The sequence below is a fragment of the Zonotrichia leucophrys genome, chromosome 4A (genome assembly GCF_028769735.1).
Source record: "Zonotrichia leucophrys gambelii isolate GWCS_2022_RI chromosome 4A, RI_Zleu_2.0, whole genome shotgun sequence".
NCBI lineage: Eukaryota > Metazoa > Chordata > Aves > Passeriformes > Passerellidae > Zonotrichia > Zonotrichia leucophrys.
The window spans coordinates 12,517,327-12,579,336 of NC_088174.1; the positions used below are offsets into that span (position 1 = coordinate 12,517,327).

At 45.6% G+C, this 62,010-nt stretch overlaps 1 long non-coding RNA gene across 4 annotated transcripts; it reads right to left on the bottom strand.

The window, feature by feature from the left end:
* Positions 1-11,210: 11,210 nt before the first annotated feature.
* Positions 11,211-50,201, bottom strand: LOC135447598 (uncharacterized). 4 transcript variants are annotated; one of them, XR_010440218.1, is made up of 9 exons: positions 50,122-50,201; positions 39,583-39,703; positions 27,958-28,065; positions 23,704-23,770; positions 22,591-22,666; positions 17,214-17,308; positions 16,929-17,004; positions 14,625-14,705; positions 11,211-13,646 (listed from the first exon to the last, which is right to left on the bottom strand). It is a non-coding gene; the product is annotated as an uncharacterized LOC135447598 (long non-coding RNA). The 4 variants fall into 4 exon arrangements; XR_010440219.1 differs by lacking the exon at positions 50,122-50,201 and adding an exon at positions 40,828-40,903; XR_010440220.1 differs by lacking the exon at positions 39,583-39,703.
* Positions 50,202-62,010: the final 11,809 nt, after the last annotated feature.

The following is a 62,010-nucleotide window of genomic DNA, read 5'->3' on the forward strand; positions in this document are numbered from 1 at the left end:
TAAATGCTCAGCAGCGTTCTGTTATAGTAAATAATCCCTTTATCTGAATGGAAACAATATCTGGACTACTTTAAATAATGCATTCTAGATTTTAAATCAACAGGACCTTTATAGTAATACACATGTAATTATTGCCAAGAACATGGGAATATCTCATTCTGAACTAAAATGGAGGAGGCAGCAACAAACTGAGAGGTACATTTCATGGAAAAATGATCAACTTGGTCTTGCTGGTGAAGAATTTAGTCAGGATTTAGCCAACAAATGTGACCAGCTCCAAAATCAAAGCAGGCATCCCCACAAGACCATGGAGGTGGAGATCTTTGGGTCCAACTCTATGCACATAGCAGCACATCTACATCTAGGAGTGGGAAGGAGGAAGGGAAGGGATCAGACAAGTTACCCCAGAAGCAACTGCTAGCCCTGGAAGCATTGTTTATTCAAAAGTTTTCTTACCATTGTGTCTTTGACGTGTAGCACACAGAGCAACACAATAAAATATCTCCAGTCCCTCCTAATTGTTTTGTGGGATGACCTGTCAGAGCATAATTAGATCATTCCAAGCATTGTTGTTATGGGGAAGCTTTGTGATCCTTGAATGTCAAGCTGCCACGGAGATAACCTAACCTTTGAAAGAGCACTGTGTTAAAACCAGGAGTTATTTATTATTGGCAATGCTCCTTACACAATGTTAGTGCAGAGGCACTGTAAGGGAAAGGCAGACCAAAAACTAAAAGCTTAATAATGACCAAATGCAGTAATAATTACAAGTGTGCAGCAAAATGGGATCTGATAATGTGGGCTCTGTACAAGTCAGCTGCACTGCAGAGAGCTTCAGAAGCCCTTGTGGTGCATCAAACTGCATCCTGACCCTTCTCTTTCAATATTTGATCTTTTGTACTGCCCCAGCATGATAGCTTGGTGCTTCAGATCTCCAAAAACTGTACTGCAGGATTTTAGATGAATGTGGAAAGTCTGGATAAGACTGCTTACCAGAGGGAACTGGGTTACAGCATTGCTTTAGGCAGAGAGACCTATGGGAAAAGAGGTTGTTTTATATAAATAACTCCTCCAAAAGTGTAAGGTGGGCCTGGGATGAATTGATAAGAGAAAGCAAATTGCATGCAAAAAGAGATTTTAACAGCTAAAAATACCTAGGAGTCAAATCAGCCAGTGAAGGGGGCATGGTGGGGGAGGTTGATGTACACTTAAGGAAATGCACACCACAGACAGATCCCAGCCACACCATCCCACTCCCAGATAATCTGCCTGAGTCCCTGTGCCTACACCACACAGCTGCCTTCCTCCAACACATCCACTGACGGTAATTCAAAGTTCTCCTTAACCTTCAGTCTGTAAATGAAATGAGACAACTCTCACACACTCCACGGGGCAGTTTCTCATCACTCTGATCACCCTCGTGCCTCTCCTGCAGCATTTTGCGAGTTTTCTCTGCACTTTGTGAAACGTGGACACCCGAGATGAGCGCAGCCCCCAGCAGCTGTGCAGCAGTGCCAAACCCGGAGGTAATCCAACCTCCCTCCTCCTACTGCCTGCTAAACTTAGCCATCCATCCAGGGAATCTCACTGGTCCTTCAGCTGCAGCCACGAGTGGGAACTCATATGCATTTCGTTTTCCACAGCCCCTTTCCTGGTTTTCTCTTTCCTCCTCCACCAGCCAGACCTACATTCCTTGTTTTTAAGTGCTTGACCTTGTATTTGCATGTCTTCAAATGCATATTTACCTGCTTGTCCTTGGCTTAGTGAGCTGCCCAGGTTGTCTGTCGGTGATCATCTCTTTGTTTACCACATTACCGATCTTCAAATCACTTGGGAACCTTATCACAGCCCTTTCAGGATATTTTTTCTCCATGCTGTAGATAAAAACATTGCAAAAAAGCTTAGGAACAGAAGCTGATCTTTAGGAATGAGAAATTAGAGAAGCAACATTCATTCTTGTTGTTGGCTGGTCACTCTTTAAACCATTTAATGCGTGCCCTAATGACTAAATATCATTCTTGATTGATACTTAGAATTTGCAAAATCATAAATGCTTACAGACCTCAACGTATACTAGGTCAATACTATTGCTTTTATTGATCCCAGGAATAATCTAATGAGAAAACAAAATCATGTTAATGTTCTCACAGCCCTGCATTGACTGATACAAATTATCTCACCTTCCTTCAGCACTTTATTCACCAGAATCTGCCTTTCATTGCTTTCCCACTCCAAATGTCAGCTCCAGTCCATGTCCCTCACCTCCCCTGGACACTGGACAGATGAAGGCTTTTCTCCAGGCTCTTCAAATTGTCCCTCATTTTAAGATGAGTAATTTCTGTTCAGCCTAATGAATCAGATTTTTGAGAGAATTGAGAAATACAGCTCCTTTTAGGACCCTCCATCAGAGTGAGATGTAATTCCCACACATCCCAGCTCCTCCAGTATAACCTTACTCTGTGGAAACCAGGAGTGCCACATTGAAGAGATCTGTGTGAAAATCTCTCTCCTAAGTTTGGATCAGCACAGTAACACCACAACAGCCTCTGGTGGCCCTTCCTACACTGCAAAATCATGAAAGTTGCTCTGGCAGAGCCCCTGCACCATCTCACTGCCTGCCTGTTTCTCACAGAACAGCCTTTGACCACTTCCTGGAAGGGAATTCCCTCCACATTCAATGGTGATGGTTATTTGACAGGAAATCAGTTCAGCTTTAATAGGATGAATATCAGACACAGGATTGTTATTACAATTGTCAACATGGTTTTGCTAATTGACAGAGAATTTAGGACAAAGTTTTATCTTCCCTTCTATCGTGTGATCCCAAAGTTAACAAAATGAAAAATGGAAGAGCACAGGTTTTTATCAGGGCTTCCCAAACTTTCTCTTTTTCATGAAGCTAAGCCATCAAGCTGCATTTGGCTGGGCTAGTTAGCTTTTTCATAGTAGATGGTATGGGGCTGTGCTTTGGATCTGTCCTGAAAGCAGTGTTGATAATACAGGCATGCCTCAGTTATTGCTGAACTGTGGGAATGGACAAAAAATTGGAAGGAGATGCAGGCAGGACTGTTCACCCAAGGGATATTCCATACCCTGAGATGTCCAACTCAGCAATAAAACTAGGGCAAGGTCACCAGAAGGGTTGCCAACCAATTGGTGAGCAATTGTTTTCATTTGTGTTGCTTGTCTTTCTTGGTGTTTATTTCTCTCTCTTGGTTATTTTCCTTTTCACTACAATTTTTGTTACTATTATAATAATAATCACCATTATTATTGCTGCTATTATTACTATTACTATTATTATTATTATATTCAAATTATTTAGCTGCTCTCATGTCAGCCCCTTCCAATTCTCTCCCCACCATCCTGCTGGAGGGCTGAGCAAGCAGCTGTGTGGTGCTCAGCTATTTTTAATAGGTATGGTCATTACCAGCCAGTTCAAAGGCTGTGGTGAGTCCCTAACACTTGCAGCTTGTACTTCAAGAGATGTCAAGTAAATTTCTTGGCCAAGCACAAGAAATCTGGTTCAATGCAAGGCTCAGTGGAAGGACCCATCCTCTCCCTGGAATTTCCAGAGCAGACCAAACTACCAAGAGGGGTCTCATCTAAAGCCCAGGCATTTCTCACCCTTACCCACCTATTGAAAAGGCTTCCAGACAGCTCACAGCAAGTCATGCTGTGTTCTCACATCCCTCATATGTTGCATTCCTTCCAAACTTCAGTCTGCACAGGGTCAGCAGTTTTGTTTGCCTCTGATGACACTCAAGGGTATGTGACCCACGAGATGATCAGCACTGGAGTTCCTCTTGCCCTTTGCTCATGCAGCACCAAGGCTACGACTTTGTGCCATGTTTTTCATCCAGGAGGTTATTGATATTTATAGCAGTGATATAGCAGATCATTCGGACATGGAAAAGAGACAGGAAATCAATTAGCATCAATGCATGTCTCCAGACTGTTAACTTGCTCATACAGATACAAATGACCTTCCCTCTCCACACCCCGTGGTGCTCAGGAGGGAACAGACCCCAGTCCTCCAAAGGGTTCAGAAATCAGGAGGAAACACAGATGGGAGCTTGTGGAAGAAAACAATTTCTTTGCACATATTGAGAAGTGTGAGGGCCTCACTGAGCACTGAACAGAACAAAGCACCAGCAGAATAACAACAGCACAAAACCACTAAAACAGAGCCATAAAAGCAGCATTATGGATTCACGTGGCAAGCACAGCTTTTCTCCCTCCCTTGTGCCTGGTCAGAGTTGCACAAAGCAGGCAAGACACAACACCACACCTGGCTCCTCCAACCCCACTGCAACCAAACTCACTGCAGCCACTGTCCTGCACTCAGGCAAAACTTCCTTTGCCTGGAACCCAGAATCATGAGCTAAAACTCTTGTATGACAAAGGGGAGGGCTGGGAAGGTGGTAGGATCTCTGCTTCACAGGCACTGGGAGATGCTAAAGATCCCTGGATGCCTCTTGAAATCACATTGCACACTGTAGGTGTGACACATGTGGCCACCTTTGCTGCCATAGCACTGCAATGCTTTACCCCCAGACACTCCAAGAGGCTTTTTGATAGAAAATATTCCAATCTGTGGGAGTAGGGAGGTGAGATATACTGCCTGAAGATAAATCTAGTCTTTCTAGAAGCTGTAAATCCCCACAGCTAAACTCAGGGAGCTGCAAAAATCAAACCATCGAGTTGCTGTGTGATATAATATGAAACCATTCCTTCTGAGTATCACTTGAGAGTGAGAACATTCTCACTGGAGATAGTCATACATGGGGGACCCATATGGGAGGAAGAAGGACAGCAGAGCAAGCAAACAGCATCTCCATGCTGAGACACCCATGGATGTCACTGGGCAGTGCAGCACCCCGAGCTGGAAGGATATGGACAGTCTGAGCAGAGCATGGCCAAGGGCTCTCTCCTCTGTAGGGGCACCCAGCAGCTGGGACAGTGTGGGTCTCACCTTCCAGCCATGGGTTTTCACCATAGAAAGTCACTCCCTGCTTCTTCAAGGTTCTTTCTTCTGTGAGCAGAATCCTCCTCGTAGGTGAGGCACCTCCCAGCCCCCGTGGGAAAGCCCATGCTCACACATCCTCACGAAATCCCTCCTCGCTTGGGAGCCAAGGCAGAGCTCAGCAGGAGCCTTGGCAAGGCACAGGAGTGTGCTCTGTGCTGCTGGGCTTCCCCGAGGAGGGCTGACTCCATCCCACGGGGCTGAGTCACACTGAGACACCTCATGTCTGCGGATTCCTGCCTTGGCTCCTGCTCTCCTCAGTGCCTGTGAGATCCCAGGCACACTCAGCCCTGCTCCTGCATGGAGGCAGTGGCATGGAGCCACAGTGTTTGGTCTGAAGCAAAAAGAGGGCTGAGTCCTGGCAGGAGTACAGCTGGCGGGTGTGCAGGGGCACCGTGCTGCTCTGCACACACCAAGAAAGGGATGGGATGTTCCTTTTCCCTGAGTTTTTTGGGGCCACATTGCTGCTGGCATCACCACCAGGTGCTGGGGCTCGCACCCACCCCACTCCCACTCCCCTGCACCCACACACTGCAGACAGGCTGTTCCCAAATGTGCTGCAGCACCTGCTCTCAAACCAGCAGGCTTTCAAAAAATTAATAAAAAAATAAAATTTTTTAAAAATTAAGGAACGAGCTTCTTGCAAACATCTGAAGGATACTGTGTTGCCCAGGACCAAACCCTTATCCTGGTTTCCTTCCTACACCAAACCCCTTCAGGGCTCTACAACCCCCTTCAGACTGAGCATCTCATCACCCCGAGCATGTGGTGATTCACCAGCCTGAGCAATTCTGCATATGTCTGCTGTTCCTGTCAATCTGTCTCCTTGTGTACTGACAGAGAGAGGGAGAGAGAGCAGAGATCTCTGACAGTGGGCAGATTAATAATACATTTAATTTCTCCATGCATCATGAGGAAGAGGAAGAGCCATAATTCAAGAGCCTCCCTGAGAGCTTTGAGAATTCCTCACAATAGGAGACAAGAGCAGGAAAGGTGCTTTTGTGCTTCAGCTCCTTAAAGCTAGTGGCAATCTGTATTTTAATGTAACATTTAAAAGGCACAGAAAGACTTGTGTGTACTATAAATATAAAGTGAAAATATTAAACCAGTTGAATACAACCCAGGACATCATTTTTCATAAGCTGTCAGGATCAGGAGATAGCAGCAAAATGTGGGTCTCTGTGACATTGATGGCTCCTCAATATCTCTAAGGATGAGTGTTTTGAGCACCCATAAGGAGTCTAAATCAGAGCACTTCTCCATGGGGAACACCCTGGCAGTGGGAGCAAGGCTGCTCTGTGGCACCACAGTTCTGGTTGCCCTGCACTGTCCTTTACATGGAGATGGATCCACTTGGAAAATGAAACATGAGCTGTGTTTAAGGAGAAGTGATAGTCCTAAAGAGCCAAGGTGGGAGCCTGGCGATGCCAGCAATGATTGGCATTGTTTCACAGCTTGCAGGAGCATGGCAGCTCCTGCCTGCCTGTGCAGTGCCCTCCCCTGCCTTTCCCACCAGCCAGGTGCTCCCTGAGGCCTCCAGCTCTCCCTTCCAAGATGGGCTTCTGCCCCATCTCCTCTTTACCTGCCTGAAGTTTCCACAGTGCCTGCATGAAAAACATGAGGCAGCAAGAGTGCACAATGCATTTCTGTCTGCTTAAACACTGGCATTTCCATTTTGGAGAAGGAAATTGTTGTCTAAAAACTCAAAGCTATTTCGTGCAGTGCTTTTATACATATACCTTGCTTATACATTCACTTACTTTCAAACAAAGGGAAAAAGAAGATGAGATTTTCTGATACTGGCATTACTTTACATATCTGACAGGTAGGTACAAAACAGGGAGATAATGAAGGCATGTTGGTGTGTATTCATCAGAAACACACATGGAAAGGCACAGGCTGAGACAGGTAATTTTTATGGCTCTTTCTTCACAGTCGCCTTTTTCTTTTTTTTTAAGCATCAGGAAGAGAAAAATGTAGAGAAATCAGAATAAAATTAGCGTTAGATGTCTGCATTTCAGAGAACAGATCTGAGCAGGTCTCCCCAAGGGTGCCAGCCCTGCAAGGTCCTGGTTTCCTCAGGGCTGTGCAAACCTGAGCAAAACCAGCAAACTAGAACAAAACCCCAAAACAAAATATGCAGACAGGGAAAAGTTGGGAAAAGCTGAGCTCCTGGCTTGGCTCAGAGGCCCTCAAGCTAACTTGACTGAGAAACTCTTTTTCAAACACACAGTTTGACTGAGAGGTTGAGCAGAGCAGTATGAAGAGCACCCTTGTCTTTCCTAGAGGCCAGCTACCCACCTGAGACCACAGACACTGCCCATATAGGTACTAAAATAATTTTTCTTTTCAAAAGTCCTTTTTTCATAATGACAGTCCAGGATAATGCTGTTCCCAATAAATAGCAAAGCCATGCCAGGGGCCATCCAAAGCCAAACCTGCAGCAGGTGTTCTTGTGAGGCAGTCTGAGTCCTTACAGTGTCACACAGAAACCAGATGCCATAATGATAGTGAAAAACAATTTAAAAGAAACTGAATTTAGGTAAGAGTATAACCCCCAGTTTCCAACCTGCCTGCATTATCCAGAACTCATGATCCTGACAGAATTATGCAGCTCCATGTATGCTTATGTTAGACACTGTGAGGTCATCGTTTGAGTCAGTAGAGCTGCTGTTCCATCAGCATTTCAATTATAAAACTCCTTTGCAGAGATTAGTAACACAGCTCATGCTTTAAGCCAAGAAGCAATTTTTTCCCCCTTAAAATTTCATTAAAGTCTGCTGATATAGCAAAAAGCAGAGCAACTTTCTTGTAGTTTCAGATACTACTTCTATACTCTCTCACTATAAAGAAATTTTGCTCCAGGCAATTAGTTCTTTGCTGGGACTGGTCCTTGCTGTCCTCTAACATTCCATAGCCAACATAGCCCAGACACCACTGCAGTCAGTCTGTGCAGCAGCAGCAATTCTTGCACTGTAGCCATGGCTGTAGCTTATACAGCAGAGCTGCATGCATGCATTATTCTCAATACTGACCATGTCTCATGCTGGATATAGCCAGATCCCAGTAAAACATCACATTAAACCTTAATTCTGCAACTGCCAGCCTGTGTGTTTATAGACCTGATCCACACATGGGTCTAACCTGCTAACCCAGAGTACACTGCAACATTGCATTCCCTGTTTTCCATCAAAGGAATGGCTGCAGACTATGAACAAAGCACATTGCCACACCAGTCCTTTATTCCAACCAAGCAGCACTGGGATTTACTACTCACACTGTGTTCAAAACAATGGAAAGATAACACCATTTGTGAGAAAGACCATTCTAGCAAGTTGTGGAAGCAGTGACTGAAGCCTTGCCAGGGAATCACCTCCCAGGCTGTGCCCATGATCCCTTCTTCCCAAAGCCTCCTCCACCACTGGCCAGGCTTCTGGAGGGCACCTCCACCCTGGTCCAGCAAACAGCAGGAACTGGGTTAGAGCCTAATCTCACCCATCATGTGTGTGTAACCCTTTACAGAAACCACCAAACTCAGGGAGATGCCACGAGTATTATTTACAAATTCTACTGCTGTTCTTTAAAGAAATACCTGTGCCTCTTCCAAACCAAATTTGTAGTATTGTCCCAATTTTTATGTTTTCCTTCATGTCTGTGTCTTCTCTCCCTCCAAGTTCTTTCCTGGGCTTCAGTGAGCCAAGCAGCAGGATTGCAGAAACAATCATATTTATCTGAAAAGAAATTGAATCATAACGTTATAGGATTTCTGTCTGTAAGCATCCAGTTCTCAATTTCAGCATATTTTGTCTTGCTTTGCCTTAATGGTCAATAGAAAGGTTCCCTAAGACCTTTCCAGGATAAAAGAAAACTTGTTAACATAATAAGAACATCTCAGGGATTTCATTTCAAAGCCACCAAGGGCTTTCTGCTCCTTCCAAGCTGCCTCAGAGCCTTAGCCCTGAGTGCTGATGGCAAAGATCAAATCTCATTCTCCCAACAGGGTCCTGGAGGACTTTGTTCCAGGGCCACTTGTTCATTAGAAATTCTCATTATTAGGTGAAAAGAGGACTGCTTATGCACAAAAATACACCTGTTCCTGTTATTAAAAAAACTCTACAAAGCACAGCATACAAGGAGGTTGCAGATGGGTAGGAGCCAGTCTGTTCTCCCAGGTAAAAAGTGACAGGACAAGAGGAAATGGCCTCAGGTTACATCAGGGAGGTATAGATTGGATGTTAGGAAAGGTTTTCACTGAAAGGGCAGTCAGGCATTGGAGCAGGCTGTTCTCTGTCTCTGGAAGTGTTCAAAACCCTGCAGATGTGCTGCTTAGGGACGTGGTTTAGTGGTGGACCTGACAGCGTTAGGTGAACAATTGAACTCAATTATCTTAGAGGTCTCTTCCAACATTGATGCTTCTATGATTCTAAGATGCTAATTCCAGGAATTTAAGCTTACCTTTTGCTAGCTGTTTCACACAGACTCCTAGAAAAGGAGCCATGCACCTCCAGAGGGTGGCCTGAAAAATCTCATCACCCACAGCCCTCCCTCCTGATGCCCACTGAGCTCTTCAACAACACGAGTGCAGGCAAAGGATGCTGAGCACCAAGACCACAAAATTCCCTTTTTGCTTAATGAGAAGCCTAAAGCAGAGAGCCAGCAGCTCCACCAGGGTTTGCCACAGCACAGCTCAGTGTCCTGGAAGGCTGGCATGGGACACAGCCAGCCCAGCAGTGTCACTCACAGCCTGACCAGCTCCACAGCCTGTGCGGGGCAATCCAGCCCTGCTTCAGCAAAGACAAAACCACGCCATTAAATCACAACCTGAGTGTACTTAAAAAAGTACAGTAGCTAGTTTTTTGGTTAATTAAACTATTAAATTATGCTGGAAAATAAACATTTGGAAGTTTTGAGCAAGACAAAGCCATGAATACTAAGAACTCCCCAACTTAGCGTGATTGATTGCACAAACAAACAGTATGTATTGGAGAAGTGTTATAGAAAAACATCCCTTTCATCAAATTTTAAGTGAACAGTTGTAGAGTGGGGAGGGGGGAAATTAATTAATTACACCCTGAAACATTTTACTGATTGAATCCATGACCCCAGCACTTGTAAGGTCATCAAATGATAGATTAGTGCTGCACCGAGTATCACAAATGGCATTTGCGCTGGGAAGCTCATTATATGAGATGTCAGGTCATGTAAATCATAGGAAACAAATACAAACATCCATCAGAAAAATGCAGATAGTCATTACAGGCAGCAGAGAGGAGCGGAATTATTATGCAAAATTTATTTTGACTATTAAAATACAAAGAGGTGACACAAAATTGTCCTTTAAGCAAACATAAACTACAAGTACTCTGACAGGAGGCTTTGTTTATAAATGTTTCATCTCTTCAGTATTCCATGTCTGTAAATATTACTTGAAAAACAAAGAAATGGGGGAAAACCAGAAAAAATATAAAATCAGTGATCCAGTGTTTGGGTCTTCAGAGCTTTTTTTAATTCAAGAGAGAGCTATTCTTTCCACATCTGAATAATCAATGCAAGATAGGGAGAAATAGACTGTAATTATTGCATGTGAGTCATTTGTTACAGATCCTGTCTGCTCCAAGAGAGCAGAAGCAAGCACTGCTGCTTGACAAGCAATATTTTATTTTTTTTTAGGGAGATGCACTAAACAATTTGGCAGAAATATGTGGGTGCTCAAGAGGAGAAAACCGAGCAGTGGGAGATACTAAACCAAGGGGGCATTGGCAGTCTCCAAATGGCCCAACAGGAGCCCAACCACCGTTCCCAACACCATCCATGACTCCAGGAGATGGACTGGCTTCTGCTGGAGTTCATTTCCTTGCTCATTAAAACAAACCCTTGGATACCCTCCCTATTTCTGTTAATATGCTTGGTGAAGCCCAAGTCATACCTGTTAACAGGACAGATGATTTTTGGTTTGGATTAGGAAAGCAAGCACATTCTTAAGTCCAGAAACAGCAGCTAAGCACTCAAGCCATAACTAATATTGATAATTTTGAAGCACTGTAAATTACATCCAAGGTATAGTTTCCCCATTTTGAATGCACATAAAAATATCTTTTTCATTTTGAAAAGCTTGGTGACACAGTATTTAAAGGACACTATTTTACAACAATATCATGAAGACCAGAGTGTCAGAGGGGACTTTTGGGAGCTTTTGATCTGAATTTCTTGATTGATTCTATAACAGATAAAATTAGGACTGGTGGGTTTTGTTGGTTTTCAGTGCTGAAAGCCCTCAAAGGTACATCTAAGTCCCCTAGACTGGTTTGGAAAATTGCAGCACATCTTCCTGAGTGAAGCAGGCTCCTTCCGACAGCCTCAGGATTATGTCTAATGAGTCACATCTCCTCTTAGTCTTGTTCCATTTCTCACTATTGTAAATCACTCTAATCTCATTTTATGAGCACTGCATAAGAAGGCAGGCACTGAAAATTACAAATAATAGGTCAAACTGTGATTTGTGAATAGAGAATGCAATATCCCTTCCATTACCTGGAAGTTGTTTGTATGATGGAAAGGAAGAACTGGACCCCACAATGAAACAGAATAAAGCAGATATATTGGATCTTTTACCATCTTAAAAAATGTTTAGAGTGTTACTAATGTAAGACTGATTGATACCATCTGCACAGCTCCTGTACTGCTGCTCTGTGGTGGGATGAATTAGTATGCTCTGAACTTTCCTTGGGTAACAAGCCATGAGTGCCCAAGCACTGCCAATCTCAGTACATTCAGTGCTGCCAGTATAAATTGCTCAGTCCCTTTGCCACCAGACAAATGGAGTACAATTCCAGTAAAATAAATACAATTCCAGCTCTGAAAGAAATTGCATCTGCTGGTGATGCCTTTTCTACTGATGTACAAAGGAGGTCGTGACAAGGAGCTAAACACAGTTGTTAAAGATGCAGTGAGCAGTTCTTCAATTCACCCAGAGACAGAAAAGAAAAATAATACTGTGGGATCCAGTTCCTCCTGGCCTCATTTCTGGAAATCATTGACTACAGCTTTTGCAGGGAGTCTCACTAGCACCTGGGAAAGCCCTTGGCCTGGTGGGCAGTGAGCCCAGCACCTGCAGGTATGGTCCTGCAGAAATGCTGAGAAAATCAGAATGATATAACAGAAATGGGAAGGTTGAAGGTGGGGATATTTAAAATCAGTGCCATCAGCTGTTGTGCCATTTTTTATCAGGAAAGGCTGCTGTCCTTGTTAGAGGTGGTGACCTTGAAACACCATGAACCCTGGTAAGTGTGGCTGATTTGGGCAAAACATTTCCAACCTCCAAAGAAGAGTAGGCTCCTGGAGGTCTTGTTACATTCTGGATATGTTGATTGCCAGACCTGCAGCTGAATCCCCCATGCAGGACCACAGCAGGGAGTGCTTGTGCCTCAGGGTGGTGTTGAGGATTAAGCCTCCATAGAGGCTCTGGCAAGACAGCAGATAGTGTGATCCTCCCTCTGGGAAGCACAGCAAAGCCTTTCCTGGGGAGCCAGCACAGCCCCAGGGCCCCCCAGCACTGGCACAGACATCCCTGCACACCTGCCTTGCTCAGCCTGGGGCTCTGGAGTGTCCTCATGCTGCATCACGGTGTGGCTTAATATATAATCCCAAAAGAGCTCACCTGGTGACATCTTTATCTTGAAAGCAGCAGCAGCAGCCGGTGTGTGCTATTTTCAGCCTTGCAGGCTTGTTTTGAGCATCTCTCCTGCTGTTCCTTGAGTTGAAGCCCCAGACGAGTTCTTCCCAAAGGGAAAACAGCGCTGGCCCAGGTGAGCACACAGAAATGTTCAGAGCCCACTGGTCTGTCCTGAGTCACTCCGAAACAGCAGCTGGAGACAGGACCCACAGCAGCTCGCCCTGTCTTTGGCCAGGCAGGATTTGTCCTGGTTCATGGCAGAGATAATGCAGGCTTGGAACTGGAGGCACCGTGCCCCACACCCTCTCCTCCTGCCTCAGACAGGCACTAGTGATAAACTATTGATGTATCATTTTAAATAGGGGAGGTTTATTAGAATCCCCTGTAAATCAGGCCTGAAATTACCACTGTGGATTTGCAATAAGCCTGAGCCTTGCTGAACAGCTCATCCAGCTTTTGCATGAAATTCCTATTTTAAAACCACTTTTGCAGCTCCCCCATGAAGGCAGCTCAATTTGTAGCTGTACACAGGACACAGCAGGGCCTGCCAAGCTGGGAGAGGCTCTTTTCCTTTAATGACAGCCATCTGCAGGTTCCTATAACTTAGCAATGTTCCCAGCCATGATTTATGGAGGGTGCTTAGCTTTACGGTACAATCTTTACTATTTTACAGGGTTCCTTTTTTTTCCTCAGTTAAATGTTGTTTTCTGAATAATTCCAAGCTGCCAGTAGGTTTACAGAGGAGAAAACTGGAATGAATCTCTCCTTGCTTTTATTTACTCCTATTTGAGTACTGTGTTTCTGCATCCATTTTGGAGATTTACAATGGTATTAAGGTTGCTTCCCTCATCCTCATTTTATGGATTCCTGCTGCAATCATTTTGAAAACCAGAAAGCTGACAGGAAAATTAGGAAATTAGATATCATGTTCCTGTTCCTTCCAGTGCCCTGATGAAGAAGGGGAGAAGAAAAATCAGCTGAAGGCATAATAAATAACACCATGTATCCTGGAGTCCCCTCACTGGTGCTGGCACCTGCCTTGGGCATCCCATGAATCCCATCCCACAGCACTGCTCCGACCCCATGAGCACTGGGCTGTACCTGCAGCTGTCCAGGCAGCAGTCATCCCAGTGCCAAGTTCACAGGCTAATTGCTCATCTAATTTTAATTGCTAATGGTGGCCCTTGGAGCAGCAGCTCCCTGTGCTGAAGTTATCTCAGCCTATTGTTCAAGTTTATTGAAAATATTCGCCCCAGAAAGAGAAAAATATTGGTGGTGACCATCAGCTCTGAGGACAGTGGTATGGTGGTTTATCATATGTGACCTGAAACCCATCTCCATCACCACCAACACCTGAGGGCAGGGGAGTCTCATAAGCTTTAGGAGGACAGCAGACAGAGAGAGGCCCTCCTGCAGCTCACTGCACACAGGAGTTGCACTGGCTTGCTCCAGCATCACCAGCTCTCCAGAGAGACAACCTCTAAATCAACATTTAAACCATTCATGCAATTGTAGTGCCAAACTTAGGCCCTTCCAATGAAAATGAGCATGCAGAGCCTTTCAAAAGGAGTGGCTTATGTAGTTATGAGCAAAGGCTGGTTATCTCATGGAGGAGCTTGTACCACCAGCAGCCAGAAGCAATCCATAGTATGGGCAAAATTCACCTAGGGAAGGTTTCTGCTGTCTGCTGTCACAGGCAAAACAACAACAAAAAAATTTTGGAAATAATTCCAGGTCACAAAGTGACCTATTTCTGCTGATTTTTTCACACCATGGGTTACAATGATGGGAATTCTACATCGTTTTTCCACCTCCTGCACTAGTGATGTGCTGACTAGGAAAAGGGCTTTCCTTGCTCATTTTACCCCAGATATGGGATTTTCCACCTCTCTAAAATCTGGCCCATCATTTTGTGCAATACATTACCCTTGAGTCAGACTGAGAGCAGGTATTTCATTGAAACAGGGAGAGCATCCATTCTGTCCTTTCTCTTCTTTATGAAAACGTCTGTGAAATGAAGCAACCAAACACTGCAAAATGGTGAAATTGCACAGTGAGGGAAATTCTGAAACTGCATACTGCAAAAATGCCATTTCCATTTAGCCCAGTGAGTTAGAAAGAAATTTCAAGTATCCTCTTGGTTTCTTGGGCTCAACCTTTGTACATCAGAAATTATGATTTAATGTTAATATATGATATGGTATGATACACAAATAAACCCAAACCCAACTCTTTCCTGAATGTGTTCTTTATTTTTTGTATCTTTTTATCCCACAAAATGAGTGTTTAAAACTCATTTAAATTATAATATAAATTATTCTCATTGAGTGACTTGCACTTTGATTTGACACCTGATGTTCTGATGGGCAACAGGGGATTTTTTAATGCTGTAGCTACACTGGATTTAAAATAAAAAGATGGAAATGTAGGGGGAAAATGCAATATAAATAGAACAACGATGGAGTAAAGAAAAATCAAATGGGCTGCTGGCTGCAGTGCAGAGGCCCAGCTGTCCCAGAGAGGCAGCCAGCTGGGCAGCAGGCAAGGAGGCCAGGCAGATGTCTGGCTTCTGCTGCTGGCTTTGGTGGCATTGATGTGTTCCCACAGAGCATCTTGATGCCATTGAATCAGTGTTTCCAACAGAAAGTAGCTGGGGAAACTATTCTGATGGAAAACTGTTGACATGCTTCACTGGCTGCTGATTGTAGAACAATTCCATAGATTGATATCAGAAGGGACCGTAAGGGTCATCGAGTCCAAGCCCTGCTCCTTGCAGGACCACCTAACACTGCATCACAGGACTCAGAGCATCCTCCAATGCTCCCTGAACTCTGACACCCTGGTGCTGTGAGAGCCTGTCCCAGGGCCTGGCTGCCCTCCTAGTGAAGAATCCTTTCCTTTCAGAACTTCCCCTGGCACAGCTTCCTCACGTTTCCTCCTGACCTACAGCTGCAGCTCTCCCTCCACTGGGGAAGCTGCAGACTGGTGAGGATCCCCTCAGCCTGCTCTTCTCCAGGCTGAACCACCCAAGTGACCTCAGATGCTCCTCAGAGCCTGTCACCATCCTGGCTTCCCTCCCCTGGACACACTCTGAGCTGAGTGCTGCGCTGCCAAATAAAACAAGAAATAAATAAACAAGCCCTCTCCTCCCCAAACAGGACTTTGTCTTTTCCCTCTTGCATTACAAGCAATGATCACCCCTACCCACCTTCACATCACTCAGGATGGTGCAGGTCTTTCCCCTGTTCCCTTTGGCCATGCCCTTTCCAAGCAAGAGCCCTGACCATATGGAGTTTTTTGGGTCACAGAGGGGGTTCCTATGCCCAAAAGTTCTTGCCTTCCCTTTTCCTCCTCCTGTTCTCCTGCAGCCTTTCTGCAATGGGTCACCAGAGGTGCGGATGTGCAGGGATTTAGCCTTGGCACAGTGGTGCTCCCCATTCTTGGAGCCCTCCTCCATCCTCTCCATGGCCATGGGGACGGTGCCAGCCCCTGGAGAGAAGCAGCTGCAGAGTCTCCAGCACATTCTCCTGCTTAAGGGCAAGGGCTAATTCAAAGCCCATCATTCTGGGTATGTGGGCAATGCCCTGTTTTAGCAAGGGCATTAATTTGCACTTATCAATACTGAATTTCACCTGCCAGTTCGCATCACCCTGATGCTTATTTCTGTAAGATCCTTCTGCAAACCTCTGCTTTAGGTCTGGCTACTCTGGACAAATGTAGCCAGCTGCAAACTTCACCATCTCACTACTTTTCTCTTTGTTCCAGGTCATTTTGGAATGTGCTGACAGTGTCCAGCACAGGCACCTGCAGGATTTCTATTCTAATTTCCACACACTGTTAAAATTGATATAGGACATTTTTCCTAGCCCTTGTTTCCTACGTGTAATCAGTCCATAGAAGATTAATCTTGTGAAAATCTAGTCCCATTAAGCCCTTTCAGTGAATCTCTTCTGTGCTTTAGCCCTGCTGGCTGCTTTCTGGTGCATTTGCCTGCTTTTGGAAGCATTAAATAGACAATCTCTGCTTGTAGGTAGTGTAGTAAAGGTCACTTGTCTTGGTTTATTTTAAACTTTTTAATTTAATCCCTTTCCATTTCATCTAAATCTGTTTCCTCGTTCTCCTCTCGCTTCTTCATTTAAAATGAAATGTATCTGTGGTGGGATGGTTTTTCCATAGGGATGCTGAATTTGATAACAACAGACAGTACTAGAGCAGCTCATCAGTACTTACATCTCAAACAAGGTCCTCAGGAATAAAGCAAGAGCTGATCCTACTCATCTGGGCTCTCTAATTGATGTTTGACCCCCTAAAAAAGAAAAAGAGGATACTTATGGTAGTTACAAAAGTGGTCTGTGAGTGATCACCCCATGTGTCATGACCAACTATGGTGAAAACTGAAGTCTCCCTTTCAGGGCAGGACATTTCCTTCACACAAATTCTGAAAGTCTGTAGGATTTAAAAGATCCTGATAAAAGCCTTGGCATGAGGAAGCTGGGAAGGAGATTTCACACTCACCTTGGCAAAGCCAAGCCCCACAACATGGGGACTGTCCCAGGTGAGTGTTCTCCATCCACCTCCCAACCAGCCTGGCAGGGCTTCTCTCTCTTGACCTGTTTGGAATGAGAATTGATTTCCATAGAATTACGTTGTTAATCCTGTGGGATCACTGAGTGGCTGCATTATTTTCGTCTCTGGCTGCTTGCAAGCTCCTCAGCAAAGCTGGATCCTACTCCACTGAGTGTTTGGCTGTGTCCAGAGTTCCTGTTAGAGACCTGGGAGAGATGGGAAGGGGCTATGGCACTGGGAAACAGGCAGTGAAATACTACACAAATCCTTTCTAGTAAATCAGATTTAATACTTTTATGCTATTACAAGCTCCATTGAAAATAGTGCAAAAACTCTTAGTAAATCTGTCCCCTAGGTGCCTTATATCTGTATTTATTCTGTCTTTTGAAATTCGTCCATTTACCCAGTTCAGTTTCTGCTTCTGGGTGTTAGTTTTTATCCAACATGATTTAATTTTATACTGGGGATTGGGTTTAAAGCTTGCACCATGATATCTAAATAAGTTCATTAAATGCTCTAAGTTTCTCTGGTTACAAGTATAAATTCATCAGCATGGAAATAATGACATCTTAAACCTATTAAATTTAAAATATCTTTATGCTCAACCCCAGAGCTCAGATATGCCAGCCAATGATAATCAAATGCCACCCGACCACTCAAAAATTCCAGAGAAGAGAAAATGAGCTGGTTTGAGGATGCCTGTGAGGCAAATCAGGCTGTCAAAATCCTATCATTCTTGGGATGAATTTACATAGCTCATATTAAACTCACCAGAGCGACTGGAAACCTGGAGTAATTAATGCTGTGGGGGGAGGCAGGATGCTGGATGAGCCTGAGCCAGGAGGGCTCTGCAAAAGGAGGAGGGTCAGGAAGGGAACTGGGGTGCCCTTGGGAATGGGGAAGGTCAGAGCTGGGAGCAGCGAAGGAGAGAGGAGGTTTGGGTGGTCAGGGTGGATGGATGTCCAAGGGAGAACTGCAGAAACCTCCCTGGACTTAGGAAAAACCCTTGGCTTCCCACCCAGCACCCTGATATCCCCCTGCATGGGCTCACAGGGCTTTCCATCCTCCTGTCCATGGCAGATGGCCCTGGCTGCAGCCACCCGTGGCACAGCAGCAGGTGAGCCTGGGAGGCTGGGGACAGAACACCACCACTGATGTGCTCAGGCATCCCTGGTACAATAAATGAGGGCCGAAGCAGCTGGCCCTGTCCAAATCACTGCTCCCCAGCCCCAGAGCACACCTGCACTGCAGGGCGTTTAAAGGGGATGGCTTTTGTCTCACAGAGGTTGGCAGCAGATAGACTCTGCCTCTGCAGCAAGTGTGAGGGACCTTAATCCTCCTCTTATTGACATGACATATTGTAATGGCTTCTTTGGTTACCTATCAAGTCACTGTGTACTCAGAAAGCTTTAATCTGTAGATTATTTACTCAATAGACTGTAAAGGCTTCACATAATAGCACATAACAGCTTCCAGCAGTTCCAGCCTATTGTAGCATGGGGAGTTTGTGTTGATTGTCCCCACCTCAATCTAACCTAAGGCATCTAAGCAGCAATAAGAAGAATAGAAACTCTTTTCCTCCACAAACCAGAGAACTGGATTGCCTCCATCACCTCTCCCTTGGATCTCACTGTGCTCCATCTCCCTTCAGTGCAGCGACTCTTTTCACCTTCCCTGTCCCATCTGTGAATTTTCACAACACCTGTAGGAATTCTTACTAACCTTGAGATCTTTGTCCCACTACCCAAAGTGCCTAAAACTGGGCATAAATCTCACATATACTGGAGGCTGAGTGTACAATACCCAAATCCCAATTCTGTTCAGCACTCAATATTAAACCAACTCTCTTGCCCACCTTCCTTACCTGGTAGTGCAAGTTCTATGTTGCACCATGATAAGCCTTAATAAAAAGGGAAAAGAGAATATTCAAGATTCTACATGCCAGATTTGACATGGGTGTTGCACATCCAAAAGATGTATAAATGTTGGTTGTAAAAGCCTAAAAGGCTCTAATTTTACCCTTCTAGCAATGACAGCAATGCCAGATCATCAGAATACTGACCATTCTCTGAGAAAAGGGAGCCACAGGGATGGGATTTCTTAAAGGCATTTTTAATTTTCATTGTCTTTAAGATGTTCATAATTTAAAGGACATTCCCTACCAGGTGAAAACAACATTAATTTTGAGCCTAACTCCTCCAAATTGATTTAATTTAAAACATAGCTAATTAATTAAAACCACTCAACAATGCCCCTTTAATGTTTAACCAAAGAGCACACCATACTCCAGCTGAGCTGCTAAATGTTTATATCTTATTAGCAGGCTTCCCAAAGCTTAGAGAAAAGGATTTCCATGCAAGTTCTCACTCCCATCTTTTAATTACACCTAAACAACTCAGCTCATTATAATTCTACTACAAACATTGCTCTCAAGAGCATCCTGCAACATGCATTTAGCAGGTACCACCAATACTTACTCCCACACCCATACTTGCATGTATTTCTCCATTTTTAAGTGGCAATTCCTCAGCAGAAGATCTCAGAAAGTGCTCACCATTTCTGGCACAGCGAGCACTTCGGAATTAATTGCCAGCATGAAATAAATACAGCGTGAAGACGTGCATTAAAACCGAGTTATAATTAAGCAATATGGAGATTTGTCCCTGGTAATCAATAAGCTTGGGGAGCTTGGAAGTTTCTGGGGCTGTGGGCGGCATGGGGAAGGGGTGTGAACGGCTCTCCCTGTGGGGTGTTTCACCATCTGCTCCCCTCTGTATCCCCCACAGAAGCTGTCCCTGCTGGCTGAGAGCTGTGGTACCCACACAGAGCTTGCCTCTTCCAGCCACTGCCTGCCTTGGGCATCTGTGCCCATGCCAGCCCCTGCCCTGGGCATCTGTGCCCATGCCAGCCCCTGCCCAGCCGCCCTGGCAGCACCCACAGCCGCAGCAGCTCCTAGTGAGGGGTTCAGAGTGAGGAGCAGAGCCCTCAGAGCCCCAGTTCTGCATCTTCCTGGCTGCAGGGGAGAGAGGAGCCCAGCACTGCTCTGCTGGACCAGGGAGTGGCTGGACTTCGAGCACTTCCCGTGGTGTTTTTCCACCGTGACAGATTCCTCCCAGCTTGCAGATGGTTAGTCATGCAACTCAGAAATAACATTGAATTCAATCTTCAAGAGTCATCAGATTGGACCTCACTTCTTAGCTCAGCCTGGGGACTGGGATGGTGATTTGCCTGAGATTAAGGAGTCCTTTTTGAAAATGTAAACAACATCTTGCCATGTGCTGGCCTTTTTCTGTTTACAGGGTTTGATTTCATGCCTGAGAAACAAGCCTATTGCATCATCCTGGTGGAGGGATTCTGCAAGAAAGTGTTGGCTGAGTGAGGAAAATCACTGACACCAGCTCAGAAGTCCTAATTGCCCCAAATGAACTACAAGCTAAAATAGTCTGGCCCCATTACCAGCAACCATCATACCCATAACAGTTTGGCATGGCAGCACAGAGGGAAGGCTTCATGTCAGACACCATTCTCCACCTTCTCCCTTTCCCTGTTGCTTTCCTGAACAATTCCATTAGGATTTATCCTGTTGATGTGGGATTATTTCCAATACTTCTATTCCTTGTTCAAATGTATAGAAATTAATTTTCTGGTCATAATTTCAGTACCTCTGGGACATTAGCAGGCTGGAAGTAAAAATAGAACGTCATTACAGTGTCAGGTAATGCGGATGAGTGTGACTAATAACCTGAGTGTCATTGATTTAATAATCTAATAATGTCTCTGCACACTCAGCGCTCAGACTCACTGAGTGAAGATAAAGATTTAAGCCCAGCTGAAGCTGCAGATAAGAATCAGCACCTTGGCTTTAGGGATCAGAACCAATGATAAGCAACACAAGGCTGGCATCCAAAGAATTAAAGCAGGGGAAGGAGCTGGCTGGTATCTGCAGCTCAGGCTGCACAGGAGGCAGGGTATCCATTCCCTGGGGTGACAGCAGCAGGAGGTCACAGCTGCCCACAGGAAACACTCATCAAGCTCAGAGAGAGATGCTCACCATCTAGCAAAGGTCTGGCAGCTCTCAAATAGCTGCTGGCCGGCCAACAGCTTGGTCTGTGGTTGTCTAAAATGCAAAGGAAAAGCCCATTAAAGTCAGCGACAACACCAGCCTGGAACAGTCTGGTCCACAGCCTGGAAGCAGGAGGTGCAGTGAAGGGAATGGGCTTTCAGCTGGGACACAAACCTTCTGACTCTGTAATCAGAGTAATTCATTCAGAGAAAAGCTGCCATAACAGCTACCAAGCTTCCTACAGAGAGAAAGCTGCAGAAAGGATCTCTTTCCCTGGAGAGCACCCCTTCAGCCAGGCCCATCCTCCTGCTCCTCTGGCCAGCATTGCTGGCTCTGGCTCCCCATGCTGCTGATGGATGGTGGTGAAGGTGCTGCTTCACCCTGGATGAGCTGGGAGATGGATCTCACCCCCAGAAACCACACAGAAATGCCTGCTAATGAGACATGACACCAGGTTTGTTATAATTTGGTTGGAACAGGGACAATCGATCTTCTCAAACTGCCTGTGAAAATCCCATTCCCCAGAAGGCACCTCTAGGCTTGGCCAGTTTGAGCTCCATATGCTTTATTACTAATGCAGAAAAATTTTCCTGTACCTGGGACTGTGCTGGCACAACAGAGGACAAGTGTACTTTGGGTAAAATCTTTGACTGCTGCAGCTTGAAGCTTCTTACAGCGAGGAAGGTTCTGCAAATTGTTCAGCTTTTTTTTCATATCATGCTCCGAAGGCCTCATCAGTCTTCCCCAACACCACTTCATCTCAAGTATATTTACTTGTTTCCAGTTAACTTCACCCAGATAACAGGAAAACTCCCTGGGGAGTTGCTATAGAAACACCCAATGGAGGCAAGGAGAGATTGGGGCAGCAGAGCCAAAAGATACTGTTAAGATTAAGGGAGATTTTAACTCCCGCTCTGTAAATACAATTTCCCTGGAAAAGTTGCAAAAATAGGAGTTAAAATGGAAAATTTCCTGCATGGTTAGTGATGGGGTCACTGCTGATCACCCACCCGGGGAGATTCACCACCATGAAGGAGTGGAAAAGCCTTTCCAGGGATCCTCTCTGAGGGTTTCCAACCTCAGTGAGACTCTGTTTGCTCTCAAAAGGACATCTGCAAAAAGGTGGCTAAAGTGTCCCCATATCTTTTCCAGTGCCTGGTGACACTGATAACCCTTTAAGCAAAGCAGTGTCCTTCTGCATAATGATCTGAGAAGGATTAAATGCAGGAAAGAAATACAACAAGGAGTCAAGGAGCTACCTACCATTAACAGCTATCAGGCAGTTTTGTTTCAGGTGATTTACCAGTGCTTTTGTCCAAGCCATTCATTCCGCAAAACACTATTATGAAAATAGATGTCATTAGAAGCACTTTTTAATGCATAAAATAGTCTTTTTGCAATTCAACTGTGTATTCAATTCAATTTTTCTCTTACACTTCTGAGAGTTTAGAAAGCCCCAACAATAAGAAACAGGTGTTCTGATCTTCTGCATAAACCAGATTTCTGGAACAGTTAGTGTCTTTTCTCTTATTTGATGCTCACACACATAAATACTGAGGGTCATTAGAAATGAATTATCTCTGACTGTAAAATAGAATGGGGATTCATCAACTATATTGATTTTTCTCATCTATGCATATATGTGTAGCTCCTTTGGCAATTAGTCATTAACTAAACCACTGCTTCATTCCTGTGAACCAAATTTTAGTTGCATTTTCCTTCATTGTATCTGTAAGCTTTTCTTTGCATTGTTTTTCTTCATGTGGATTATCAGCCTGGATTTGCAGGGGTATTTCTCTTACAGCCAGCAGGGTGGTTAATTAACACAAGCTCCATAAGCCAAAGGTGGAGCTGCTGGGGGAGCCTAAAGAAAACAAGATCTTCATCAGGAATGGATGTGTGCCTGCCCAGGAGCTCATGGACACACAGCCAAAAACACAGGCAAAATTACAAAACTCCTAAGACAAGAAAAAACGAGTTGATGCATACCAAACACCTAAAAGAAATTTGGAAGGAAAAAAAACCCCAGAAATTAAAAACCTCAATAATTTTTGTATAAAACACAGACTACAGCCAAATACCCACCTTTAATGCTAATTATCATCCAGGATATTGGCTGGGCTGGCTGGAATCTGCTGGGGGTTTGTGAACACGTTTATCTTAATTGCATTCATGCGGTTGTGGGGTTATTTGATTTGATCTTGAGATATCTGACACCTGATTTGTATGTGCAATTCTGACAGGTTTGAAGGATGCACAGAGCAGGGAATGGATTGTGTCTATGTGCAGAGTTGTGGAAAATGTTCTTAGGGCTGAGACAAAGTCAGGTGTTAAATCTCATAAAGAAACAGGCAAATTCTGTGTCTAATGACTTACCATGTAAACTTGTAGTCAGAGGAGATGATATCAATTTCTGTGGTTTTTGACCACCATGGAGATGCTCCTTAAAAGGAAGAATAGTATGATCAAAGTGAATGTAAACCCCCATAGGAAACATAACTTTCAGGCTTCATTTTTTCAATACCTGGACTTCTAGGACTACTTAGGATGCAATAATTTTAAAGCATACTGCTTTCCACTGTAACTACACGCAGAGAAAGGAATGCTCATAAAAACTAGCATTTTCCTGAACAACAAAAACATAATTGATCACCGACCAGCTCCATCACGTGAGCAAACCCTCAGCTGAATCATTCAGCTGCTCCAGGTTCATTACTCAGTATGTTAATGCCCTGTGCAATAAACACAACAAATGAAATATGGAATTACTCCAACCACAAATCATTACTAATTGATACAGCAAGATTCAAGGAAAGCTATCACTAGGAACAGCTTCCTGCAAAGTTATCCCTGGATGTACTTTCAGGTCTGCATCCTCCCTGCCACAGAGGAGCAGGAGCTTAGTGAGGTCTCTCAGGCTGCTCTTCCTATTTATCACACCTCATCCATCCTGAATTCCACCATTCCATGCTATTCCCAGTCAATTCAATTTCAGTGAACTGAATTGAAAGTTTTTCCTTGATTCTATTTCCCCTCAGCTTATTTGTCCTTAAATTCCAGGCTGATCCACAATGATTGTTTAAAACAGGATGCAGCCAAACTATTCAACACTACATTGACTGAACACCACATACTATTATGGAAAACATAGCTTGTGCTTAAGTTATTCTAATTAACCCTTTTAGAGGTTATCTTGCTCTTGCCTTAGTGTCCTTACCACATGCAAAAGAGCCTGAGGATTTAATGAACTGTTTCCAGTTTTTGTTCAGTTCAGATCGTGCCCATCCCTTCTATGCACAGTCCCTGCCACACAGATAATTTGATAATTTTGAGGATGAGATGGTTGCACCAGTGACCTGTGAGAGCTTGTGGAGCAACACATCACATTTGCAAACCCCTGAGCCTTCTATACAGTAGAAAGTCCCCAAAACTGCTCTTACATATTTTGAACTGGCACTTTGTTCCTCCCATCAGTTATTTAATTTCCAACTGGATTTAAATTAACACTTTGTTAATCAAGGATGTAATTCTGAAGAAGAAATCAGCTCTTTGCAAAACTGCAGCATGGCTTCCATGGAACTCTCCTGGCTGTGCTCAGGACAGAGGAGCAGAGCTTTTTACTATTCCAGACATACTCAGAGGATATTGAAGACAAAACCCTAGAGAAGCACATGTGAAAAGACAAAAAATTTCTTCCACGTATTAGGTACAAAAATTCAGCTTACATAGTGCAGTGTTCCAGGCACCAATGAAGCTGACTTACCAGCAGTCTTAATCTTGGGGTGAAGTGTCTTAATGTTAAGAATATAAAAAGAGAAATTATCCATGCACCTGTGTGTGCAGGATATTGGAGTCTGGCTCGACAGGGCAGTATATAATTCTGATTCTCACTGAAAGGTAAAAAGCCTCACATTACAGCTCATCCAGGAACTGCTGACAGAATTTCATCTCTCTTTCCTGCTCTACTTTTTCTTCAGGTAGGAAAAAAAAGGTGGAAGAGTTGAATGGAGACCTTTGCCAGTGCTGCACAAGAGCTGGGTGATTATTCCAGCACAAAGGGTAGTGGATCTGCCAGCATAGCCCAGGGAAAGCACACAGGACTCCTGGTCTCTCTCTCCTTTTAAAATTATATTTCCTTATGGTAATATTTTAATTGCTGTTCTTTCTGTCACTGTACCCCCCTTGATGTTCTCCTCACACAAACACTGACTGCCATCCCCTCTGGATTTTAGATTTAAAAGGCACAAACAGAGACTGCTAGCTCAGCACTGTTATTTCAACATAACATTTTCCTTAGGGAAACATCAGCACACAAGGTAAAAAAGAGCCCTTAGAAATGTGTTGCCTTTGATTAAGCCTTTTCTTTGTCACATCATGGGAAGAGCTCTGTAGCTGCACACCAGCATTCCCAATCCAAGGTGTTCCAGTGCCTCCAAGCCCAGCACAAGATTGCTCCCCCTTGCCCAAAACTGGGATATCCCAAGGGCTGAGAAGTCTTGTGGAAAGTGCTGCTACGTGTTAGCTTAGCCAAGCAGCTGGAGCTGGTCCTGTGCCATGGGATAAGAGCTTGCCCTGAGGGTCTGCCAGCCCAGGGTGTCCAGCTGCAGCCCAGGCCCCCAGAGCCATCCTGTCATTGATGAACTTTTCCCCATCGTGTCTCTCACTTAGTGAAGTGACAACTATCACACACATCTCTCTTCTCCCTGCCAGCACCACTTATTGCTGGTTTAGGGAACACAGAGAGTGAAAATCCATGGTTAATGCAGCTCCCCAGAGGAGCAAAGACCCCCACACCTTCCAAATTAGAAGAATATCAAATAAAAACATTTGAGACTTGCATGCCCCTGTATTTATGAATGACCATCAACCCTAAATGCAGGCATGGGACATTGCATTTGACTGATTTCAGCTCTATTCTGATTAAGTGTTTACAAGACTCACCAGAATCCCAAAACCTTTATCCTCATAAACCTTCTGGATTTAATAGTGACAGTGTCTAGTGGGTGAATTAAGCAAGTCAATTTTATAGCAAAGGCAAGTCAAAGCTGCTATAATTAATTCAAATTAACACACCCACGAGCTCCTGAAGCCTATCATTGTAGGGTGTCACTTCAGGGACAACTGCAGAAACATCCAAATACAAGTCATCATCAAGACCTATAAGACTGAACATTTCCCAGGAAACCAAAAGTAACCTGAACAAAAGCAGGCTGGATTACAGAAACCCAGATGTTCTCTCCCTGCAGAACTTTATTATTAGCACAGTCAACAAAGCAAAACAGTTTCCTGTAAATATGATTCTTTAACGTTGCTTTTATCTGTTCAGTATTAAGCCTGAATTACTGGAGTGTATCCCATGGCATATATTGTCTATGATAGGACCTCTACTTGTGATATCTCAAACTCTGAATAGCCCAGTGCCATTCAGGAAATCAGAAAGGAATGTGGTTTGCAGTTGCAACCTTCACTATTTTTTGTATCCCTCTAGGAAAGCACAGTGTTCAGCATGGATATTTAACATGAGAGAAAACACCAAAGCAACAACTCTAAATCCAAAAACCTTATCCTTAGACAACAAAATTATCATTTAGATGCAGAAAAGTACAATTTTGACATTACAATGAAACATGGCCCAATTGTTTCGGGAGAGTACTGGTGGAAATAGAGGCCAGGGAGCAATTTTGGAACATCACGTTGTGGAAGGTGCTCACAGACCATTGCTGGAGTGCAATCAAACTTTTCTGAGCAGTAAAGTGCTAAATAGTTAATTGTACAGGAAGGAAGAATAGCCAGAGAAATGCTCCTAGGAGCAGAAGAGGATTTTGCTGGATGGATGCTGTGCACTCCACCCTGATGCACTGGGGGACACCTCACCCACACACCAGCATGGACACTTGACTTGTTACTGCAAGAACATTGCTTTGGGTTTGATGTTCATGTGAGAATTATACCTCTAATACAACAAAAATGGCCTCATTTGCCACTATCCAAAAAGAGATTTGGCTTCATTTGGTGACCATGTCCTGCCAGAAGCCCAGAGGGGCAGTAGACAGAAGTGAAACTGGATGCTGAGTGTCCAGAGAAACCAATGGCTGGTTAGAACCAGGAAACTTTGCCAGTAGAAAAAGCACAACAGCCACACAGAGATGTTACCAGCCTTTAGTCCCCTGGAAGAAATTGGCTTTTTGTGCAGCAATTCACAGGAGAAAAACATGCTGGTGTGTTAAGGCTGCACATACCCAGCTCTGCTCCATGCCAGCCTATATCACCCACTGGTTCTCCTCCACATTCCCATCCCTGGGGCAGAAACCAGCCGATCAGCAAGAGCAGGATGATGCTCCCACTCAGGTTCAGCCCCTGTGCTGCCACTCCAGCCATGGAGGAGCCAGGTGTCCTTGGCCTGGGTGAACTGAGGCTGCTTTGAGATGCTTTGCATGAGATGAACTCACAAGCACCAAACTGCCCAAGGCACAGCAGGACTGGGCAGGCAGACACGTGAGACAGGGCAGGGAGCTGAGCAGAAAGGAACACGTTTTCTACAGGCTCTCTTCAGAGTTAAATGGCACTTCTGTAAGTGATGCTGAACGACACCACCCTCCCTCCGCCCCGCACTCCCAGTTGCCTACTTACATTAGCATTTGCCAGCTGTCAGGCTCTTGCTCAGTTCCAGTGAAATCTCCTCAATTTTCTCCTCTTTCAGTGATTATGTTGAACTGCTGGGATCAGATCCTGGTGACACTGGAATTGCCAAATAATGCTCTGTTGCTTTTTTATATCTTTCTACCCTCTTCTCCTTAATAATGTGAGCCAGTACAGAGCCCAGCACAGACACAATGCTCTCCAGCAGGACACAGGAATCACTGCCAACCTCCTCAGAGTTGTCTCCTAACAGAGACCTCAGGTTCTTTATAGCAGAAACAGCTCTCAGACACATGGAAAACTCACATCACTTACCCAGGAGACCCCACAGACATCACATCTTCAAGAGGGATCCAAAGCCATCTCCTGCTTTATCAGAATGGTCAGGCTGGCTCTGATCACCAGTCCCTCTAGCCCAGCACCATCTCTAAGACCAAACAGTTGTGTATGCCTGCAGAAGAGCTTAGGAGCAGGACAAACTCGCAGTAATTGCCTGGGGTGCTTTGATGGGCCCCAGTGATCTGGGCTTGGAGACTTTCTGCAGTCCCCTGGTGTGTAACAGCCCTTCTGCATCCCTCTGCCATGAATCCATCTAATTGTTTCTTGCACCATTTAAGCCCCATTTGGCCACCTCAGCCTCCCAGAGTGAGGAGTGCCACAGTGGAGCAGCCTGATGGGAGAAGGAGCAGCTCACTGGTTTGTGCTGGTCCCCAGCTGCAGCTGAGCTCACTCTTTCCTGCAGAACCCCCGTGCACTCAGCCAAAGCTCCCCTTGCCTTGCTGGTCCTCAAGCTCCAAAGGAAGCCCAGCCTTGTGGCCTCTCTTATATCTGCACAACTTCAGGGCAGGAAGATTTGTTAGATGGAAGAACAAGACCAGAACACCAGCTTGACTCATATTAACATTAATGACTGAAAATTAGGCTCATGTTCTACTTTCTCCTGGACTCCACAGCTGCAAAACAAAACATCTGGCTTACCTGAACATCTCTGAGGCACTTTGGGCTTTTAGGCTTAAAAATGTTAGCAAAAAAAAGCAGGCATGTAGATGTGAGATGTATGTAGGCTTGTAGACATCCCTCCATTCCACTCTCAGGTTCTTTAAAATCATTTTCTCCTAAAGCCCAATTTAGAAACTGCAGGAGAGGCTTGATGTTTTTATGCAAATTCTCAAATATACAGAAGTGCTGAGCTGAACTGGGATTTGAAGGGAAGGCTTCTCTGCTGTTTCACCTGCCATTTAAGCACCAAGCAGGGATACACTGGCAGAGGTGGCCAGAAATAGATCCAAAACTTCAAAAGTGTCAAAATTGAATTTTGAAGAATAGGGGATTGAGAGAGAGTCAGCCAGTGTAGCCTGGATCTCAGAAATCTGAGCACTCACACAGAGCTTCAGAAAATCAGGTTTAGATAACAAACAAGGCTGGTGAATGCCTTAACCTTTGCTGGAGCTCAAATTCCCTGCCAAAAGTTGTGGGCCAGATAAACTAATATTTTCTGATGAGAAATTGTTTTGCTGAAAGTTTCTGGCTATCCCTCCATATCACACAGCATCCAGACATGCATTCACAGCCTCTGCCAGATAAAACATTCCTGCTCTGTGACACAGCCCAGGCCAAGCTGCAAAAGTTAATTCACTGTAGGTTTCTGATAGTGTCACTGATGGTTTATCATTCCCAGGTTGGTATGTCTTTACACTGATTTAAACTGGTAACAGCTTGGACCTAATTTTTAATTGCACTTTGAGTCTGGCTGCCTGGTTATTGTACAGGCAAAACTATTGGTGAGCAAATCAGGTCATTTAGGGAAACATCTAAAATGTCATGTGTGTTACTGTCACAAGCATCACTCCTAATAATTGTGTACTCCCTTAAACAGATTTTTTAGCAAGTTGTGTTTAAAAACCAGACTGGAGTTCTGATATGTCCTGACAACAAGGTATTTAACAGAGCTGTGCTGGCTCTCATGTCCCTCTCTTGCATCCTTTCAGGAACAGAAATAGATTCATCACCATCCTGACAATAGAAAACATGGAGATTGCAGAGAATACATGAAATAAATTGGGAGTGGCAGAGTATTGAACTGACAACACAGGAACCACTGGGCCTGTCACACCATTGCTGGGAGAACCCACAAAGCACCTTGTTAGCTGTGAGAGCTGGAATTGGAGCTGCAGCTTCACCTCCTCATAGCCCAGCTCAGGCAAAATTAAGAAACTGCAGCCTTGCCTTGATGGGTGATGTTACAGCCCTGCTGCCACTCAGCCTGCAGTGTGTTTCACCTGCCATTTAAATCTATGTTTTCTCTGTAAAAACCTCAAATGCTGCAGCATCAATGTGTCAGAGTGCCTTCTTGAACAGAATGACCTCCCAGCCAAAAAGCTCTTGGCCTGACCTTGGCCTTGATGCAAGAATGGCAAAAAAAACCATACAAGAAAACTGTTACATGTTACTAAAACTAAAATTGTAAAAGTAATTACTTAATTTAAACAAGAAACTGAACAAATAGGCAACCTATTAATGCGTTTCTGATCTAGAGGTCAGGAAGGGAGTGACATTTCCAGACGTGTTATCTGGGCTGTGGTACAAGGTGAACCAGGAGGAAGCACGACCTTGGCATTCAGCAGACACAGGCTGCAGATGCAGAGCTCACTCTCTTCCTCTGTCAGCTCTAACCTGCCATCCACCTTCCCTGCTGGGACAGGAGCAGCTCTGAAGCTCACCCACCCCACCATTCTCTCAATTTCTGTGGAGGATGCTGCCCCATGGCTGCAGGAGGCACAGACCCTCTGGACAAACCTGCAAAAAGACCCAGGTAAAACAGCCAAGCATTGCAGGTGCAGTCTGACAGTAAGAGGGTGGGAAGCGACCGGCAGAATTTCCAAGCAAATCACAGCAAACCAATTTGTCAAGATAATTAGCACAGAGGCAAAGGGGAGAGGTAGATGTGATACATCTTGGCTCAGGAAGGCTTGTGACACCATCCCATTTAACTTTCACACGAGCAAAATGACGAAATGGAAGCTAAGTGAAAATTTAGCACAAAACTACACTCTCAAAGTTATTATCTGCAGCTCAGTGTCAACCACAGCCGTGTCCTGTAGCCCATGGTTTGCTGTCAGAACTGCAAATGTGTGTCTGAAAGGGGCACCTCACTCAGGGTAACAGCATCACAGCTCAGGATGAATCCCCAGATAGAAAACCTCACCCAACATCCCCATGGGGAAGGTCAACAAAAACCTGTGGAACATCACAGCCCAACAAGTAGGTGGAGGCTCCTTAGAGGCATCCCTTTTCTCCTTGGAAGATGAGACAGTCCCTTTCCCTGTGAAACCTTCTGCTGAGCCTGCCTTGAGAGATTGTCCTTGCAATTTAAACTGAGAGCTTTTCCAGTGGCAGCTGGGTTTCATCTGTGCCTCATTTGTGGATGGATGGTGCTGTGCCTCACTCCTGGCCCTGTGCTGATGGTTCCTGAGGGACCTGGGTGCTCACCCTCATCCCCAAACTTGGGCCACAAACCTTTTGCAAGTGAGACCGAGCCTACTAAAAATCAAAGTTTTTTCCCACATTTTAACCCTGCCCTTCAGTTCTTTCATTTTTGGTGAGCGTATGTTTTTACCTTTTAGCATGATACCTCCTTTAAAATATCATAAACAACTGATAAATAATTTAAAGAAAAGCAAATAGGTGCTTTATGAGAGTACCCAGCTGCTCAGCCATCCAGCAGGGCCCATAGACTGGGGATGGTGGAGGCCTGATTGCCCATTAGAGAGGCCACATTCCACAAAGTCACAATCAAAACCCTCTGGAGAATCAAGCATTGTGCCCATGTGTAATATGTCACTTATTTGCCAGCAGGGGAAGCCCTGTAAGAAGTGAATGAGTTTTCCTCTGTTCAGTGACATTGCTAATGGCTCATGCAGGATTATGGGTAACAAACCTCTGAAATGAGAGGTTGAGTTGTACACTACATTATACATCTGAATTTCATGGTATATTAGTGACAGTGATCGGTAATACAATATGATGGGGAATTGCTAACATCAGAGAGAAGTTAATATGATGCACTGAAATTTCTCAGAGAGTCCCACACTTTTTCTACCACCCATAATCTGCTCATTATGGTTTGGCAAAGAGCAATCCCCCTCGTGGAGCGAGCGGCACCGGCGCCCTGACAGCTGCTCATAAATTTGAATGGGAGACACAGAATCCAAAATGTTCACGTTTCCATGGATCGTTACCCGGTTGCATCTCCCCTCAGAAGCAGGTGATTTTTTAACATCCTGCCACAGTTTGTTTCTGTTCATATTTTGTCTCTCCAGATGAATCTGATGCCAGCTTGTGTCTTGGAGCATTTCTTCCCCATCCTGTTCTATGAGAAGGGCTGATACAGCCTGCACACACATTAACTAAACGCCAGTTAATGGAGCATAACTAAGAAGAATTAATATATTTACAAAAAAAAAAATTCTAGACCATTAAAATTAGAGTCAAATGTATCACATAAGGCATTAAAATTATAAATGCAACCACAGATTTATGTTTACAGACTCTGGCAAATCCCATGGCCACATGTCCCCTCAGTCACTCCTGCTGCAAACAGCATAAACAAATGTTTAAACTATTTATGTGACAGTAACCTGGAATATTCCGCGGCTGTTTTACAAGGCCTGTAAATATCCATCTGACCTTCTCCAACTGTAGGAGATTTGGTTTTCCTTGCAGGAAGAGCCCATGAGGACAGAAGAGTCCCTTGAAGACCCAGCCCCATACACCCAATAAGCAGAAGCACCAAGACCATCACCTTTCCATGAAACTTGAAATGGGAATCATTCCTAGGATAAGGAAGTTCATTGAAAACCACAGCCAAGCAGGAGCTGGATGGTAATGCTGACGAGTAAATGGAAGAAAGTATCTCCCTCCAGCATTAAATTCAAGCCCTGACCTTTTCCAATGTAATGACTAACTCAACCTTTACATAATAATGTGGGTGATATTTGGAGAGTATAACATATGTGTCATTTTAATTAATTGAACAGAAATAGATTCACAGAAGAAAAATGAATTAACCAATCAGCAATCACCTTTCTATCTATTTGATGTCAGAATAATTAGTTTATTCTAGTAATCTCTTGACCCCTCTAGAAATCATAACCTTGCTGACCTCCTTGAGTATGGGAGCTCATTTGAATAGCACCATAATTGTGTTCTGGGTGCATTATCATCTAGTTTCAATTTTATTAAGGTAATCTTACCCCTTATTATTATCTCTCTCTGAAAGGGTGACCCAAACCCTGGGAAAGAGTGCAGGACTTTACTCACAGTAAAACCAGTGTGCTTTGGACATCAGAATCCTTCCTCCTAGGAGGTGGGCTGGTTTTGTTAGCTGCAGGATCAGCAGTAATTTCACCACTGTTGTCTGCAGACAGCAGTATCCCAACACACTTCCTGATGCTGGCAGCTGCAGACTGTTACCAACCAGCAAATGCTTAAACAAAATCACAGTTTGTTCCAGAATGATAAAATGACCCTACAAAGTGAATTACACTGTGAAAAATAAATGTAAAACACAGTGTAGATGCACAAATGATTATTTCATTATCTGGCCAATGTAAGAACGACAGATACAAATTGTTCCAATCATAGAGTGATGAAAGAGTAATGAACAATGGGTTCTTGAATGAGCACAGGAACAAAATAATGAATTGCAGTTTAAATGAAATCAGGAGTCAATGGACTGGATCACAGACTGTCCTTCAGACATAGGAATCCTGCATTAGTTAAACAGTGTCATTTGGAAAAATGTCCTTTAAGAGAAGGAATCTAAATGCTCAGAGAGAGACAAACATGATGAGCCTGGACCCTGGCTGGTTTTAGCAAACTGAGCTGGAGCATCCCCATTCCTGATGCTTTGATAATTGATCTACCACAAAGTAGCAGCTTCCACTCTGCAAAGTTATCAAACCATTGTTACTTTTCCCTGTTTTAACTTTGCTGTTCCTCTACTACCGAGTAACTTTGATGCAACATCTGATGAGATTTCCACACAGATTCTGGGCACAGAATGAAGACCAAGACAAAAACTTTTCCTTCTGGGAAAGGAAGTGTCAGTTATGTAGAAATAGCACATATGGCAAAAGCTCTACTGACTTTTTTGTTGGAAAACTCTGCAATAGATGGATTTATATTATTTTCTTTTGTTTCATACCAATAAACCAAGGATTTCTAATGTTATTGCCAAAGAAACCTGCCACATTTCATGTTTCATAGCTATCCATCACACTGCACAGCTTTTTGTTAGCTCTGCACCGAAGCTATGCTTCAGTCAGGAGTGCAGGACATCTGACCACTTTATCTCTCTGTACAGAATTTCTTTTCACACTTTGGAAGTGAGCAGAAACTAGCTGGAGCCACAGGCAGGGCTCAAAGAGTCTCACAAAGCAGCTCCTGCTGCTCTGCCACTGCTGTGGCCAGGGCAGCGCCACCTGCCCTCCTGCCCCTCACACAATTCCAGGCACAAAACAGAGGCAGCACTTGGAGCCTTCTATGGATGTGGAGCTCTGGGATGAGCATCTGTCACAGACATCTTCTATGAAAAATCCCCTCCTTAGGATTTTCTCCTCCTGAGAAGCTGAGAGGCCTCAGGAACAAAATGTAAACAGTGGTTATCTGCTGCTGTGGAGTGCAACAGGTGCATCTGTGATTGGTCTCCTGTGGTTGTTTCTAATTAATGGCCAATCACAGTCAGCTGGCTCGGACAGAGAGCCAAGCCACAAACTTTGTTATCATTCTTTTTCTATTCTTAGCTAGCCTTCTGATTAAATCCTTTATTCTATTCTTTGAGTATAGTTTTAATATAATATATATCATTAAATAATATATCAAGCCTTCTGAAATATGGAGTCAGATCCTCGTCTCTTCCCTCATCCTCAGACCCCTGTGAACACGGTCACAAGCATCCCCAAGGGAAAGGTCACCTTTCATCCCTTGGTGCTCAATAACCTGGAGACATTTGAAAACCAGAATGTCCCAAATCCAGCAAGCAAGAGCACTTTCAAAAGCCACAGAGGTGCACCAGCAAAGGGAAAAGCAGGGGAAAGCTGGTTTGGCTTGCTTTGTGGGCAGAAATAAATATTTATTGGAGAAAAAAAGCTACAGGAGAGAGGTGGCATCTGCGCTGTGTAAGGGACTGAAAGGCCACCTGCTTGTGCCCTAATTCCATGACATTGTGTGCAAAGGGTCTGTGCCCTGCAGGGTCAGGGTAAATGTCACATGCCTGCCAGGTACAGTGAGCCAACATCCAAACTCTGCCTGTGATTGTGTGTGAGCCTGTCCAGGCAGCCAGACCACAACTGGACACAGCACCCACAGCCCCTTGCTCCCCCTCTGATCAGATTCATGTTCCAACAGATCCTGATGCTGAGCACACCAAACCCTCAGCAAACATCCCCACACCTCCACCAGGGTGCCCAGGAGTGCTGAGAGGGGCCAGGACAGCCAGCACATCCCAGCAAGGCACCTACAGAGCCACAGGGCAGGTTTAACATATAGAGTGCAGGGGTAAAAACCTTCCTTCTTCCTTGGGATTTTCCCTGGATATTCAAAACTGTGCCTTGTTGACTCAGAGAGACAGAACTCTCCTCATCTGACAGCTGAATTTCACAGAACATGATGAGGTTTGCAAACTCCTGAGTATTTTGGCTGCCTCTGCAAGCCTGATACTGAGATTAAACTGTGCTACAGTTTCATGCACTGAGAAGAGGCTCTCCTCTTCCACCATGGTGTCTGAAGAGGTGCTTTAAGGCATCTCCATCTGCTCCCATGCCAGGGACTTTTCCTCTTACAGCTCTGTCTCCAACAAAATCTCCAAAAGAAGATCCCATTCCACTGGAGTTGATAAACGACTCCCATTTGGCAGAAAACAACACCACTGGACCCAAAATTGAGCTGATCCAATGCATTAAGTTATCATGGGCTTGCTGCCCATCTTTTAGATGATTGTGGGTCTCAGATCATCTATAGCATGCCATGACATGATCTTTCATAGCCTCCTCCAACCAACCTGATGTCAGCAGTTCATTCAGCCAAGTAAGATGGCACTCCAAACACCTGGTTCTAAAGAGGCACCCAGCCATCAGCTGGGACCAGAAACCAAAATGAAAATATTCCTGGAGCAAGAAGGAGAGAGCCCTGCTCCTGTCCAAAACCACAATTGCTGCCTGCAATAATCCACAGCACCCTGCCCATGGCAGGGAGGTTGGAAGCAGGTGAGCTTTAAGGCCCTTTCCAGCCCAAACCCATTCTATGATTCCAGAATTCTGTGACCTCTCCCTGGGACTCAGCAGCATTCCTGCTGGGGCACTGGCGGAGGCTTCAAGTGACACCTGCACACCCCAGCCCAGAGCCCAGCTCTTGTGCTGCTCAGAGCCAGGAGCAGAAGAAACCTGATAAAAGCTGTGTGTCTCACAGCCAGACACTCCCTCTGTCCCACCAGCTACCCTGCCTGGCCAAATTCCCCTCTGTGTGGTGCTTGCCAGCTCAAGAAACATCCCAACAGGCAGGAGCTGCTTGCCAAGGTCTGGCTGCACCTCCTCACCCACCTCCATCACTGCAGAGCTTGGAAATCACCACAAATGCCTCCTTGCCTTGCTCACACTGAGTGCTGTACCACTCTGGGGGCTGCCAGGAGCTGCAAGGTGACAATGCAGGTCACAAAACTGCACAGAAGGGAGAGGTGAGCACCAGGAGCCAAGCTCCTCACTAGAACAAGCTCAGAAAAGAGCTCACTGTGCATTATCCAGAAGAAACCCTCTGGTGCACGGGGTGGAGAGCAGAGCACAGCTCCTGTGAGGCCCTGCAGGGAGCAGGGAGTGCAGTGCTGGCCATGGGGAGCTTGGCTGCTGAGCACACAGGAGTGTGGGCACTGCTGGGCTGTTTCTGCTCAGCCTGCACCACTGCACAAGTAATGGATGGTCCTGTTAAAACCCAGCCAGAACACCTGTCTCTGTGGCTGGCAGAGCATCCACACCTCAGTGACACACTGCACTTCTCTGTGTTTGTCCTGAGCTCTCCCCATGCTCAGCTCAGTGTTTCAGACTCCAAGGCAGATGCATTGGATTGATCTCCAGCACAGCTCTCATAATCACCTACACTTTGGAATGGTCTCCATGCAAACACAAGGCACAGACTCTGTGGTGTCACGCCACAGCTACTGTGTATTTTTTGTGGTTGCAGAGCACAGTGCAAAACTCATGCTGGCTCAATATTTAAGCTTCAATCACCCAATTGTGCATCAAAGGACAAGCACACAGTCAGAAAGTGAGCACAGCTTCACTAAAAACAGCATCCCTGTTTACATTGCAATGATTTGTTTTTCAGTGTTACATTTGGTTCACTGTCTCACTCAAACTTGGCCTGTTACCAAAAAAAAAAAAAAAATTGCATGAAATTCCAAAATTTTGTGCACTGCTCCATGAGGGGTCCAGCATGGCCCTCATCATCTGAAGGGTTAATGCAGAACCTAGAGATGATCACAGTGGTCTTTCAGTGCCTGGCATTTCCTGACTCCTACACCTTTGTTTTTCCTTTCTCATCATTACATTAACACTTCTGTGTTATGGAATATTTATAAGGCACACCACATGCTTAATGGGTTTCCTCATTTATTTGCAGCTAGCCTGCATTAATACAAGACTCACAACATTCAATCTGAAATCCATCAAGGATTCCCAGGCTTAATATTGCCACCACTTTTAATGAGAGAGGAAATCTGTAAATCCAACTTGCAAAAGCAAAAATAAAGTCATGTGGGAGCAGCACAAGCAGGGCATCTGCATCCTTCCCTTTAAAAGCATCCAAAAGTAAACTTCTGTTAATTGAACTGGTTCTAAAGCCATGAATTACAAAGTAATTCCCTGCACTAAATCTTATCCATAGCTCCCCAAAATGGCACAAATTCCTCTCCCTACTGCCCATCCTGCATGGGGATACCTGAGCAAGGGGGATTAGAGCTGCCTTGGGACCCTGTGGTGCCCAAACCACTCATGTTCATGTGCACCTGAGGGAGCAGGAGACCAGCTGAGGATCAGGCATTCGTTATGATATTCACGCTTAGATGTCTCCTGCTGGACAGCAAGCCCTGCCTTGTGCTGTTGCACCATTAGATGCAGGGGAATAGTCACCATTATTTAACCTTGTCGCATCTCAGGGCACCAGCAAACTCTGAGCACTTTGTGTGTGGCAAAAGGAATTGTGTCTCTGGGACAGCACAGCCCTTCCTCAGCAAGGGAATCTCTGCCTGCTGTGATTGATCAGCTATTGCTGCCAGCTGAGGAGATCTCAGAATTTTCTGATGTTTGTGTTTATAGAAGTCTTTCTTCCCCATCAACAATGCCCTTACTATCTCCTACACACATGTGCACAAAAATTAACCCTGAGCATTAACAGAGGAGACAAACCTTACTATGAATGAGACCACTGCAACCCCAAATAAATCAATCCCACTGCATGAAGAAACAGCCCAACATTCGGTGCCATTGAGCCAGGAGACATGCCCCGAAAATAAATATTACAGTGCAAAACCAAACTGATACCTCAACAATTAAAAAATAATAAAATCAGTAGGTTGTTCTTTCCTGGAAGCCTTTAAGGGCAGACTTTCTTGGATATACATCAATGCAGACCTAGTGCGGTCAGCAGAACACTTCAAAATTTTCTGCTGGAGAATCTGAGCCTGTGTATTTACCCTCTGTTCATGGTGAGTGCCCCTGAGCTTGTGTCTGGGAAGGGACACAGCACCAGCCCCTGTGTGCACCCAATTCCCCAGCTGCCTACAGAAAAACCTCAGCACTGTAACAGCAAATTTGAGCTCCTCACATTCATTCTGTTGTCAGGCTCTATTTCAGAGAGGGACCTCAGGATATGCCTAACTTCAGCTACAGCTCCTTGCCTTTGAAGATAATGGGGCAATCACACATCTAAAGTTAAACATCTCTTCCTCTCCTGGGAAAAAACAGTCCTTAATGCTTCTGAGTTTAAAGATGATCTGGCAATATTTCTGTTTGCCATCACACAAAAGGCAGAAGTTGCAGATTTAAGAGTGGAAGGCAATTTCCCCTTCTGTGCTCAGCAGCAGAGAATAGTGCCATAGGCTTTCCAGCAGCCAATCCATTTGGTACTCCACTGACAAGGTTAAAACAGCCAGAAATTTATTGTGCCACCCTCAGAATAGAGGGGTTTTTTTTCCCCTCATATGTAACTAATTTCTACTGAGATGTTGGCTAAGGAGAAAGTATTTGATAATCTGATTTTGCAACCAGTGACAGAAGAAATCCAAACATGGGCTAAATTGTTCCTTGCCAAGCATTTGATTTCCAAGGAAATGAACACATTCAGCAAATAAAGGGGAACCTGTGTGCAGGAGAAGAGCCTGAGGGCAGCACATTGCTTCTGGAGTGTGCTCATGACAGAAATGGAGACTGAGGAGACGTCACAGGCTGGAGACAGGGTACCCTGGGCCAGCTTCACTCTCCTCTCTAAATCCTGGGTGCACAACTGGTCAGAAATGAGGTGCCATCCACTCCAAAACCACATCCCAAACAGCTCCAGCTCCGTGCTTACCTGGATGCCTTCAGGTTGTTTGAGCAGAGCAACCACTGCCTGTTCATTGAGGGGAGCAGGACCCAACATCTGACTGAACACAGACAGGAGCCAGAGATAAACTGCAGAGGAAAGCTCATGTCTGAATCAGCACATGAAAAGAAGAGTGCAGAAATAAATAGATTAGTCTGGTGTACAGTGTTTCTGTTCAAAAAGAGGAAAAGCTGCTGCAAACTTGGACTGCAGGGGAGGGCAAAAGCCCTAAGGGAAGCAGAGGAGCTCAGGATCACCACCTGGAATGGGCCCTGGTGCTCTGTAAAGCAAACATGCCAGGTTTTGAGAACAGCAGCTCCAGAGGGAGGTATTTTGGCAGGACAGGATGGGCTGTCCAGCAACACATTGTGAGGAGTCCCCTGCCAGCACCACGCTGCCCTCATCCAGCGCTTGGCTCTGACCAGGCCGCAGCATCTGCACAGCACAGATAAAGCTCCACAGAGCCCTGCCAGCACTTTGAACCCCGGGCTTGTGGCTGAACAAACCACCTCACACCCAGGGACCTCCACGGAGCCAGCCCTGGGTGGCAGCACCATCCCATCCATCCCCTTGGGAGCAGGCACCTCCCAGAGCACCTGGATGTGCTGCAGTTCATCCCAGCCCATCCATCCCCTGAGGAGCAGGGACCTGGATGTGCTGCATCCCATCCCATCCCAAGGCTGTCCCACAGGCACTGCTGCTGCTCCAGGGCAGGCTGAAAGCAGCACAGGTTTGTGCTGGGAACATAAACCTTCTGCAGAAAGCAGCATTCCAAATCTCTCCCAAACAGCTCCTTATCCCCTCTGGGGAAGCCTGGCTCACACGCCTGGGCACATCGTGCACATTCAGCCAAGCTTTTGTCTTGCATTTCTTAATTTTTTCCAAAAACCTCACTACTGGAGCAAGGTGAATTTTTTTCTCCCATTCCCCTCCAAAGGTGGCATTGGAAATGGGCAGGCTGAAAGCTGAAAGCATGGTCACTTGGTGTGACCTTTGAAAAAAAGAGCAGCCTGGGTAGAATTGGAAAATCCTGCCTCCTTTGGGGCTGCTTGTAGCAATTAGGTCACACTGGGGCAATGCCCTGCCAGAATGCCACCCCATGTGTAATTTACCCAGGGAAATGAGGTGCAGTGGTGGTGAGAAGGGGAGGAAGGGGTGGCAGAGGCCACATGGTGGGTTCTGACCCCACAGGGAGCATTTCAGATCCACCAGCAAGCACAGAGCAGGGGTTACCTCCTGCTAAAAGGGTACCAGCATCTGTGTACCAGTATCTGCAGCTGGAAAGGCATCCAAGGGAGTGAGCTCAGCCCTGTGCAGGGAATAAAAGAGGAAAAACAAGCCTCAGAAAGGCTCTAGGTCAGCACAGGTCAGAATGAGGCAGGATTGGTGCCACCACCTCCCCAGGGGATTCCCAACACAAGGATGCTCTGGAAAGGTGGAAAAGCACATCAGGAAATCCTGTGCAAGGGGAGACCCTGACACACCCCACACCTGTTTGGGGTCTCTGCTCTGGTCAGGGACAGCATTCCTGTGTCCCAGCCCTCCTCCATCCTCACTGCTGCAGCTGCAGCGCAGCATCTCCAGGGTCTCACACTGGGCAAGACTGGGAGCTGCCTCCCTGACTGCAAGATTGATGTTGCATGACTTAAGCGCAAATTAAGTGTGGAGCACAAAAACCTTATGCAGAACCATCATTTGCAGCCCTGGCTTTGGGCTGGCCTTTGTTGAAATTCAGCAGATCGACAGCATCAGATTGTGTTGGTGTCTGAGACAGAAGCCCCCTGGCATTTTTAGATGACTTTGTGATAGTTATCTTCCCTTTCTACTATTTGCTTTACGCTTGGAAAAAAAAAGTTATCTCAGGAGTCCTTTGAACATTAAAATTTATGCCATGCATGCTACTTTCTTCAAATATTGTAAAATATTCCAAGTGCAAGAACCTTGGCACAGTGCCCAGGATCCTGTCTTTTTGGATAAAAGTTTCAGATAACTGACACTTCCAATTACTGTTTCTCCCTGAAGAGGTCATCTCTGCATTGGCTCCAGAGCAGAGCAGTGGATGTTCCTGAGGTCCCAAATTTCACAAAAGGTTAAAAATCCTGCGCAGGTGCTAATTAAAGGCAACGCACTCTGTGTCTGACCTAGTTCTGCCTTGCTTTCAGGAGGCTTTACCTGAGTATCTTTCAAACCACTTAAAAATTAAAATGGTTAATAATGCATCAGAGCCAAACGTTACCCAGGGGCTGGCTACGTGGGGAGCTCAGTTTGGCATCATTTGTGGGGGTAGGGAGGACCACAGCCTGATTCCCTGCTTTTACCCCCACCCTGCACACTTTATGGCATTTATTGATGTCCCAACCCTTTTTTGGATGATTTCTGTAAATTTTCAACATCACACTGGCCAAATCAGGAGGTAGAATTGGGCTGAACTGCTCATCTGCTCCCCAGTGCATCCATCTGCACAGCCAGGGTCTCCTGCACACTCAGCTTCCCCCTGTGCATCCCTACAGCATCTGTATCACTCTCTCTCCTCCCAAGGTTTAATTTCCTAGGATAAACAGCAGGGCACTGCCGAGCTGAGGAACGCCAGCTTAGAAATTTTCCTTTCTGCTCCTGCACCTCGCGTTGACATTTATTCGGGAAAGTTTCATTTTACCATGTTTTTTACTCGGCTGCCACTTAGTGGCAACGCAAAGTCATAGCTCGGGCAAAGCCACAGCCTGCAAATCCAGCAGGAATTCCAGTGACTCTTCCCAGGGCTGCCGGAATTGCTTGCTCAGTCATTCACTTTTCACCCAACACCCTTTCCACAGGTTATGAGTAATGTGCCAAAAACCCACTGGAAAAGCATTGAAAATATCACAGCCATCACAAAGGGAGCACCCACCTCGCAGTGCTTTCATTTATAAAAGAAGGGGGGTGGTGCCCAGCAGGACCAGGCCAGGCTGGAGGTGCTCACATCTCCATCGCCAGCGAGGCAGACACAGCTCTGCAGGTCTCAGGGTACCCCTGAGAAGGATCTGCCTTCTGGGGGGAAATAAACTGGAGTTTCCTGCTGGAAAACTAAAATTGTGCAAAACAAAGCGAGCTCTTTCACAAACCCCAGCCCTGAGCTCATGGGGATTCCCTGCCAGAGGTGAGGACGTGTCCAAGCTCCTTCTTGCCTGCACTGTTGTGGCAGCTCCTCCGGAGCAAAGCAGCTGCATTTTCCAGTTTCTGCTGAAATGTGAACATTTCCTATGGAAACAGTGAAAATAAATCATGGCTTTGTGACTTTACAGGGGGCAATAACAGCAACAGGCAATTATCACCCCAGGGTAGAATCTTAAAAAGCCAAGTGAGACTTTCAAAAGAGGAAACTTGCATGTTTTCTGTAGAGGTTCTGTGCTCAAAGTCTGGCATCCCTAAGACACACCAACTTTCATTTCCACAAGTTTCATTTCTCTCTCCATAATTGCACTGGAGATATCAAAAAGAACTAATTTTTTTGTATTCTCCATGGAGGTGAAAGAGAAGGAGCTGAAATTACAGCATATTGGAGCCTTCACATTGCAAATGCTTGAAGTTTCTCTTTTTTTCTTTTCTTTTATAACCTGCATTGATTACTGTCAAGACAAATTTCTTGCTGTGAAATAGAGGTAAGTCCTTGTAACCAGACCCTGAACTCAAAGTGACAGTCACGTTTTCTAATTAAAAAAAAAAGAAAGAAAAAAAGCCAAGTTTTAAAAAAAAGGTAATATTCAAACCTCACCTAAGCCCTCAATTTCACCTCTCACTCTAATCACAGTTGCTGCAGAGGTACAGATTGCAAAGTCACCTGAAGGACTCTCCTGCACCTGGAACATCTCCTGTGCAGTAACCCAGCACAGCCCTGGCAGCAGGATAGGCTGGCACTGGCTCCTGCCTTTCCCTCTCACATCCAGCAGACAAAGGAGACCTCTGCTCCATCTCCTTGCAGTTCCTGAACTCCTTTGGCTCCCTGGTCACACCAGGACCAGCTTGCACCTCTGCTTTGCCTTACATAGCTTAAAATGCCATCCTGGGGAGAGCAGGAGAAACCCTCCTGCCCACGCACAGAGGTGTTCTGGACCTTCAGGTCTTGCTCTCTGCATGATGAGGGGCTCCTCATGCTGCCCACAGGACCACAGCAGCACCCTACAGCGAATAGGTTGGAAAAAGATATTTTTTTGTCTTGTGGATTTCTTTGTTATGCGTTTTAATGGCACTTCAGATTAGTTCAGCTATTGACAGCAGTTGGCATCCCATCTGAGCAGCTCTAGCTGCCCTGGCATCACCAGGAAACGTTTCCTTTTCATACTTCTGCACTTTAGGCTGTGCTGCAGGAATCTAGCTTTTCAGAGCCTGCCCAGGCACTTAGATCCCTTTTCATCCACTTTATCAATTGGCTCCTTGAGGAAACATTTTGCCAAAGCTATGGATGACTGAAGGCTCGGGAGGACACGCCAAGACACAGCCAGGAGTGCACTGCCATGGGCAAACACAATGGGACCCTGAGCAGGCTGTTGTCATTTCTCTCTGAGGGGAATGGCACTGAGGGTGCAGGAGATGCTCACTGTGAGCCATGGGAGCGGCTGTGCTGCTGCTGGTGCCACGGCCAGCTCCCCTTGTCCCTGCCCAGGAGGCAGCATTTTGCCCAGAGCACCTGGAACAGCCCCATTTCATCCTGCACTCACTGCTCCCAGCTCCCAGCCATGCCACCAGGCTGCCTGCAGCTCCAACTGCAGCCAAGCTGGCCCTGCAGTCCAATTCCTCCCTGCCTTGTGATATAACAGCACAGATCAACACCTAGCAGGGCAGTCTGCTGATAAACAGTGCACAAAAAACCCCTGCCTATTCACAGCTTCCATGACTTTGCTGCACTAGTTTTCAACATATTTTACCCTCTTTGAACCTCAGGGTGTCTTGCCTGGTGCAGCTGGACACAGCCAGCTATACCTAAGAGGAAGCAGGGAAAACAACAGTTTTTCTAACAATTACATAGAGTTTACTTGGCCTAGGAAGAGCCCTCTGACAGGCAGCTGCAGGAACAGGTAATATTGAGTTTCCTCCTTAGCAAGGAAGAGATTTATAACATGGAATCAAGAAATACAAACACAGAGTAAAACCAAATCACCTAAATGGGGCAAAACTCCAGAAAATTGTCTGATGGGGCTCAATGCATTTAAGACAGAACTAATTGAGAAGGGGGTGCTCTTGGTCTAAAGATACTTTGCATTTTTGGGAGGATATTTCAAAACACCCCCTTGGCCCTGGGGATTTTTCCTTGCCTGGGCACCGAGGGGCAGAACCACTGGGAATGCACTTGCAATGCCTGTTTCATGCTCCCAATGCATGTTCAAAGTTCAAGGCACTCTGTAGGCCGGAGAGATTCCCCTGGCCAGCACCCCAGAGCAGCCGGCTCGGCAGGACAGCACTTTTCCCTTTGAGATAATATATGAGGGAAAATGGGATAACTGCATTTTTGTCAAAAGAGCAGCGTTAAAATTCTGCCATGCTAGCCTTGCCTTGCCCAGGGCAAGGAATTTTTTTGACAGGTGAATAAAATATCATTAGTTTCTCCACTGTCATCAATCATCAAAGTGAAGGCTGGGCGAGTAACCTCTGCAGACAGTCCTGGGGCTGCATTAGCCCCTGGTTTCTAAAGAAGCAGAGAGGGGCCAAGCCAGGAGGCTCCCTTTATATCTAAATGCATGGCAGGCAGGCAGCTAAAACCTCTCCCCAACTTTGACGTTTTTCCCTCAGTGTTAGAAGCTGACAACAGCATAGAAATGGAGATTTCACGTTGTCACTCCAGCCTTGCCCAGCTATTTGTGGCCAGGTAGCCCAAGCTGGGCTGGATATTGTATCCAGGCATCGCTGAGAGCACAGCATAAGTTAAGGAGAGAGAATGACAAATCTGAAGCTTTTGTCTAAAGGTCACACACTTGAAGCTTCTTTCGCATTTGTGCGAGTTAATTTACTTCTTAAAAAAAAAAGAAAAATCTTCACAACAAAGAAAAATGAACAGAAATCTGTCCCTGAGACTGCCATGGCCGTGAACTTCCAAAGCTATTGTGATTTCAATAGAAGAATGGGAGACACTGCCATCGAAAATGCCATTGATATTGTAACAGATCATTGCCTAAATAGACCATAACAGCCCCCATTTCAATGGTTACTGAGAAACGCGTTAACCCCTTCCCGTCTGAGCGCCGGCACAATCTCTGCGTGACACATCAAAGGGGACACACCAGATAGGCTGAATTTCACACCCTTTTTCTGCCCCTGTCAGCTCCTCTGAGCTTCCCTGTCCCTTTCCTTTTCCACACCGTATCGGAGCCAGCCGCGAGGGAAAATCCTTTTAAGCACAGGCAGAAAACCTGGGGTTAGTGCATTGTCTCATCCCCCCAGCCCCACTCCCCAAACCACCCAGGAGAAGGCAAAGCCTTCCCCACAGGGCTGGGGCTCAGGGGCAGTTAATGCCAACAATTTACAAAAAAACCAAATATATATTTTATATATTTATATATATATACACACATATATATACACACATTTTTATATATGTAAATATGTATCTATATAGATATACACACATATATATATCTATGTATATATATATATACACACATATACAGATTTCTATATATCTATCTTTGTCTTTTAATTCCCAGTGCACTAAGCCACAAAACATTCAACATCTGAGAGGGCTTTCAAGGAAAAAATAAAACCAAAAGCAAATAAAACAAAAAAATAACCAAACAACACCCCACGACCAAAAAAACCCAACCAACCAACTAACAACAAAAAACCCAATAGTAATTTTTCTTTTAACTTCAATTCTTCTCTTCCAGACCCAGGGAGGACATTGCAGTAGATGCTTATTAAGCTCCTGTTTGAGGTTTCTCCTTTACCTTGTTCTTAAGCTCTTTGCCATGTTCTTCCACTGGAACCTCCTGAAATATTAAGCTAAACACCTTTCAAAACGTGTCATGCCTCACTGTCAGCTTGACTTAGAGATCCTGGGGAGACAACGAATAAAAGTAGGTTTCTTTTGAATAAAAGACTATTTCCATAATGCTCCACGTTAATTAAATTCAATAATTTAATTATTTTCTAATTTAATTTAGGGCTATATTTGCCATTGCTTAGCACAGGTCATATGCCAGGCTAACCCGTGCTGGCTTGCAGAGCATCCTCATGCCTTTCCTGTGCCACACTGCTCTGGGTTTGTGACATTCCCTCATTACTTCTCAGGCACATACATATGGCTGTTACACACGTGTGCATGGATAAATATAAATACAAAATGCAAAACTCCCTAAATTTCTTTTTATTCAATCATTCATTTTGAGTTTCTCCAGGCTGATTTTTTTTCTACCAAACACTACCCTGCTATACTCCTACTATATAGTTGTTTGTTTCATTGACTTCAAAAGTTCTTTGCTACAGTCCTGCATTCTCCTCTAAAGAGGAACGTAGTTCAGAGGCACAAGTGCTCCACATTTCCATGGGGCATGGATATCTCATACCAAGCCAAGATCTGTTTCCCTGCTGGAAGCCACAGCCATGGCTCCAAGTCTCTGCTCAGCAATTTACCACCCAAAAGCACCATGGGGCCACCTCAGACACAGGGACCTTTCCTGGAGCTTCCAGCTGTCCCCAGACAGCTTTGGACTGATAATTGCAAAAGGCAACTACATTTTTTGGTAAGTTCTGCAGGCAGCGGAGGTCCTGGGGAGGACACTGACTGAGGATTCATTAATTCTGATGAAAGGACCAAGGGTTCTTTAATCCTGCCCATCTCCCTCAGGGTCTCCTGGGAGCTTCTCAGGATGTGGAGCCTCTGGCAAGACCCTGAGCACATTCCCCAAAGGGTCTGCAATGGGATCAGAGCTCTCTGCAGCCACAGGCAGCTGGGCTGGTGGCTTCTTAGGGAGGTGCCACGGGGTGGTGAGGATGCTCTCAGTGCCTGATAAGGGAAATGCAGGGCAGGGGCAAGGAAGGGTGCTCTGGGTGCCTGGCATGGCTGAGCGCAGCCCCCATGCTCCATAAGGTCTGAGCAAGGTCAACAAGACACCAACCAGGACATTATTTCCCTCTTACTTCTGGGGAGAGGTGGCTGCATGCTCATTTCAATGCCATTATTCATGAGCTTTAATTACTTTTACTTTTTCATAAAATTCAAAGGCAAAAAGCCATCTTGCAAACAAAAAGGCGACAGATTCAGAGGGTTGCCACAAAATGACTTCTATAACCCCCTGTCCTGTTTCATGGAGGCCTTGGGAGAACCCAGCACAATGAGAAGTAAAGCTGCACTTTGCAGGGCTTCAGTGGCAATTTCCTCCCCATATGTTTCTCAAGACACCCTGTTAATTTAGTTTGCCTATAATGAATTCTGTCATTATTCCAAACATCCATTCTCATGACCTAGTCTTATAGCATATCACCACCAAGTATCTTTTTTTGGCTATACAATCTCCCTGGGGAACTGAAAATTGTCTCCGTCTGCAGCACAACTATGCTGGGGAGCAGCCTGGAAAACAGATCCGAGATTATTCCTTTCTGTGTCAGTCATTTAAGCCTCTTTGTGTTAAAGTTGACATTTGTCTCGATGCTGTCTCAATAGGCCCTGCTGGCTGGGTTTCATTCAGTGCTCTGAGCCGGGGGGAGAACTTGCCTCTTGTTTTACTTTCAGGCCATTATTGTGCCAAAGCGTGAAGGGAGGGAGCTGAATAACCACAAACAGGTGAGGCAGGGAGAGGCTTTCTGTCTCTGCTCTCAGCTTGCAAGAGCTGAGCTCTTTGGATGCCTTTCAAAGCCAGGAGAAGCCAAAAGCAATAATCCCCACCATGGGAGCAGGCAGGAAGGAAGGGTATCTGGTGTTGGCCAGGGCTGTCCCAGCGCAGGGGAAGCGCATTCCCACGCGGTGACATCGCCCTCAGCAGCCTCAACGGGGCCAGAAACGCAGGATTTGAACCATCTCCAAGCTCCACACCCGCCCTGCTGCAGCAGAGTGGGGCAGCAAGGAAGCTTTTTAAAGTCTGTGCATGTGAAACAGCTGCTGAGAGTAAGGGGTCTCTTCCTCAGCCACTGCTGCCTCTGCCTGCCCCTGTCAGCAATCTGTAGGTGCCACATGTAGGGATTTTGGCAAACCACAGCCATTTTATTTCCTTTCTATCCCCTACTCTTTGCTTTCATTAAGTCAGCTTTGCAAAAAGAGGTGTGTTATTCCTGCCTGACCTTCACATGGCTGCAGGGCTGGCAGTAGGTGGGTGCGAATGGCAAGAGCAGGGACGATCCTCCATGCAGGGATAGATATGGAGCTTTTGCCACTCCTGATGGCAAAAGGAGGCAAAATCCTTTTTTGCCTGATCCTCCCTTCACCATTAAGTGCTTCCATGTTCATATTTTCAGCCCCAAGCCAAGGGGTGGCATTTTCTTGAGGCATCCCAAAAGTGCCCTCTCCAGACCATAACCAGAGCCTCTCAGAAGTCCCAAGGAACATGCAAAGCACATGCATGTTCTTGGGGGCAAACAGGATCAACTGTTATTGATTCCATAATGTTCCCTGCTATTCCACCCACCTTGGGTTCCCAGTGACAGCTGCAGGAGGAAGGTTTGGCTCATTCAGCCCCCCAAGACATTGCAAAGCACACAGCAAAGCGTCCCCCCTTAGGAAACAGCACCCAGGCACCTGTAGGAGCCCTCCAGCAATATCTGCATCCCTGCCCCAGACACTCCCTGGCTCCATCCCAGCCCACGCGCTCCCTCCAGGCTCCACATCCTGGGGAAATGTAAGATGTTACGCCAGCAAGGCCCTGTAAAGAGAGAAAGGAAACAAGGGTGCCTTGTTTGGTAGCACCAGGCTTTAACTCCTGCAATTGTGTGAGTTAATCAGAGGCATTACATGCGTGTCCTTGTGCGACTTCAGATGTCTCACCCCAAAAGCTCCAGTAACAAGGGATTAGGGGAGAGGCTGGGGAAGTCAAAAACTCTTCACTGGAAGTTTGTTTCAAGATGTTTACAGCCTGCTTCTGAAAAGAGGTTGCATTGTCTGTGCTTTACCTCATGAGCCCAAGGCTGTGGGTGCTCAGGATATGCTGCTGCCCTGCTCTCACCAAAGAGCCCTGCAAAGATGAGAGCAGCTGGCAGAAATGTGGCACCCCAGCTGAACCCCTGCCAGACTGAGGACAAAGCATCCCTACACGTCATGTTCCCTCATGGTAAAAGTCCTGCTTTAATTCAGGCTCTTGCACAGGCAGGCAGGATCCCTCAGCAGCAGCAGCACCACTCAGAACACCCTGTGTGATGGAAACAAGCCCGTTCCCCTTGAAATATCCAGGGGCCACAGTCCTGATGAGGGGCACTGGAGGGCCTGTCCCCATCTAGGCTCAAAGGCATGCACTGGCCCACGCCCCACAAAATCCAAGTATTGCATGAAGCAGAATGAATATTCAGGGTTTCAGTGAAAAGGTAAATAACATTTGCAAAAAAGGGAAGAAAATATCCACAAAAGCCACTCACATCATGGCGATTCAACTTCCCTGTAGGAGCTGGATGGACAGACAACCCAAGCAGCCCAGCACAGACTCCACAGAAGCCTGGCTTGCACAGCATTTCTGCTTTACCTTGCATTCTCCCTCTTTATACACTGCTCTGATACAGCCAGACCAGGTTGGTCAATTAGTAAATACATTTCACCTGATTGGCTAATTAACTAAATGCCTTTCTTATAAACAATCTTTGAGAAAAACATGAAAACAGAGAGTAGGAAAACAACACCTGCAGGTTGTTTATAATAATAAGCTATCAAACTTATCTGCTTTCTCACTCTCTGACCAGGCTGTCACATCCACACAGCACCTGTTCTAGCCCATGCTGGCCCAGAGTCCTCACTGCTCACAATTGCAGATGCCAATTCCTTGAGGATCCTCATTCAGCTCTTTCTCAGCACCTCTTGCTTTGTCTCTTCAGAGGACAGAGCACTCCTGGCACTCTCTGCTCTGTGCATCTATTGCAGGATGCTCCGTGGCAGGAAGGAATTATGCATCTAACTCCATGTTCTCAGAAGGCTAATTTATTATTTTATGATACTATAATATATTAAAGAATAATGAACTTAACTATAGTAAAAAATACAGAAAGGATACTTTCAGAAGGCTAAAAAGATAATAATGAAAACTCCTGACTCTCTCCAGAGCCCCGACACTTGGCCCTGATTGGCCAAAGAGACAAAACAATTCACAGCAGAATCCAATGAAACAATCACCTGTGGTAAATCTCCAAACACATTCCACATGAGCACAACACAGGAGAAGCAAGTGAGATAAAAATTGTTTTCATTTTTCTCTGAGGCTTCTCAGCTTCTCAGGAGAAAAATCCGGGGCAAAGGGATTTTTCCAGAGAATGTGAATGTGACATGCATCCACCCCATGAGAGGGCACAGCAGAACACCAGCACCTCCAGCCAGGACCACCTTGTCACAAATGCCTGTGCTGGAAACAGCAATTTCTCCTCTCAGGACCCAATTTGGAGCAATGCAGGAAAGGAAGGGTTTCCCAGCCAACATTAGCTGGCAGAGCTGGTTTGTAATCAGGCAGGACAGATGGGAACACACAATGCCTTGAACCCAATCAAGAAAACATCCCAGGAATGCCTGTTAATGTGAACCTTTGGAGGGGTAAAATGGTCATTCAAATCAGAGCAGGATGATTGATTCCAACCTAAGAGAAAAGCACAAATCAAACTGATTCCTATCCAGGGGAAAAAAAATTGGTTTGATCTGAGGTAAGGCTTGACAGCAAATAAATTCAAATTTTTTTTGGCTTCCAAGATAAAATAATATAAATATAAAATAAAATAATATAAAATATAATATAAATATGAATGCATAGGCACTGAGGAAAGCTGTGTTATCAAGTCCCTTTTATGTATTTTACAAAACTAACAGAGGAGTTACACTCAAAATGCCATGGGCTTTGCTTTCCTCATAGGAAGCATCCTTTGCTTCCCAGCTTTCCCAGTCAACCTCATTTATCCCTCAGTGTGTCACTGTGGCAGTAAATGAGCATCATCTCTTTGAAGGAGCTTGGGCAGCAGCTCCAGTTTGGGCTCAAACCCTCCTCTTCTTGAAATTTCCCTCCAATACAGAATTATAATCTCATGTGTCAGTATGAATTTTGTTTTATAAAACAGGCATGCAACACATCTAGAAGAAAAATTGCACCTGTCAAATGCCCTGCCCCATGAAATAAACCTGTGCAATTTCACTTTTCACCTAGTAAATACCCAAGCACTCTCCAGAGCAGTCTATTCCAGTATTCAAATCTGTTTCCATTAATATTAGAAGCTAGGAGGGTTTGGGAGAAAAGGAAGGAATTGATTAAAAGCAGATGGTATTCATTATCTTGCTAATCACAATCCTACAAGGATTTTTACAAAGAAAAAAGAGAAAGAAAAAGCAACATCAAGAAAAGGTCATGCTAGTACTTTTCAAATAAAACTTTAGAAAAATAACACTTCCAAGGATTTACTCCCCTCTCATGAGAAAATCAGCTTGTTTCATATCACAGCTCAGCCACGCTGGGAAAATGTCTTTGTGATACAGTCATCATTCTCACATTTTGTGCTGGGACTGCAAACTTTTGCTGAATGTCTGAGAAAAAAAACCTGTTGAAAGGACCATTACCACGTGCACCATCCCACAGCCTCCGGTGGCACTGCTGAACTTCCCAGCCTGTTCCTTCTTGTCCCCAAAGGGAAGTCACAAATAAGCAAAGAAAGCAAATAAAACAAAATAGACCTAAAAGGAACAGGCAGTTTATCAGCCAGAACCAGTGCAGTGGGAAAACCCAAGGATGGATTCTGTTTGAGCTGACTGGCTAGAGTTCACTCAGAACAATTTTCTTAGGAGGATTTTCGCTCTTGGTATCTGATCCTGCTCCAAAAAAAGTCAGTGGAGATGTAGTTATTAACAACCCACAGCACTGCAAGAGCGTGAGATGCCTACATCAAAAGCCTTGGCTCTTTTTCACTTTATAAAGTCACAAAATTCGGATGGGTCACACTCGGCCTTGCTTTGGGACAGCAGAGCAGGATGCCAGTCAGCAGGAGGAGATGGGAATTCCAATATCCAAAATCCCAGCGCTATTTCCAACTGCAGGAGCATGACTGTTAGCTTGTTCACCACCTCTGGCTTTTCAAAACCCACCAATCTGTCACAAAAACCACCCAGAAAGTGTCTTAAGTCAGCCCTGGAATGCTACTGCTCACCTCTGGGTATCCAGGGCAGGGGATTCTGCTCTCCAAAGGCATCTTGGGGCTGGTTCAGCAAAGACAGGAAAAATCCAGTCATGATATGCTCAGCCTCCTGGAATGAGAGGCACTGGGAAACCACCAGCAGTTGTCACTGACAATAGACTTTATTCTTTTCCTATAATACTCTTTTTAAAATAGGAAGTGGTTTCAGAACACACAGCCAAAATATTCCACGAGTACACATGGTGCTACATAAGCCAGAAGAGCTATGCACTGGTGAGATTTTGTGGTCTTCAGGCTGAGATTCCTAAGCAGCTATTTATATGATAATTTATTTTTTAAACCACAATGACTCAAGGCCGCCCTGAATGGCAGCAGATTCATTGTTAACAGTCTTTCTGTGCCATCTCACAAGGTACTAAATAGCTCAGAGACAACTGAATCCCAAATATGCCCCAACACCACCCTGTCCCTGTCTGGGAATGTACAGAACATCCATGGTGATGAATTTGACCTAAGGTTTTCCTCCAGCTATCTCCAGCTTCTCCTGCTCTCATTTATTTACCCTCAAGTCAATCCCTGTGCAAGGCAGGGGCCTTGCCTGCAACACATCCCATTTTCAAGACAAGGTGAAAATGTGTGAAATGGAAAGAGGGAAAGAGAGATGTAGGTCTGTTTGCAGGCACCCATACAAGAAAAACAAGGAGACCTGTGAACAGTTAAACTTAGGAAACCCAGTTTTCTGCAGCTTTCCCCTGTGGGTTTTCCGAAAACAACTGTAGACTCATGCTACAGCCTTCTCCACCAAGGGTCCAGCTTGAACCCTTCTTCACCATTCTGCTGCTTATTTTTACAAAATTTAGAAAAGCTTGATCTCTTTGGGATAACAACCCACATGTCAAACAGGGCTGGAATCAGGCAATTGAGCTATAAGTGTTCCCTTTTTTATCCAAGCACTGTTTTCTTATGAAAACAGAGGAAAACGCCAAGTCCCTGCCTTAGACACATGAGGAAGCATCACACTGTACCTTCATGGGGTTATGGCTGATCTCTGAATCCTGTGTGCCTGCAGAGCTGCTGTGCCTACCATTGGCAGAGTGCAGAAGTCTGTCCTTGCTGCAGTGAAGGGCACCAGGGGCTGGGCACCATGCAGGTGTTTGGCCCTCATTGGGAACTGGGGGCTTTGGAGACACCCACACCTTTCCAGACCTGTGACTCACTGCTCACATCAAGGCCCAGTTGTATTTGATGTTAATAAAATGCAGCATTGCATTTAATGCCTATTTTTCAGGCCTAAGCTCTGAGCACTCCCTCTGGAATTAAACCCAGAGCACATCTGGGGCAGCATGAGAATCGCTGAGAAGAAATTACACAACAGCAGCCTCTGCACAAGGAGCTTGGCAATATCAGACCTGCCTTTTCCAACATCCCTGTGTTCCAAGAATCTGGTCCCCAGCTCAGAGGGTTGAACCCAACTGTGCCTGCACCAGGGCATTGCAGGTGAGAGCTCAGCATTCCCCAAGCTTCACTTTGCCCCTTATCCTGCATGTCAGCCCAATAACCAACCCCGCGGTATTTGCGAGAGGGAAGCTGGAAAGAGAGTACTTCTGGTTAGCAGTGACTAAATAAAAATATCCCAGATAAAAGAGAGAAGCCCTGCACCAGCACTGACACTCTGAAGGACAAACAGCAGCCCTGGAGCCCTCGGGGGCTCTGAGTTTTCTGGTTAAATAAACGGCTCCACCCCGAGAGCAGAGCGGTACGTGGTGACCGCCCGGGGCTGAGCTCAGCCTGACACCCCGCCAGGAGAGACCACCACACCCAGGAGAGGCAAAACCCTGCAGGAAACATGATTCTCTTGCACTCCGGTTTTTGTTTTAATAATTTGGTTCTGTTTCCATTTAGCTTCCCTGCCCTGCCAGCAGCGCTGCAGGGTCAATCTTCTGTTTGCCCAAAGCCACCGGCCAAAAGCTCCTCCTTTCTCTCTCACTCCTTCCTCCATATCTATGGATTTGTTTAAAGAACGGGGGGAAAACTGACAGCACAAGGCATCTTTCATTTTAGCTTCATAGTCAGCATCACGCAGAGCTGTTTTGGAAAAGCACAAGGAAATACCCTGCTCCTCATACTGTTGCCACTGGACCCCACTTCTCCTCGCCCCAGCTGAACACCATGAGCTGTCAGAGTCACACATTGTGTCCCAATCCTTTGGGGATTATGATTTGTGGAGCCAAAAAAGGACCTGGGTATGGCAAAACATCACAGCCATGGTCCCAGTCTGGGCTTTCAGGCCAGGGACCAGTGCCCAAGCTCAGCAAGCTCCTTGATGGTCCCAGCTGCAAATCCTCCAATGCATTAGTCTTTCTCCCTCACCCAATACTTTTGGCTGGATTTGAACTACAACATTTTGGGTTAGAACGAAATATGGCAAAATTTCAGCCCCAAGGGTCAGCTTTTCAAAGCAAAGCACACATGCCAGGTGGTCACAGAGGGAAAAGGGACATCTATTCATCACCCACAGCAAGGACTGCGGCAAAATCTAGCCAAAGAAGCTTTCCTTGGCCGGAGTGACACCACCAGCCAAAATAAGTACTCAATATACTCTTTGCAATACTTTCTAAATTTTTCTTCTTTTTTAAACATGGTGATTTTGGGGCATGGGGAAGGTTTGCTAGTCAAGGTCCTTGGGAATCCTCCTCATTGCTCCTGCACATGTGGCACAACACAAGCACATTATCTGCACCCAGGAGAGCATCTCTGAGCCTGGAGTGCAGAGAGCACAGGAACAGCCATGGGAACTTCCAGCAGCTCCCTGGGCCTTGGGAGAGCAGCTTCACAGGAAAGGCTCCAGCTGAGCACACAAGATTTTCCTCAAGACAAAATGCCTTTCTTCTTTTTTTTCCCTCCTTCCTTGCTGAGTTGATGGGAAACTGCAAAACTAGAAATATCCCCTATGGAAAAGTCTGCAAGAACTCAAAACGAGTGAAACAGCTGCATTCTTTAAAAGTCACTGGAGTGGAATTTGATGGAAGGCAAGGTCTACACCACAGTGTTTTCTAATGCCTTTAAGAATTTGGTGGCAGAGATCTAATTTTCTGTTAAGTTCCACAAGGAGGTTATGAACAAAATCCTTTGAGATAAAACTGTTCAGTACCATATACTTGAGTTTTTGTTTGGTTTTCTTTTTTCTTCCTAGATAATCAAACCTTCACCTAGATTCTGAACTGCAGAGGTTTAGCTGTAATTCTAAGATAGAGCTCACATACTGAGACAGATCATGTCTTGAGCATATTCTGCAAACACGCTTTTAGGTATTAAGTCTTATGAAAGCACTAACATCAACCCCCAAATTCAGATAGAGCAGGCTCTCACTTACTACAGAGTTAATCACACTGATACAGGTGAAAAAAACACAAAAAAGGAAAACCTTCTGCAGCATATGGCTTCAGGAACCTCTGACTGCCAGTTTACAAGCTGGACTTGCAGGTTTGCTCATCACTGGGATAATTCAGGCATTATTACTTCATTTCTTGAGATTGCTTTTAGAAATGAATAGTTTGTGATCAGATCTCTTTTCTCTTTAATTTTAGTGCCAGAAGGGCACAGATCTGCTCAGATACCATTCAGAAACCCTGCCTGTAAGGGTGGGAGCAATGGATGGGGACATTGTTTAGTAGCAAATGGACACTACCCCTCCATACAAAATCATATCCATAGCAAAGCAGTTTTTATCTTCTGAGAATGATGCGGTTTCATACCCTTACAGAACAGCAGAAATGCAATGGATCACTAAAAATCAGCACAAATAACCCTGTGCTACCAGAACAGTGGTTCTGACTGGGAAAGACCTTGCTGGGAATTGCCTGAGTTACACAGGAAGCTCAGGGTCAGACCTTTGGGAAGAGTTCCTAACCTGCTTTTCCAAATGAGGTCACGTGTGGTCCTGCCAGCTCCAAGGCAAGTCTTGGCCAGAGATTTTCTCAAGCCACTGATGATGAGTAAAGTGCAATGGAAATCCAGCCTGGCAGAGTGAGGGCCAGCTGAACACTCAGGCAATTTCAGCTGTAAATATGAGAATCTCACTTGTTATTTACCTGACAGATGAACACCACTTGGAGGGTCTGCAGTAATCAGAATGTTTGGAGACTGGCAGTCCCAGTCATGCATGTGCATAACAAGCTTCTTTAATAAAGCTGAAGAATGACACGCTCTCCTACCCTCCTTCCATAACTTATGCTTAGAACAGTCTCTAGGATTGTGTCCATGCACATTCCTCCTAATTCATCCCACTAAGAAGGACATTACAGATGCTGCTGGTTTATTTTCATTGTGTTAAAGATACAGGCTGCACTGCTGGAGGCCTGGGTTTTGCACAGGGAACATAACTGGTTTGAGATCACATAAATCTAATGAGATTTCTTCCCTATGTGAGCAGTAAAAACACACATTTCCTGTCCACCTCACAGTCACTGGTACAGATGTTCTCTCAATATGTCCCATCACACAGGCTTGCAGGAGTACCAAAAAGTGAGTTGCATTTCAGGTTAGTTAAAAAAGTTGACAACAATAAATTTATATATGATGGCAGAATTTTTGGCAGTGTTTGCCTAAAAGAGAAACAAAACTCAAATTCAGCTCAGTTTTATAATATGAACCACCAAGTTTTTGCTCAGCATCCCAAGCAGGAGATCTGGCACACGAGGGTGGCTCATGTTGACAAGAGAATGGCCACAATCCATCAGAAATGTCAACACGTGGCACTGGTGGGGCCCTTGGTGCAGGGCAGTAAATCAGGGGGTTAATGGGAGCACAGAGCCCTGCAGCAGCACCTCCAGCTCACAGCTAGCTCTGTTCTCTCTGGTTTACCTCTGAGGGGGTAAAAGATAGAGAAGAGACTTGCCAAAGCTCCTACAAAATACCTCATACAAAACAAGGCATGAAACCAAGAATTGCTGAGCGACAGTCCTGAGATGCCCCAAACACACTGAGGCCAAGTCCTCCTTCCGGGAGGCTCAGCTGAGCACAAATGCTTCATTTTCCAAGAGCAGCTCCACTCCAAGCCTTGCATCTCCAGGCAGCAAAGGCAGCCAGGTCCCTCTCCATGGAAACTTGAATGCCCGAAGTGGTGTGAGCAGCTCTCCCCACAAACAAACTCCGAGTTACACGCAGAGAGAAGTGTTCTGAAGGGGAAGTGTTGCGTCATGGAGTCTCCCACATCACTGGTTTTTAGCAGGTTCCAGGAGGAAACAGGGGCTGATTTACCCTGAACATTTTTCGTGAGCATTTCTGCAGTGATGACGTGGCTGAGCAGCACGGAAAGTCACAGGGATGCTTTGAGATGCTAACACAACACAAATAACACTCCTGCTGATCATTAGATCTGTTGGCAGCCACACACCAGTGCCCTGAAGGACACCCCAGGCAGCTGAGGGGAACTCTGAATGAAAAACAAGCTGTCAGCCTGCCCGAGGACACAAGATGGAGATGGCAGACGTTTCTAGGGGAGCGTGTTCCTCGCTGGCTGCCATCTGGGAAAGCAGGAACTCTGTTTTACTTGAATGCTGCTCAGGATTCAGCTTTCAAGAGAAACTGCAAGGCAGGGTAGCAAACAATGCCACATTTGTCCCAGAGCAGCCTTGGGGCTGGCACTGGCAGGGCAGGAGGTGCTCCCAGTCCTGGAGCACACGAGGGGCACCGAGCAGCCCTGGCTGCCTGTTCCCACACTGTTCAGCATTCCAGAGTGCACAGATGCCCTGGAGAACCTGCCCTGGGGTGGGCTTCCTGCTTTCAGGGACACGACTCTGCTGCAGAGCCAACACAGTCACTCTTTCTTGATTTTATTGACTTGCTTTGCTCTCTGCAAATGGGTGCTGGGCTATAAAAAAGGCAGCAACATACCTTTGGCCTTTAGAAAGCAGCTCAGAGTTCAAGGAGCAAGTGACAGTTTAGGAAGGCTCTCTGGATTACAATTCTTCCATTTTTGGCATGCTTTCATGTTTTTCAGGCATTCAGTGCCAGCTGCTGTAGACAAGGAACCAGGTCACAGCCCCTCAGGTGCACAGCTCTGTTCAGGCTCAGTGTTACTGATCCCAGCCCAGCATGCACAGCCAGGGGAGAAACTGGGACAGGCAGGACAGGGGCAAGGCTCTCTCTGGAGACCACAAAAGAGAATAAACAGCCTGAATGGGGAATCAAGAGGCACTGCTGAACCCCTGGTGTCCCTGGTATTCAGGTTTCTCGTTCTGACCTGGCCTTTCTCACACTTGTGCCCCTCATTTGTAGCAGTTGTTGGCAGCAGCAAAGTCCATATTTTGCTGTGTGCTCAGCCCCTGTCCCAAAGCAGGGTCCCAGGCTGGAGCTTGGGTGCCCAGGATGGGCACAAGGTGGGCATCAGCCCTGCCTGGTGTGTCAGCAGCTCTGCCCAGGCACCAGTGCTGCAAGTGCCAGGCACGCAGCTCTGCCCTTCTCTCCCTGCAGCACAGAACCTCAGGAGTGAAAAATCACAAAGGATCCCCCAGCGGGAGCCAGAGTCCCTGTAGCCAAGTTGGCAATGCCATCTAGTGCATGCAGGCAGAAACAGCACAGAGCCACAGGTGGGCAGGTGTGCACGGCCCAGATGTGCAGCCAGATGTGCCCAGGGCACCCCAGCCCTGCACAGTGCCTGCCCCAGAAAGAGCTTGGCTTGTCCACATATCCCACTTGCCTGGAGAGGGAGGGAGGGGAAATCCTCCCCTTTCCCAAAGGCTTTCAGCTGAATTTTTCCAGCTCCACGAGCCTGTGGTCATTACTGCCAATATAGCTTCACATTTTGGCTCTCTGGCGTCACTCAAATGTAAAACATCTCCCACACAAACATTTTTTTTTGAGCAAGGCAAACACTCTCTCAGTAACTAGAACCATTTCTCTCAAACATGAACAAAGGGTGAGGTTTCTTCAGACAAAGGAGCTGAAGGTTTCCTTTTAATGAGAGCATTCTCTGACGCAGACCAGAATCTGTGGCATTCTCTCTTTTTTTTTTTCCTGAGTGCCTACTTAAAAAAAAATATATCAGGGCTGATCATAATCTTATTCTTGTGCAACTTTTCTGAAATTTCACCAGTGATTTAAAACTTTTTTTAAGGGGGAATAATTTGGCTTTTAAAAATATTTTTAACCAAAAACTGATACGTCTTTCACTAAAAATGTGTGACCTCTACAAGGAAAATATTTCAACAGCTATTGAAAACAGATATTTTGTTAAGAAAATGATGAGTTATGGACTTTGTGTTTTGTTTGAAAACGGGTCCATTTCTAGCTCTGTAAGATACCGCTCATTCTCCAACTGTTATTTTAAGTTGTTCTTCAATCCAATTTAAAGGAAAGAAATTTTTTCTCCAAGCTTTCTGTATTTTCCATACCTTTAACAAAACATTCAGGAAGACTCTGTTCCTCATTACAAACCCTTTTCCTTCTAAGTGCTTTATACATTTAATAGGCATAAAAAGTCAGAGGAGGGGGTGGGAGCAGGGAAATGCGTCTACCTGGGCTTAATTTAGAAATAGAATTTAATATATAGACCAGGTCCACCCCTCTCACTGCTGCTGGGTGCAAGAGCCAAGACTGGCTCTCACAGTGCTGTGGGGGTAAAGCAGAGGGGATATTCCAGTGGGTACCAGTGTGCTCCAGGGGTTAAATCCAGCCTGGCCATGCAGGGACATGAGGAGCCCCAGTGCAGCTGGAGCTGAAGCTGCTGGGGCTGGATGGAGCAGGAGCCGAGCAGGCTCAGCCCGACTGTGCTGGAGGCAGCAGAGCCACTCTGCAGGCTTGGAGCTAACTCAGAGCCTAAATAGGAACTGGAAGGACAAAAGCTTGTGGGATCAGGCCTTAAACCAACAGCTCCCGACTCAGCACAGCCTCGGAGAGTATCTAAAATAACCAGCGTTGTTAAAGGCCCACATGCTAAAATAAATGGAAATCAATAATGTTAATAGGCATTAATTCATGCTAATAGAATCACTGCTCCAAAAGCAGAGTTAATAAGCCCAGTTAGACCACTACCACTGGCTACGTATTAAAAAGATCCAAAATATTTAAATATCGACCACATTCCTTTGAAATTAATAGTATTTCCTTCGGATTACGCATTGATCTTGGCTGAGCCATGCTTGACATCTGGAGCAGTTAAAATAGCAACCTGAACAGCCACAGTCTGCCACTAATTTTTAAAAGTAGAAAAACCCCAGTTTTAACTTTTGTGCTCTCATTAAAACCACTCTGCTAAAACCACTCAGTGCAGGGCCCAGCAGAGGAGAGCCATGAATGCCCTGAGCAGGGATGAGCTGAGGCACTGCCCGTGCTGCAGGTCTGTACCACCACAGCCACAGGGCTCCTTACACAGACCCTCGAAATCCCTTCTTCCTGGAGGGAAGGGGCTTTGCACAGAGCCTGGGTTCTCACTCTCATGGTGGAGACATCATTTCACTGCAGGCTTTGACAGCAGTCTGGGTCCATCACAGCCAGCGCTGTTCTGTGCTCAGCTCCAGGCCATGCTCCTGTCTGCTCCTGGGGATGTGCAGCCCCAACACAACCTTCATCCCTGGTGGGCTGAAGGGGTTTGGGGTGTTGGTGGGCTCTTTTCTCCCTTTAATGTTTTTGAAAGCCAAGGGAGGAACCCATTCCTTCTACTATTCATTGAGATAGGATAAATATATAGGTTTGGTCATGGTTTTACTCATGTTTTCCATGCATCTCACAACTGTATGGGTTAAACAACTCCTCACAGCTGGGATTCCTGCTTCTTTAATGCTCCATGTGTGAGCAGCAAGGGCAGGACATGAGGAAGGGAGCAAACCACCCTATGCAGTGCAATGTGGCCAAAATCATAATGGGGGAGGTTTCTCCCTTCCAGAGGCTTCAAATTCATTTCTGATTCCTGTGAATGCTTGGAGGATGCAGTGCAAAACCCACACACAAACCTGGCTCCTCTGGCTGGCTGCCACCTGCATCTCTCTCCCATCCAGACTCCAAAAAACCTGCTCTGCTCTCACCCTGCAGCAGGATTAAAACACTCCACACAAGCCCTATGGAGTGGGCATGGCTCTGTTGGGAGGGTGACCAGCAAGCCCCTCTGCAATGCTGGGTTACAAAGGTGGCCAAAAAGCTGAAACCTCTCCTGCC